The sequence below is a fragment of the Bubalus kerabau genome, chromosome 13, assembly GCF_029407905.1.
Source record: "Bubalus kerabau isolate K-KA32 ecotype Philippines breed swamp buffalo chromosome 13, PCC_UOA_SB_1v2, whole genome shotgun sequence".
Classification (NCBI taxonomy): domain Eukaryota; kingdom Metazoa; phylum Chordata; class Mammalia; order Artiodactyla; family Bovidae; genus Bubalus; species Bubalus kerabau.
In genome coordinates, this window is record NC_073636.1 from 55,431,611 (window position 1) to 55,499,730 (window position 68,120).

Below are 68,120 nucleotides of genomic sequence, written 5' to 3' on the forward strand. Positions count from 1 at the left end.
ACCAGGGTGAGCTCACACTTGGCCCCTCCCTTCACACAGCAGGTGCTCAATAGATGCCCTCTTTTGCAGCCAGTCTTCCTGGCACCTACGGGGCTCTGAGTATCCTCCCTTCACTGCAGAGGGCCCCACTTCCCCGTTTGAGAGAATTTTTAAACCAAACCCTGCGCAGGCAGGAGTCAGGTGGGGTTGAATCTGACCTGTCCCCTCGCAAGGGAGCACGGAGTCCGCAATGAGGGGTCTCCCTCTCCCTCTGCAGATCGGATTGCCTCCGGGGCCACTACCCACCGCCATTCACAGCCGGCAGAGTGCACCTTCCCGCACACCTGCTGGATGAGGCAGAATGAGGGCCAGTACCATGCGCAAAACACCGAAAACCCGCCGGCGAGAGGCGGCCAGGATGCGCTGCGCTCCGGGGTTCACATCTCAATCCCAGGGAGTCCGCGTTTGGGCTCCCTGGCTGCGGTCACTCGGGTCGCTCTGCCGGTTCTGGGGTCGCGGGTGGGGACGGGCTGGGCCCGGACTGGACCCGAGGCGAGCGGCGTCGAACCCGGGACCGCCGGGGACCCTCGGCCGCCTAGAGGTGCCCGAAGTTAGGGAAACAAAGAGCGGATCCGCTGGACCGAGAGGAGCGGGCCGGCGCGTCCGGGGCCGCGGTGCTGGAGGGCGCTTGGGGCCGCCAGGAACCGGGAGCCACGCCCCGGGGCCGCCTGGGCGTAGCATTCCCACGGCCCGGCCCGAGATCAGCAGGTGTCCCCCTTCCAGGAGGCCGGCCGGGCCGGGGTCCCAAGGGTTAAGGCGGCCGGCCGCCCCTCCCCCCGGCCTCCCCCGCCCCCTCCCCGGGGCGCGGGGCCGAAGCTCCCGGGCGGGCCGGGGCGGGGCCTGACGTCCGCGGGCGGAGCGAGCCGAGCCCGGCCGGGCGCCGCAGACCCGCCGGGCTCCCGCCTCGCCCGCAGTCCCCGAGCTGGAAGATGGCGAAACCGGGCGCGCGGCCCCGCGATTCCCGGGGCCCCGCGCCGCTGCTGCTGGCCGGACTGGCGTTGCTAGGCGCGGCGCGGGCGCGGGCGGCGGGCGGTGGCTTCAGCCTGCACCCGCCCTACTTCAACCTGGCTGAGGGCGCCCGCATCGCCGCCTCGGCCACCTGCGGCGAGGAGGCCCCTGCGCGCGGCGCCCCGCGCCCCACCGAGGACCTCTACTGCAAGTTGGTGGGGGGCCCCGTGGCCGGCGGGGACCCCAACCAGACCATCCAGGTGAGCGAGGGCGGGAGGCCGGGCGGGGGTGGTGGGCACGCCGGCGCGGGGCGAGCACCGGGCTCAGACTCCGGAATTCCAGCCCTACTAGGCGAAGAGCCCAGGTACGGACCGCGGCCGCCGCCCGTCCCAACGCCCCAGTTCTGCATTTCGGGGGACGGAAGGGACCCCAGCTCGGCCCTTCGGGTTCAGCCAGAGAAGTGCGCTTCCCGCCGGGAAGGCGGCACGCAACCGACCCGGGCGCGGCCGGCACCGGTCGAGTTCAGCAGCGGTGACGAGCTGGACGGGAGGGGCTGGTGCCTGGTCCCTGGCGGCCCCGAGTCCCGGGATCCCGGCGAGGGCGGGACTTGGCTTCCGTGGCCGGCTGCCTGTGGGGAGGGGGCCGACCGCTCCGCCTTCCTCCGGGACAGGCTGGAACCTGCTGGCGACGGGATGGGCCAGGGATGGGGGCGGAAGGGCCAGACGCAGGGAGTGCTAACTCCGGCTGGAGGGTTGAAGCTGTCCCCGCCGGGGTTTCTAGGGAGTCGGTAGGACCCTCGAGGTTGGAGGGGGACAGACGGAGGGGTTTATAACTGGGGATGAGAGCTCGGAGGTGTAATCAGGGGCATCTCTCTGCCTGGGGGCGGAGTAGGGCCTGCTCTGGAGGTTCCGTGACACTCCATGCTGGGCCCATCCTCCCATCCCTGTCCTACCTTAGGGAGAGTCTGGGGGCCCCAAGGCTGTTGTAACCTGAGCCTCAGCCTCCAGGGACTTGCTGCCACCTTCCTGGTAGGAGAGACTGGGGGAGGGGAGGAGCCGTGATGGGGTGATGAATGAGGGAGGTACTGCTGGGGCCCCTTTACAGGGCCTGCCTGCCCACTCCCCTTGCCCCCCCCCCCAACCCCATGGGGGTGGATAGAAGTGAGAGGGGGCCCTGGTGCGGCAGTGTTGTCTGGGACAGAGTGTCACTTCCCTTGGGCTCCTGAACACACCTTTCTGGACTCATGCTCTCCAGCAAGCCCTGCCCAGCTGAGGGGGAGGTCTTAAGCCCATGTTTCAGGTGGGGAAACTGAGGCCTGTAAAGCCCCAAAGCAGACCAGGATCTGGCTAGGGTGAGCGGGGCCACCTGGACCCCTACCCTGGGCCCTTAGTGTCTCTGGGTGACATCAGAGGGGCCAGGTCAAGAGGAGGAGCTTGTGGGGGGCTCCAAAGCTGCCCAGAGGGCCTGGCTAAGTGCCTGCCCCCAGATGCTCCCCCGGGATTTCACAGCTAATCAGCTCAGGCTCCAGGCCACCTTCCCCTGCCCACCTGTGCTGCCTGCCCAGGCCGTTGAGGAAGGGCTGCTTATTACCTCCTCACAGTGTTTACGGAGAAGGCAATGGCACCCCACTCCAGTACTCTTGCCTGGGAAATCCCATGGATGGAGGAGCCTGGTAGGCTGCAGTCCATGGGGTCGCTAAGAGTTGGACACGACTAAGCGACTTCACTTTCACTTTTCACTTTCATGCATTGGAGAAGGAAATGGCAACCCACTCCAGTGTTCTTGCCTGGAGAATCCCAGGGACGGGGGAGCCTGGTGGGCTGCCATCTATGGGATCGCACAGAGTTGGACACGACTGAAGCGACTTAGCAGCAGCAGCAGCAGCAGCAGCACAGTGTGTAAAGGAGCAGCCCAGGAGCTGGTGGTGGCCTGTGGCCCAAGGCCCTCTCCTTAGCTGTGTGGCTTCCCCCTATCCCAGTCTCAGGCTCCTCATCTATAAAATGGGTACATCACGAGGGCCGCCTCACCTGAAGCTGTGAGCTTGGCCTGCCTAAGGGGCCTGGGAGGCCGTCTGTCACACAGTGACCGCTTGGCAAGTGGCTGTGGCCGTGGCGTTGCAGGCAAGGGCCCTGAGCAAAACTTGAGTCCTGCACTCCCAGTCTAGCAGGTTAGGACTGGAGCCTCACTTTAAAAGTCTGTAGCGCTCAGCTATGGGACCCCTGTTTGGAGGCTGCCAGCATGGCCAGAAACACTGATGGCCAGCTGTGGTCGAGTCACTGGACCTGCTTCCCCGTCCTCTTAGGGGATGAGGTCTCCTCACCACCCTGGCCTCTTGGGTTGGTAAAGGGCCTTGTCTGCAAGCACCTTCTGGAGCTGAGTGACCAGGACCACCTCTCCATCCCAAGAGCCCAATTTTGTGGGTAGGTCAGGAGTGTCACGTGGTCCACAGCTGCAAGCCAGCAGTTCCTGGGGTCCCCTGGGGGAAATGGGGCAGAAGCTGGCTGGGGGCATGCCACCCAGGGCACAGGATGAGCCCTGCTGTACATCGGGGCGAGGCAGTCCTGTGGGCAGCTGGGGCAGGCAGAGGGTAACTTGGGGATCTGGCCCTGTGACTTCAGGTGGGCATGTGAGAAATTCTGGGCTGGCCCCAGCACTGCAGGGGAAGTCGGGGGCTCAGCTGCCAGCACGGTGACTCACTGGGAGGGGAAGTCCTTATCACGGCTCCTTGCTTCCTTTTTCTGTTCCCAGCAGGACCCTCTGCAGCGGAGGGGCGGAGGGAACCTCGTTTCCCCACCCCTCCACCCCCGGCTCCATCCACTGTGTGCCCACCAGGCGGCCCTGCTGTGGCCCCAACTCTCTGGGTGGACCTGAGCAGACATTTCCGTTGTCTCCCTTGACCAAGGCAGTCTTCTTTGGAAGGCCCACCACCCCAGCCAGACGGCCCTACCCACCTCCTCTGAGAGCCCCACCAGGCCCCAGACAGCTTGCACACATGTGCTCAGTGTTTCCCATGATCGTCTCTGAGCCCACCCTCTGGGAGCTCTCACAGTCTGGGACCCGGAGCCTGGGTTCCTCCATGTGAGCTGGTGGTATGGCTTGTACAGATGGTGCCCTCTTTTGGGTGTCCTGCCCATTGCTCCTGCTCCTCTGTGTGGCAGCTCTGGGTCATGACCTCAGGGATGCAGTTAAGAGCAAGGCAGAGGGACTTCCCTCATGGTCCAGTGGCTAAAACTTTGTGCTCCCAATGTAGGGAGCTTGTGTTCGATCCCTGGTCAGGGAACTGGATCCCACATGCTGCAACAAAAAGATCCAGTGTGCCACAAGTAAGACCTGGTGCAGCCAGATAAATAAATAAAATAAATATAAAAACAAGGCAGGTGCACCCCGCCCCCTCGTCCCCTCTGCCCAGGGAGGCAGTAAATGAAGAATCGCCAACAGCCTCATGTGACAGAATAAATAAAGCAGAGTGGTGAGGGGTGGGGGGTGTCAGGTCAGCTTCTTGGGTGGTCCTATGCAATGGGGCCCTGCTAAGGAGTGACAGCTGATCTGGAGATCCGGGTTCCAGGGCCGTAGGGAGAGGGTAGAGGGGGGTCTCCCCAAGCACCCAACATAGAGGGTCCTGCTGCTTGGCACCCAGGCTGTGGCCTCTTGGTCTTGCTGTCCTGGCCACAGGGTGGAAGCCGTGAGCAGGTGTGTCCAGGGGAGGCAGGGGCGCACCTTGCCTGGGTGGAGGCTGGGAGCTCTTAGGCTGCCAGGCCTGGGAGGGGGGACAGGGCATCTCCCACGCTCCCAACTCCTAGGAGGAGGTCTGGCCCCCTGGGAGGCTGGGAGGGGTGGAGCGGCCACATTTCCCAGACGCGGCCTCTCTGGGCCTCAATCAGTGCCAAGTCTCCGAGGGCCGCCTTTGTGTGCGAAGGGACAGCAGGTCTGGTTTCCTCTGGGCTGGGGGGTTGGGCCTCCACTGGGCCAGCAGCCAGGGCCCAGCGCTGCCCCCTACCCCAGCCTGGGCTTCCAGCACCTGCTCCTACCCCATGGGGACAGCAGGCCGGGATGGCGCTGGGAGCCCCTGTGTCCCCCGCCCGAGGACAGGGCCCCGGCAGGTGGCTGGACTGTGACAGAAGCAGCTGCCAGGCCCCGCGTGGGATCCATTAATCCTGCAGTGGCTGCAGCAGGTGCCAGCATTACGCCCACTCTTCAGACAGGGCAGTGAGACTCAGCCGCTGCTGGGATCTGGCCGGGTCCCAGAGCTCGGAAATGGCAGAGCCAGCAGGTCCCGGCCTCGTCTGCCGGCTGCCCACGTGCCTGCCCTCTGGGGCCTCCCCACAGGCTGCCTCCCTGGAGACCCTGCTCCATGGCTCTGGGTTCTCACCCAGAGAGTGGCAGGGAGGTTTGAGGGATGGGCTGGTAGAGGTGCACACACTGGGCCTGGGCCTTCTGACTGAAGCCCCACCTTCGTCCCTCTTTAGGTTCCCACTGGGCCCCATCCTGTGCCAGCCCTTCTAAAGCCTCCTGCAGTGGCCAGTTTTGTGGGGGGGAATGACCTGTGACTTGCCCCTTAGCCAGCCCTTTGCCCTTCAGCTCCAGTTACACTGGCCTTCTTGCTGTTTACTTCTAGTTTGCTCTTCCTGCCCCAGGGCCTTTGCACAGCCAGCCCTTATTCCTGGAGCATACCCTCTTTTATGGTGTAGGACTCAGATGCCGCCTCCTCAGGGAGGCCTGCCGTGATTTCCCCACCTGCACTGGGTGCCCCTCCCCCGCCCACTCTCCTGTTTCCTCTATGGCAGGTGTGATCGTCTCTCACATGAGCCGTGTTGGCACCCAGTGTGTGTTTGCCAAGTGAAAGAGTGAACGGCAGACAAGGCTCCGCAGGCTAGGGGTGGGCCCCCTGGGCAGGGGTGGGAGTGACCAGAGAGGCAAAAGGTCACAGCACGCCTTGGCCATCTGACCACCTCTCCCCGACAGGGCCAGTACTGCGACATCTGCACGGCTGCCAGCAGCAACAGGGCTCACCCCGTGAGCAATGCCATTGACGGCACGGAGCGCTGGTGGCAGAGCCCACCATTGTCCCGGGGCCTGGAGTACAACGAGGTCAACGTCACCCTGGACCTGGGCCAGGTACAGTCCCTGTTCCGTCTGCCGCAGCCCCACCCTGTGTCTCTGGCCGAAGGGCTCCCCTTGGGGCATGGACTGGAAGGCCGGGTCTCCACCTAGAGTGGGCTGGGAGGCCGGGCTGGATTGGGCACGGACGGACTGCTTGTGGCAAGCTCAGCACGGACACAGGCGTGGCAGTGGGCACCTTCCATTGTTTTCTCAGCATCCTCATGGTTCACAGCAAGGCGGGAGGCCAGATGGGGGGCTTTCCAGAGGTCACATGGAGAATTAGGGTGAGGGGTACTGGGGGACTGACATGGAGGTGGGGCTGAAGGCTGTGGGCCCTGTGCCCCTGGCCAGGCGCCCTGGTGTTTACTCAGAGGAATTCCTCCACAGGGAGCCAGGCCCGCTGGGGAGTGGGAGGGGCTGCAGGAATGCACAGGCCAGCGGAAGTGGACATTCCTAGGATACCTGTGCTGCGGGGCCACCCAAGGGTTAGGTGTGCCCCCCCTACTCCCAGTCAGGCTGGCAGGAGGGTGTCAGGCATTTCCCCCTTTGGTGGATCTGGGCTGGTTCAGGCTCACACTCCCACTCCCCACAAGGTATCTGGCCTTGGAATCCTGGCCTGTGAAATGGGCCAGCAGTCCCATCGCCTCCTTGGGTGGAGCGGGGTGGGGGTGGCAGGTCGACAAGGCCGAGCCCAGAAGCAGCCAGCTCTGGGCCTGCCTGGGCATCGGGCTCAGGGTTGATCCTGCTCGACCCCATGCTCACCCCTTCCCTGGTCACATGAGCCCAGGGGCCTGAGTCCAGGCCAGCTTAGCCACATCCTGGTGTGTGACCTGGTGGGTCTCTGCTCCTCCACTGGGCCTCCATCCTGCTCTCACCTTGAGGGCATCCCAGGAGAGGTGGGGACACATCTCCTGGAAGCCTGGCTGGGTGGGAGCGGGCCCTGCAGGCGGGTTTAGTGGGCAGTGTTGGTTGCCCCCTGCCCCCACCTGGAGGCCTGGTGGGCAGGGCTTAGTGAGGGGGATGGGTTTGAGTCCCAGTAAGTGGCCTGGGAGTTCCAGGGGAATGGAGGGGTGGGGTTAGCTCTTAGGCCATGGGAGGGGCTCCCTTCCCAGGCCCTGCAGGAGGCCCCTGGGCTGCCAGTGCTGCCTAGCCCAGGTCTGGGGGGCGCCAGGCCCACTGCCCTTCAGCTCACTGGGCCTTCACCACACCTGTGCTCTCTTCCCTTCCGCTGGGAGCATGAGAGGGACCTCAGCGACCCTGTGTGCCCCAGGGTGCCCCTGTCTCTGGCACTGCCCTAGAGGGGGCGCCAGGGAGGGAGAGGGGGACATGGACTCTGCCCCTGCCCTGGGGTCAGCAGGGGAGCTTGTGCCAAGCCGCTGGGTCCTTCTCGCCCCTCCTCCTCTGTGGACAAGCCTGGCCAGACTGGGGCAGGGCAGGGGTGCTCTCTGGGCACACAGTGGTCTGGCCTCCCGAAGCAGGTGGGCACAGTGCCCTCCCGAGGTGCAGTGGGTGGGGCCAAGGGGGAGCTCGGACAGTGCTAACACCACCCCACCGCCGCCCCGTCTTTGTGGCCCCCTGAGCCTCGGTGTCTATCTGTGTAAGACAGAGATGCGGAGGCAGGCGGGACATTTGCCCTGCAGACTGGGCCTGCGCTGGGACCACGGTTTCATTCTGTGTGCGTCTTGCCCACCAAGACTCAGTTTCCCCAAATGTAAAATGACACAAATGGGAAAGTGACCGTTTCCAGCCCTGCTTGTGGGAGATCGACTCTCCCACCCGCCCACTGCTCTTCCTCTCTCTCCCCGTCCTCTCTTTTTGTCACCCTCCCACCCATCCATCTACCCACCCACCCTCCCACTCATCCATCTACCTACCCACCCACCAGCCCATCCACCTAACATCCGTCTACCCGCCAACCCTTTGCTCTTCTCATGTCCCCACCCCTCCCTTCTTCCTTCTCCTCTTTATGACTTATGGAAGCCCCCGTCTTGGTTAAGGGGATGCCAGCCTTGGTTGGGGCTGGGGCAGGGGAGCCTAGGATGTGCCCAGTTGCGTGCTTTGGAGTTGGGTGGAGTGGAAGCACCCAGTGTCCAGCTCCGTGACGAGAGAAAACCCTTTCCTGGGCATGTTTCTGAGCCACGGTGGAATTCCAGAGATGACTCCCGCGTTCACCACCTTCTCTTTAGGAAAAGGAGCTCATTGCCCCTTCCTCCCTGAGTCACTGCGTGACGACTGGGCCCCTTTGGCGTACCCTGCTCGTGGGGGTTGGGGACAGAGACCAGGCTCCTCGTGGGCAGAGGTGCCCATGGGGGTAGGATATGGGGGCTCTGGAGGATGGAGGGGGCACAGGCTGGAGTGCTGGGGGAAGGCGTTTTGGAGGCGCCCTCACAGCGACCCTGGGATCTACCTCCTCAAGTGCCCCCAATCTGGTCACGGGAGCAGCTGGCCTGCAGCCAGACTGAGGGTGTCCCGGGCAGGACCCTCCAAGCACACTGGCTGTGCAGGGGGAGAGAGGCCAGTGGGAGGGGCCTGGGGGTTCCCTGGCTTGGGGGCTGGGCCTTCCTTTGGGGCACAGGTCCCCCTGGGGTGGGGCTGGGTCTTCTGTGGGGAGGCAGTGAGTGGGCAGTGAGGTTGGGCCCTCCCCCTGCGGCGGCTGCCAGGGGCCTTTGTTCTGGGATGTGAAGCGGATGCCCCAGGGAAGCAGGTGGGGGAGGGGCAGTTGGCCCTGGGCATCAGGAGGACTTCCTGCCCCGAGAGGCCAGGGAGGACTGCTGGCAGCTCCTCTCCCTCCTCGCCCTGGGGGTGGGGCTGCGGCTGGTGCGGCCTGGTCCCTGTAGCGTCCATCTGTCCTGGGGCCTCGAGGAGTCTTCTCCCTGTCTCTCTTCATTGCCTCTGACCTTCCCCAGGATGGGGCAGGGGTTACTGCACTCTATTCCCCCCATTTTGCAGATGGAGAAACCAAGGCCCCAGGAGTGAGGGCCTGGCCAAGAAGGGCGTGGAGAGGTCCAGGCCTCCACTCCTGCCCTGCTGACCTTGGCCAGGACCCCAGACCTGAGAGGACAGTCTGGGGCTTAGCCTGTGGGATGCAAGCCTCAGAGAGGGTCTCTGTGGCTGGAGACCGAGTGGGCACTGTCCCGAGTCCCAGCAGTGGCCTGCCTGGGGGTCCTCCAGGGGCCAGCCAGCGGGTTCTTGCTACCTCCTGTCTCCCGCTCTTGCCTGCCTCAGACTCCCTGTTCTAAGCCTCAACTTCTGTGTTCCCAGGGGGCCTTAGGGAGCTGGGCAGGGTGAGTAAGGGCTGGTTCTTGGGGAGAGTCCCCTCCCTCTCCAGATGCCCCCTGGTAGCCCAGTCGTGGGGGAGGGCCTCTCCCCAGCAACCCCTACCTGTGGGCTCAGCTCTCACTCCTCAGATGCAGAGGCAGGTGAGGAATAGAGGTCCCCTCCCAGCTGTGGGCTGTGTTCTCTGCTTGTGACCTGGGCGGAACAGCCCTTTGTCCCAGCCCTGAAAGGCCAGACCTGGAGGGGAGGAGACTGGAGACCAGGTGAGGGGTACAGTGGAGGGCGTTTGGGCTGGCAGTGGGGTGTAGGCTGGGGGGTTGGGTGAGAGGCCAAAAGTGTTGGTTGGGAGACTGCAAATGCCAGGGTGAGGGGTCTGCCCTCCCTGAGGAACAGTGGGGAGGCAGGGAGGGCACCAGCTGCCTCCCCACCCCCACCACAGTGGGGAGGAGAGGCCGGGCCGACTGTGCCTAGGGCCCTCCTCTGGACGTGGGCTGTGAGCACGTGCCTGGGCCTTGCTGCTCACGAGGGCCCCAGACGTGCTGGCTGCTTTGTGGTCAGGACTCCCTATGCAGCTCTACCCTGCCCACCCTGGTCCCCGGCTGTATCCCCTCTGAGCTGGTCAGTCTGGAGCTCCCTAGGCAGGCAGCCTGGCCTGCTGGGTTATGAGGTCACGGTCACTGGCCTGGCTGGCCAGGCCTAGCTGGGCTCTCAGCCATGTGGGCAGCACCCCAGGAGGGTCAGCGGGGTTGCTCAAGGGAAGTGGCCGGAAGTATGGCTGAGACCGGCCAGGCTCTGGTTACAGGTGTGGGGGTCTGGACCAGACACAGCCCCTTGGGATGGGCTCCCTGGTGGGGCGGGTTGAGAGCGTGGGGGTCTGGGACAGCCTCCCCAGGGTGAGTCTTCAGGCCAGCAGGGCCCGCCTGTCCCTTCTCTCCTTGTAGGAGCTGGGAGACCCTGCCTCAGCTCATCCCTTGGCTTGAAAGACACAGGGTCAGAGGGGCCGCCAGGGGCTGGGACTGGGGGCCATTTGTCCTCCGCCCCTGCTGCCACCCTCCCCAGCCATCATGGCACACAGCAACACTCCGGCCTCCTCATACTGAGCCCCCCAGGCTCCTTTCTTCTGTCTGTTTTTAAACAAACGCTGTGGCATTGGCTTCCAGCAACACAGCTCACACTGAAGTCTATAAACTGTTTGGGTGTCGGGGTCCTCTTGGGATAAACTCCACTTCCTATGGCCTGAGGCTGGCCATCTGGCCTGACCTGGGCCAGGCTGCAGGGAATGTGGGGCAGAGACAGGAGCTCTGGTGGGGGTGGGGTGGGCCTGAAACCCCTCCCTTCAAGGCAGGGGCCCCAAGACAGCATATGGGTGGTGGTGGGGTGTCTGAACTCCCTCCCAAGCCCAGCTCCATTGAGGTGCTGGGCCACACAGGTGTTTGCCCTTCACTCTAGCTGGTGAGCTCCTATAGAGCTGTCAGATTGCCCAATTGCTGAAAATCCCCCTACTTGCTCCACTCTACACACTGGTATGTTGGGCACCTGGCCCCACATAGTCAGGGCTCCTGGGGCCTCTGCGTGCCCACTCTATGTTTCCAGGTTTTATTTTTCTTTCTAGCAGTGGCTTTTCCACTCCTGCAGTGGCAGCCACATGTGGCCTGTTTTCAGCTCCCCGTTGTGTGTTATGTGGATGGCCATTCTTATTTACTCAGCTGGGGGCCTGAGTTGATGTGCCCACTAGGCCACCCCCACTCCCCACCTTCCGCTGTGGCGTTTATGTTTATCAAGGTTTCTAAATAGGGTCACCAGGGAGAGGGCAAACCCAGGGTGCTGGCTCAACTAGATTCAGCACACAGTGCCCTGAGGCCAGTCCAACAGTCTGGGGTGGTGGTCCAGGAGGTCTGGGTGCCCCTGGGAACAAAGGGGGAGCTGGTCCGGATGCCTGGTCTAGGAGGGGCTTCCTGCCCCACCCGGCCCGGTTGGGACCCTGGCCCATCCCTGGGAATCAGCATGGGGCCCTGCTTCCTGTGGGGTCAGGCTGAGTCACAGGCTGCCTGGTGATTCATGCTGGCGGCCCAGCGGGTGGGGGCAGAGTGCTCCCTCCCCAGGACAGGGGCACAGGGCCTAGCTTGGGGCAAAGGTGGAGTGTGCTGGCCCTGATGACCTTGTGCTTCCAGAGGCTCCAGCATCAGCCATGTCCTTGGTACATGGGTGCCTGAGCCCAGGAGTCTTCCTGCCTGCTGTCCCCTCCTGCACCCCTGTCCCTGGGGCTATGGAGACCCCCTGGGGGTCTGCAGCAGCGGCTTCCTCTCTAGCCCTCCCTGTGTCTTCTGACTCCAGCCCATCCCTTGTTTGCCCTCCCCACCCCCCAATCTCTGCCTCTGGTGTGGCTCTGGGTGACCTCTGCTCGCCTGCAGGAACAGGTGGCCTCTTCTCTTTGGAGACTCTCTGAGTCTTCACACCCTTTCTTCAGGTCTTGCACCCTGACCCCCGGCCTCTGACCTCTGCTGTGTTTGTCCCACTACTCCCTGCCCACCCTGGACCATCTAGCCACTGAGGCCTGGGATGCATCCAGGCTCTCCAGGCTCCGCCACCCGCTCCAGGCAGCGATCACAGGGCAGACCCCCTCCTGGCGAGCCTGGCCCTCCGAGGTCAGGCTGGGTGGGGGTGCTGTGGCTGAGAGGCGGGTCCGGCTGCTGTCCTGGAGACGTGCCTGCCCCAGAATAGCCAGATTTTTAAAAATAACTCAGGAGGCTTTTGTTTGGCTTTTGCTTTAAAAGACTTTTTTCCTTTTGCGCAGAGCTCTGTAGCAGCGGGAAAGGTCAGGGGAGCTGGCAGCTGAGCGGAGTGGAGCGGGCAGGGACGGCGTGGGGAGGACTGTGTTCAGGGAGGCCAGGGGTCTGCACTCGCTCCGGGTCGTGCCCGGGGCGGCTGTGCGGCTCCCCGAACCAGAATGGGGACAGATGGGAGAGCTGAACATATGCCGTCCCGTCCCTCCAGCTTGCTGTGACAGTGAGACAACCAGGTGGACAGATGGACAGAAGGCAGGGGTCTTCCTTGGAGCACACCCAGAGGGCTGGGCCTTGCACAGGGTTGGGGGGGTTAGTTTTCATTCTGCCCCTGTCCTGCCTGATTAGCATCTTCAAGTCAATATTTGTGCAAGTGCTCTCAGCTGGGAAAAATGTGTGCAGCCCGCCGACCTGGGGGAGGGACCAAGCTGGCCATGGAGGGTGCAGCCCGGTGGCCTCGCTCAGGGAAAGGCGGGGGTGGGCCCCACGGGGCTCGGAGCAAGGCTTTAATCTCTCTGGGGGCTTTCTGTGGCAGCCATGCTGCCGCCCCCAAAACAGCCTATGTCCAAGTCCAGTGCACACTGAGGCCCCCACTCTGCCGTGTCCCCCTTCCTCATGAAGACCCCTCCTGGCACAGGGGCTGTTTGCGGTCCCCAGGGCTTCCTGGAATGCCTGAGGGGTTGGCCAAGGTGCCTGCCAAGTGTAGGGTCTGTACCCCCAGAGGCTTGAGCCCTTCCCCTGACTGGGCAGGGCCAAGTGGAAGATGACCTCAAGGCCTGGCAATGGGTGAATAGTCCCCCTACACACGCCCCGGGAAAGGCCTCTCCCTGTAAAAGCCAGGCCTTCCCAGAAGGGCAGGGTTAGGAATGGGCGTGTCTCAGGGTCCTGGGATCTCACAACCCCCGCCCCCTGCCCCACCCCCCACGCCTGGATTCTAGGCGCCTGGTCTCCTGAGGGCTGGGCCCTGAGGGGTCCGTGGTCCCCTCACTGTCCGAGGGGTTACCACAGCAGCTTCAGGCTGACCAGGGGAGGGGGTGACTGTGGGCATTGGGCAGCCCTGGTGGGGACCCCTGCTCTGTCCCTAGGCTTGGGGCCTGGCTAACTGACAGACAAGCTGGTTCCAGAGCAGTGGACGCTGGAAGGGGCCTGTTCCCCTGGGCTGGGCAGGGCCTCACTGAGGGGACAGTGAGTGGCCTGAGGTGCGACGTTGCCCTTGAGGCTGGTGAGCAGTTCAGAGCACACTTGTGAGCAGGTCTGGCATGGGGGTGTGACTGAGGGCCCCGAGGGGTGGGGCGGGCGTCGTCCATGGGTGGGGTGCTCACTAGCTGTGTCTCTGCCCTTCGTCTAGGGCCTCAGCTCTCCCCGTGTACAGACTGGGCACCGGGTTCTCCACTGGCCCTGCCCAGGTCTCCTTGGAGCCCAGACTTTGCACATAGAGAGCGTTCAGAAAATGGCGCCTCATCTTTGGCTTTGGGGCAGAGGTGGGGGAGGAGAAGGGGTCATTGGCCCTCTAAGCTGAGGTCTGGGGCACGAGACAGGGGGACATCCAGGGATGCCGACCTCTGGCCCAGAGGAGAGAGACAAAGGAGTGAGGTCAGATCGAGACCCAGGCCTCTGGATGAACAGCCTCCCCGGTCCCCCTGGCCATGTGCTGCCCCAATGGCTTGGCCCAGCAGAGCTCCAACTTCTGACTCCTGGGTTGGCAGGGTCTCCCTGGCCCAGCTTTGGGAGGTCCTGTGTTTGTGTGTCTCCCCTCTTGGGGCCTTGTGCCAGTGGCAGGCAGAGGCTGGGCCCTGATGGATCCTCGCTGCCTGCCCCTGTGGCTGGTCAGTGAGTGAAATGGGCAGGTCCTGAGTTGGCTCTGAAGATGATGGGGTCACCAGGATGACTGTGACAGGGGCCCCCATCCCGGGCAGGGGTTCATCGGCCTGCTGTGCAAGGAGGCCAGGCTCCTGGGAGCTTGGGACATCACCTGGCCACCTTCCCAGGCCAGCCACCAGAGCTCTGGGGACAGTGGGATGAGCTTCTGCCATCACTTTGCCCAGCCCCACTGCCTGGGCCCTGTAGACAGGCTGCCTGTGTGTGGGCCCTGTCTGACTTCAGCTCCCATCAGGCTTGTGTGCAGCCTCAGCTGGGGTGGGGCTGGGGAGGGGGTGCGTCTGAGCCCTAAGTCACCCCAGGCTCAAGAGGGGAGCCCTCCAGAAATGCTGGGTTCTGCTGGTCATCTCTATGTCCCCGGTGCAGGTCTCAGTGGCTCCGGGCTGGCCCGCAAGCCAAGGGGCTGCTCCCTGAGCTAGCTGGCCCTCTTACCTGGGTGTGTCTGGCCCCTGAGGGCAAGCCCACAGATATCCCCTGGAACCTCACCTCACAGGGTGGGGGCAGCCCTCCAGGTGTTTGGGGGCCCCACATGGCATGGAAGGGATCTCAGGGGTGTTCACCCACCATCCGGCAGGTTTTCCATGTGGCCTACGTGCTCATCAAGTTTGCCAATTCCCCTCGGCCAGACCTCTGGGTGCTGGAGCGGTCCACAGACTTTGGCCACACCTACCAGCCCTGGCAGTACTTTGCATGTGAGTCTCCCAGAATGAGGGGCTGGCAAGGGGGGATACCCTGGGTGAGTGGGCTGCCAGTGCTGTGCTCTCAAGGCCTCTGGATACCAGGCCTGCCCTCACGCCTGGCTTCTAGGTGGGCCGGGCTGTGGGGTGCATATTCCTGAAGGCAGGTGGGGGTTCAGGGCCTTGCGTCCCTGACATGGGACTGCTGGGTCCATCTCCTAGCTCACTGTGGACTGGCCTTATGCTCCAGCAACTCCCGAGGTGGCAGAGGCCACCAACTTAGCTGCCCCATCAGGAGAGCACGGGAGCCCTGCGCCCCTGCTCACTGGTTGGCCCTGCCACGTGCCACCCTGACCAATCATGTCCACATGGCTCCGATTGGGTGGTCCTGGAATTTGTGTCCCCCTCAAGCTCCAAAGCCCAAGAATGAGTGCAGGGCAACCCTGTGAAGGACAGTCAGGATGGGTGCCCCAAGGCTGGGGTTGGGGAGGGACACACAAGGGGACACTCTGCAGAGAGAATGGCAAAGGCCTGGACGGTCCGCTCACCAAGGGTGGGCAAGTTCAGAGCCTCCGGGCTGGGGCACCCTGGGTCCTGAGGCGCCCTCTGGAGGAAGCTGCGATGTGCTCCACGCTCTGTTCAACAAAACCCTGAGGGTGGGCTGCGATCCTGCATTCTGGTTGATGCTTCCTCCTGGCTGAGGCCATGGGGCTCCGTGAAGACAGGGCGCTCAGGGCAGCAGGGCACTGCCTCCTCCGAGGGCTTCCCCAGAGCGCCGAGCGCTCACCCTCGGCATTTCCGCAGCCTCCAAGAGGGACTGCCTGGAACGGTTCGGGCCGCGGACGCTGGAGCGCATCACGCAGGACGACGACGTCATTTGCAGCACCGAGTACTCCCGGATTGTGCCTCTGGAGAACGGCGAGGTGGGCCGGGCGGGACGGCGTGGGGCATGCGGTCTGGCGGTCAGTGCCGGCACCATGCCCCCGCCTGATCTGCGTCCATCCTCAGATCGTGGTGTCCCTGGTGAACGGCCGCCCAGGTGCTATGAACTTCTCCTACTCGCCGCTGCTGCGTGACTTCACCAAAGCCACCAACATCCGCCTGCGCTTCCTGCGCACCAACACGCTGCTGGGCCACCTCATGGGCAAGGCGCTGCGGGACCCCACGGTCACCCGCCGGGTGAGCGAGCGGGCGGGCGGGCAGGGCTGCGGGGCAGGTCGGGCTACGGGGCAGTGTGGGCGGGGCCCCGTGGAGCTGGTCCTGCTATAGGCGGGGCCACGGGGCGGGGCCGCTGTGGGCGGGGCCACAGGGGCTGGGGCTGCTATGGGCGGGGCCACCTGGGCTCAGGGCAGGAGTGGGAGGCCCCGCGCTCACGTTGCGGGCCCTGCACAGTACTATTACAGTATCAAGGACATCAGCATCGGCGGCCGCTGTGTCTGCCACGGGCATGCGGATGTCTGTGATGCCAAAGACCCCACAGACCCATTCAGGTGAGACCTGCAGCTCCCTGGTCATCCCCCCATCTCGTGCTGAACCTGAGGGAGAGGAGGCCTGGTTTCATCGCCCCTACACTGGCCCCTCGCCCCTCGTTTCCCTGTGGCCTCAGTTTCCCCGTGTGCACAGTGAGGTGGAAGGGCAGGGCCTAGTGTCTGGCTTGGGCCTCTGCCCTGCTGCCCATAGAGGTGGAGCCTTACCTGGACCTGTGACCCAGCTGCTCCTCTAGCGGAAACCCCGGAGGTGCAGGGGAGTCTGAGGGAGGTAATTGCCTGAGGCTGCATGTTCCTGCCCTCTGGGGTGGGGGGAGCTCTCCCACCTTCCTTGAGGACACAGATTATACACTCCCTGCTGCCCCACCCTGACCCCCATCCTCGACACAGGCAGGGGCCGAGGCTCAGGACAGGGAGCAGCCCAGAGACCCCCCTGTGACACGCTCAGCGGGGACTCTGAGCTCAGCCAGTAAGGCGGGGCTCAGGAACCTGCGTCTTTAACAAGCTGCCACTGGTACTATGTGCCTAAGTGGCTCCAGCGCCATGAATTCAGCAGTGAGCACTCAGCTAAATTATCAGCTGGAGCCTGGCACTAGGCCAGCTCTCCTCCGGGCTTGGCAGTGGATTCGTCTGTGTGTTCACGCCTCCCTCCCTCATTTTCCCTTCCCTCTTACCTCCCTCCCTCCCTCCCGTCCATCAGCAGCTGTGTGTGGAGTTAACACATGCTGGGCTGTGTTCCTGCTCCAGAGGCACAGGTGGGCTTCCCGCCCCACCCTAGCAGCCCCTGTTCTGGACAGGCAGGAAATGGGAGACCTGTGCCCAGCGCAGGGGTCCTGGCAAGGCTGAGGGCTCTGGGGCGTAAAGCAGGTCCAGGGCTGGACAGGCGGTGCTGGAAGAGGCAGCAGAGCCTGCCAAGGGAGCCTGAGGCCAGGCTCCTGCAGCCCCCAGCCCCTGCCGGCCACCTCCTCCTGCTGCTTCCCTCGCCTTGAAATCATGCAGCCCCCTCAATTCTGGGGTTTATCGCTGTGTCCACATCCTAGTTGATAGGGAGGTAGATGAAGCCCAGACAGTGCAGAAGCTCACCCCTGTTCTCATAGTCAAAAAACACCAAGAGGTGAACCCTAGACCTCCTCAGGCGTGGCTGATGGGTCTGCAGCGGGAGGGGTATGATCACACTGGTGCAGGCCCCCAGGACCTGTGTGGTCCATGCAGCCTCAGTGTGGCCCTGGGTGAGGATTCCTGCCCACAGCTTCAGGTGCTGAACCCAGATGCAGTTGGTTGCTTTGGGAAATTAAGTGCCAAGTGGGACTCGTGATGGTTGTTTAGGGCGCCAGCTGGGCCGCCAGATCAGCTCCAGAGGAGAGGCAGGCCTGCCCGTGCCTGTCGGGAGGGCGTCGGCATCCGCCCTGACTCACCTGCACCTGGGCATAAACAGAGCTCTGCTCACCCTGCAGGACGTGTGGGGTGTCTCTCCCAGAACCGCAAGTGCTGACACCCCTTGCTCACCCATGCCCCTCAGCGTCAGCCTGTTGTGTCCTCCCTGCGTTGTGTCTGCCGCCTCTTCTGCCTCTTCCACGAGGGCTCTGCCCTACCAGCTGCTCTTCTCTGCCCCTCAGCCTCTACCACCATCACCTCCACCCCCACCTGCATCCTCTCTGCCCTCTCTACCACCATCATTCTGCGTGCCGACTACCTACCCAATGTGCCCAGCCCCAAGTCACTCTTCTCCACCCCTCGGTTTGGAAGACACGTGTTTTGTTTCTGTTGTGTCTTAGTCTATTCAGGCTGACAGAATGCCAGAGGCTGGGCGGCTTATAAACCATGGAGACTTATTCCTTACAGTTACGGAGGCAGCTAAGGCCCCCTTCCTAGTTCATAGGGGACTGTCTTCCAGCTGAGTCCTTGTAGTATGGGAGGGGCGAGGGAGCTCTCTGGGGTCTTTTTATTTTTATTAAGATTCTTTTTTGTTTTAAAGCATTTTATTTTTGCCTGTGCTGGATCTTTGTAGCTTCTTGGGAGCTCTCTCTAGTTGCAGAAAGTGGGGTCTATTCTTAATTGTGCTACTTGGGCTTCTCATTGTTCCAGAGCACAGGCTCTACGGCACATGGACGCAGCAGCTGCTGTGCTGGCTGAGTTGCCCCACAGCATGTGTCCTTCCGGAACAGGGATTGAACCTGTGTCCCCTGCTTTGGCAGGTGGACTGCCAACCGTTGGATCACCAGGGAAGTCTACTTTGGTGATGGTTTAGCTGGTTGTAGAATTCCTGGTTAATGGCTATCTCTTTCAACACTTAAATGTCATTTCACTGTCTTCTGGGCTATAATCTTTAAACACTCTCTTTTTATGGTTTCAACCTGATTGCTCCATGAAGTGAAGTTCCTGGGGTGCAGCCCTCCTGTTGGTTGCATCGACTGACCCCATTGGGTTGTTTCAGTGCAGGTTTTCAATAGGGCTTCACCTGTGTGGTGACCATGTGCCCTAGATTGGGAAGAATCCCTCCAGCGTGGTTTTCCAAGGACTTTTGACAGATGCCCTAATCTTTGTGTTAATTTCCTGGTTAAGGGGTACACTGACAGTGTTCAGTTCAGTCACTCAGTCGTGTCCAGCTCTTTGCAACCCCATGAACCATAGCACGCCAGGCCTCCCTGTCCATCACAAAACTCCTGGAGTCCACCCAAACCCATGTCCATTGTGTTGGTGATGCCATCCAACCATCTCATCCTCTGTCATCCCCTTCTCCTGCCCTCAATCTTTCCCAGCATCAGGGTCTTTTCCAGTGAGTCAGCTCTTTGCATGAGGTGGCCAAAGAGTTTCAACTTTAGCATCAGTCCTTCCAATGAACACCCAGGACTGATCTCCTGTAGGATGGACTGGTTGGATCTCCTTGCAGTCCAAGGGACTCTAAAGAGTCTTCTCCAACGTCACAGTTCAAACGCATCAATTCTTGCGGCACTCAGCTTTCTTTATTGTCCAATTCTCACATCCATACATGACTACTGGAAAAACCATAGCTTTGACCAGACGGACCTTTGTTGACAAAGTAATGTTTCTGCTTTTTAATATGCTTTCTAGGTTGGTCATAACTTTGCTTCCAAGGAGTAAGCGTCTTTTAATTTCATGGCTGCAGTCACCATCTGCAGTGATTTTGGAGCCCAGAAAAATAATGTCAGCTACTGTTTCCACTGTTTCTCCACCTATTTGCCATGAAGTGATGGGACCAGATGCCATGATCTTCGTTTTCTGAATGTTGAGCTTTAAGCCAACTTTTTCACTTTCCTCTTTCACTTTCATCAAGAGGCTTTTAAGTTCCTCTTCACTTTCTGCCATAAGGATGGTGTCATCTGCATATCTGAGGTTATTGATATTTCTCCCGGCAATCTTGATTCCAGCTTGTGCTTCATCCAGTCCAGCATTTCTCATGATGTACTCTGCATAGAAGTTAAATAAGCAGGGGGACAATATACAGCCTTGACGTACTCCTTTCCCTATTTGGAACCAGTCTGTTGTTCCATGTCCAGTTCTAACTGTTGCTTCCTGACCTGCATGCAGGTTTCTCAAGTGTAGATTCTTGAAAAGTCAAACACCAGCCCCAGGGCCTTGGTTGAGGATCCTCAGTGCTGCCTCTCCAGGCTCTGTATGCAGCCCCTTGTGCAGGAAGGGAGGGGCTCAAGTGGATTTGGAGCTCTCAGTCTCTTCTTCTTGGACTGGCTCCTGGGGGCGGCTCAGGACTTCTAAGCACTGTGGTACTGGTCTAGGACTGAGGAGCACATGGCCCTGGGGTGGGGCTGTGCTTCCTGCTCCCCCTTTGACTGAGTTGTGGAGGTGTGTGCTGAGGGGAAGGGTGGTTCTGTGCTCAGTCCTCAGCTGCAGCCAGCTGTCCCCCTGCCCACTGAGCCAGCAGGAGCTGCTCTCCAGGGCAGTAGGCTGGATTCCAACCCTCTGACTGGAGTCCACCCCCAGCTGGAAGAGGAAGCAGTTCTTGGCCACTTGCCCCTGGGGAGAAGCCCTGGGTAATAGGGGCATCTGGCTGAGCCCAGGGCTGCCTGCTGAGCAAGACCCAGACCTCAGAGTTGGCCCAGGAAAGCTGCAGACTTGGCCTGGGTCCTGGCCGTGATGGGGTGGGTGTAGCTGGAACCTGAGGGGCCCAGGGCTCAGGCTCACCTGTGGTCAGGGGCCACATGCACTGACCATGCCATGCTCTGTCCCAGCTCCCATCCTCCATGAAGTCCCTACACAGCCACTGCCCTTCTCTGGTCCCTCTGGGTCCCCGGTGGGTCTGAGCCCTTCCTGTGCCCATGGGTCCCCTACAGGCTTCAGTGCGCCTGCCAACACAACACATGCGGGGGCTCCTGTGACCGCTGCTGCCCCGGCTTCAACCAGCAGCCATGGAGGCCAGCCACCACAGACAGTGCCAACGAATGCCAGTGTGAGTGCCCCTCCACACACCCGCACGGTGCTCACACATGCTCAAATGTACTCATACCCACACAGTGTACTCTTGTACTCACGTCACATTCTTATTACTCATGTACACACATGTTTGCACACATGTGCATGTGCACACGTGCTCACACAGTATACACAGCATTCATACATGTTCACACATGCTTATACATGCTCAGAAGAGTGCTGTTGGCACACTCAGGCAACATGGCACACTCCATCACCTGAGTCTGGGGTCACCTGCGGTTTATGGGATGTGCCCGGGGGTCCCAGCCGGTGGGGGGGGTCACGGAGGCCTGCCCACAGCTGAGCCCCTTGCTCTCCAGCCTGCAACTGCTATGGCCACGCCCACGAATGCTACTACGACCCGGAGGTGGATCGGCGCAACGCCAGCCAGAATCAGGACCAGGTCTACCAGGGCGGGGGCGTGTGCATTGACTGCCAGGTGGGTGAGGCTGTTGCCAGGTCTGTGGTGCGGGTCTCGGGTGGGCAGGGTCTGCACAAGGCTGGGGGCAGGGGGTTCCTGGACTCAGCGGCCCTGTCCTGTCGCAGCATCACACCACGGGCATCAACTGTGAGCAGTGTCTGCCTGGCTTCTACCGCTCCCCAGACCACCCACTCGACTCACCCCACGCCTGCCGCCGTAAGTGGGGGTGATCAGGTGTGGTCGGGGCGGGGGTGTCCCAAGGGTATCCAGGAGCAGGGTGTGCCCAGATGGGGGGTCCTGGGGCCTTTGCAGCTATCTGGGAGGCCGTGGCTCTCATCCCACATCCCAGGTCAGGGGGAAGGCAGATGCTGACCCTCCTTGGAGGCCTGAGAGCTGTGGGCTTGGGGTCCCCTGTCTTCCCACGCCCATTTAGGCTGCAACTGTGAGTCGGACTTCACAGATGGGACGTGTGAGGACCTGACTGGCCGCTGCTACTGCCGGCCAAACTTCACAGGGGCGCGATGCGACGCGTGTGCTGAAGGCTTCACTCACTTCCCACACTGCTACCGTGAGGGCGTAGCTGGGGATGGGGGGATGGGCAGGCACCTGAATATCCCCCGATACTGGGCTGGAGCCAGCGGGGAGGGGTGGGAACCCTTTCATCCTGCTTGTACCACTGGATGTGGGGAGACCCTGGCAGCCGGGTGCTTACCACACCTTGCTGACATGTGCTGTCTCCTCTTTCAGCGGTGCCTTCCTCCTCCCACAATGACACTGGGGAGCAGGTGTTGCCTGCCGGACATATCGTGAGTAAGTGTCCCTCAAGATCCCCATCCTGCCTTAGGCCCCACTGGAGCAGTGGGGCAGAGTGGGCCAAACCCAGGCCCACAGAGTTGGCGGTGCAAAAGTAATTGTGGTTTTGCATTGTTGACCTTTGCTGTTTGATATTGGAATACATTTTTTTTTTCTTTTAAAAGATTTCAGTTTGTTGATTTATTTCCTTTTGATGGTCTTTTGGTTAATAACTGACCTTTTTATTTTTTAATTTTTTTTAAATTTTATTTTATTTTTAAACTTTACATAATTGTATTAGTTTTGCCAAAACTAATACATTTTTAAATGTGATTATGTGATGCATCATTTTAATGCACATTTCTTACTTTATGTTCTTTTTGCTAATGACTTATTGAAAGTGTTAGTTGCTCAGTCACATCCGACTCTTTGTGACCCCATGGACTATAGCCCACCATGCTTCTCTGTCCATGGGATTTTTCCAGGCAAGAATACTGGAATGGGCTGCCATTTCCTTCTCCAGGGAATCTTCTTGACCCAGGGATTGAATTTGGGTCTCCTGCATTGCAGGCAGTTTCTTTACTGTCCCCCAGGGAAGCCCTAATGAGTTATTACTTGCTGTTTGTGAAAGTGAACGTTGCTCAGTCACGTCCGACTCTTTGCAACCCCAGTTTATTTTATATTTATTTTAGATTAGGGAAATGACATTAGGCAAAAATCAAATTTCAGCGATTTTCTTATTCGAGTTCAAAATGGGTTGTAAAGCAGCGGAGACAACTTGCAACATCAACAACACGTTTGGCCCAGGAACTGCTGATGAACATACAGTGCAGTGGTGGTTCAAGAAGTTTTGCAGAGGAGACGAGGGCCTTGACGATGAGGACAGTGACCAGAGGAGACGAGGGCCTTGACGATGAGGACAGTGACCAGAGGAGACGAGGGCCTTGACGATGAGCACAGTGACCAGCCATCGGAAGTTGACAACAACCAAGAGAATCACCAAAGCTGATCCTCTTACAACGACATGCTGCTGCTGCTGCTAAGTTGCTTCAGTCGTGTCCGACTCTGTGCGACCCCATAGACGGCAGCCCATCAGGCTCCTCTGTCCCTGGGATTCTCCAGGCAAGAACACTGGAGTGGGTTGGCATTTCCTTCTCCAATGCATGGAAGTGAAAAGTGAAAGTGAAGTCACTCAGTCACATCTGAGTCTTAGCGACCCCATGGACTGCAGCCCACCAGGCTCCTCCGTCCATGGGATTTTCCAGGCAAGAGTACTGGAGTTGGGTGCCATTGCCTTCTCCTACACTACATGAGAAGTTGCCAGCTAACCCAGTGCTGACCATTCTACAATTGTCCAGCATTTGAAGCAAATTGGAAATGTGAAAAAGCTCAGTAAGACAGTGCCTAATGAGCTGACCGCAAATAAAAAAATCTTTAAGTGTCGTCTTCTCTTGGTCTGTGCAACAACAGCGAACCATTTCTTCATCGGAATGTGATGTATGACCAGATGTGGATTGTATACGACAGCCAGTGACAGCTAGTTCAGTGGTTGGACCCAGAAGAAGCTCCAAAGCCAAACTTGCACCAGAGAAGGTCATGGTCACTGTCTGGTGGTCTACTGCCAATCTGATCCACTATAGTTTTCTTTGAATCCTGCAGAACCATCACATCTGAGAAGTTTGCTCAACAAATTGATGAGATGCACCGAAAACTGCAATGCCTGCAGCCGGCATTGGTCAACAGAGAGGGCCCAGATCTTCTCCACAACAACGCTCGACCACACGTCGCACAGCCAGCACTTCAGAAATTGAACAAATTGGGCTAAGAAGTTTTGTCTCGTCTGCCATATTCACCTGACTTCTTGCTAACCAACTACCACTTTTTCAAGCGTCTTGACAACTTTTTGCAGGGAAAACTCTTCCAACAACCAGCAGGAGGCAGAAAATGCTTTTCAAGTGTTCATCACATCCCAGAGCACAGATCTTTATGCTACAGGAATAAGCAAACTTATCTGTATTGATTGTAGTGATTCCTATTTTCATTAATAAAGATGTGTTTGAGCCTGGTTATAATGATTTAAAATCCACGGTCCCAAACCGCAGGTACATTTTCACCAACCTGATATTTCCATTTTGTTCACTTTTTCTTTGATTCTTTTAATTTTGTGCAAATAATGCATGTTCATTCTAGAAAACCTTAAAAAATATATGAAAGCAGAAAGTTAAAGAGAGTTATCCAGAATCGCAGCTCCTGCAAACAGCCCCTCCTCCCTCTGCGTGTATGCTGTGTTTGTAAACATCCACGTGCCCTGTGTGCACTTTTGTGTAATTGCGCTTTCCACCCACACCATCCTGTAAACACGTCATTTCACATTCTACGTTATGTACACAGATGTAGTTCTTGTTTGACCAACTCTCAATTCTTGGTAATTTAGGTTCTTTCCAGAGTTTTTAAAAATAACACCATAGTAAACATCCTTGCAGCTAAAGCTTTCCATGAATTATTAACTATTTCTGCAGGACAGTTTCCTAGAAGAAGGTTTGGAAACATTTTTGGCTGCACGTTGCCAAACTGCTCTCCTGGCAAAATCGTCTGCCTGGGTGGAGTGGCATCATTCGCGTCACTCATGTCAGAATGTTGCTGTCTCTACATGGCAGCGTTCATTATTACAGAAATCTTCAGTTTTCCTGGAGTTGGGATGCACCTTTTGGTTGGTGGCTTATCAATGTCTAATTGGCCAGCATTTTCCTTTCACAGCAGCTCAAGATAGTGTTGTGTCCTGTAACTGGTTCTTAGATCTGATGGCATTTGGTGTTTCCTTGGTCTTAGCCGTATTTCTTTGCCTCACTTGAGTTTGAATCTTCTCTCATGTTTCTGGACTCTTTCTGTTGTTTTCATGTGTGAATTTCCCTTCTGAGGTCATGGCTCAGTTTTCTTTTCACTCGTTTGCTGCTGTAAGCTCTTTCCACATGAACTATGGTATCTATGCCTCACGAGTCACATGCTTTTCTCCCAGTGGGTGATTTGCCCTTGTTGTTATTTTCTTCATGTGAATCTGATCAGACCATGGACATCTTAGGTGATGGGTTTAATTTCTTTTATTATGCATGTTCATTTTCTACCTCATCTTAAGTCAGTTTTGGTTACTTATGTTTTCTTAGCAAATTTTGTTTATATCATTTGGATTTTAAAAGGTGTTGGCACAAAGTTATGCACAGTATTCTGTATGTGATTTTCAAATTTCCTTCCATTCCTTTTGTCTGTTTTTCTTTTCTTTCCTGCCTTCAGAGATATAACAGAAGTTTGCTGAGTTTTTTAGTGTTTTTGAAGTGCAGCTTAAGGTTTATATTCATAAGATCTGCTGGAGTTTTTCTCTGGTTTGGGAGAGAGATTTTAACTTCCTAATATAGAAAAATTTGAGCTAAAATCTACCTTTCTCTCTTCTGTCTTCTGTTGAGGTATAATCCTAAATCAGTATGTTAATTTCAGGTATGTAACACAAAGGTTTGGTATTTCTAGACATTGTGAAATGATCACCACAGAAGGTCTAGTTAACACCTGTCACCACACAGAATTATAATTTTTTTCTCATGATAAGAAATTTTTTTTTTAATTTGGCCAAGAACTTTTAATGTCTACTCTCTCAGCTACTTTCAATTATGCAGTACGTTATTATTAACTATTGTTGCCATGCTGTGGGTCACGTCCCATGACTTATTTACATTGTATTTGGAAGTTTGCATCTTTTGACTCCCTTCACCCATTTTGCCTACCTCCCAATCCCCGCCTCTGGCAATTATCAGTCTTTTGTTTTTTATGTCCACAAGCTCAGGGTATTTTTAAAGACTCAGTGTGTGTGTATTTTTTAAGATTCTACATATAAGTGAGATCATGTAGTATTTGTCTTTTTCTGTTTTCTTTTGACTTATTGTCATTTTCATAGTTTTTTGAATTATTATTAGTTTTAGTTTCTCTTAATTATCCACAAAACATTTAAAGTATTTTTTTTCTCAACCAAGGCTGATTTTATTCTGCAGGAAAATATCTGGAGACATCTTTGGTTATTCTAACTGGGAGATGCCACGGTCATCTAGTGGGTAGGGGCCAGACATGATGCTAAATCTCCTGCAGAGCACAGGACAGACCCTCCCCCACAATAGTCATCCAAGCAGAATGGTACTGGTGCCAAGGTTGAGAAACCCAGGGGTAAAGCTGTGAATTTGCTTCAGAATGTGGCTTGGACTAGGTGTATCCCACAGAGTTGATATGCTATGTTCTCCCTGCTGTTCCTTTTAAATTGTGTATCATTTCAGTTTTCATTTTCCTTTTCACCCGAGTTGTTTAGAACTGTGTTTGCCATTCCAGGTGGTTAGATTTCCATTCTGTCCCTTCTTTTGATGGTTCTGTTCTGTTTTACTGCACTGTGGTTGGATTTGGTAGCCTGAAAATGTCTACTTTTTGTCTTTGGATTTTGAGGGTTTCTTTCTCACCTGGAATGTGACCCTTTTTAGATTGTCCAAGAATGTTTGACAGGAACTTGTGTTCTCTGTGGGAATAGATTTGTACACATATGTTTATTAAAGGACATGTTAATTATGCTGTTTAAACCCACTCTGTTCTTAGTTTTTGTCACATTCTGGGAACAGTGTATTCAGTCTTTCTCTCTTTGACGGTGGTTTGGCCAAATTTCTCTCCCAATTTCAATAGTTTTAGTTTTCAGTACCTTCGGACCATGTTTATCCTGCTCTTAGAGCTTTGGGTTTTCAGCATCTCTTGGGGGGCAAGTCCATTTCTTCCACACACAACATCCTTCCTGTCTCCATTAATGCTCGTGCCTGGGCTCACCATACTCCACGCTCTCCCTTCTGGAAGCTCTTTATTTCTTGTCCAAGTCCTTGGTTCAAGGTGCATTCTTTCAAAAGGGTGTGACCAGATTCTCCTTCAAGAGTCAAACCGATGCCTTTGGGTTTGTCTCGTGAGAGGAGATGTGGTCTGGCAGAGGGACTGTGGCTGCTATTAAGTTTGGGCTTGCCCCTGCCCCAACTGTATGATTTCTTTCATTCTGCTTAGATTTTTCCTTTCTTGACTTTTGCCGGATTGACCAGCAAAGCATGTTTTGGTTGGTTTGTGTTTTCTTCTCTGAGGGTTTGCAAGTTCTGTTTCTATCTTCTGGTCTGGGCCAAGGTTGTCTTTATGTTTTGACAAATAATGAACCATTATTTTGTACTGCAGTCACAGAATTAAAAGACAGTTGCTCCTTGGAAGAAAATCTATGACAACCCTAGACAGTGTTTGCTGACCAAAGTCCATATAGTCAAAGCTCTGGTTTTTCCAGTAGTCATGTACGGGTGTGAGAATTGGACCATAAAGAAGATTGAGCAGTGAAGAATTGATACTTTTGAATTGTGGTGCTGGAGAAGACTCTTGGAAGTCCTTGTCAGCAAGGAGATCAACATAGTCAATCCTAAAGGAAATCAACCCTAAATATTCATTGGAAGGACTGAAGCTGAAGCTGAAGCTTCAGTACTTTGGCCATCTGATGTAAATTGCTGACTCACTGGAAAAGACCCTGGTGCTGGGAAAGGTTGAGGGCAAGAGGAGAATGGGGCAACAGAGGATGAGATGGTTGGATGGCATAACCAACTCAATGGACAGGAGTTTGGGCAAACTCCAAGAGACAGTGAAGGGCAAGAAAACCTGGCATGCTGCAGTTCATGGGGTTGCAAAGAGTCGGACACAACTTAGCAACTGAACAATGAACCATTATTTATTTTATGTCAGTAACAAAAATAGTATTAGTCCCTTTTTGTGCATCAGTTAAGACATCTAGCACACTTTTTCTTCCTTCTTCCTAATTTCCAGAATTATTTATAAAGAGTAGAATTTTCTTTCCGCCTTCTTAAGATTTTGTTTTTGCATTTTCTCTGGTTATGTCAACACCTGCAGTTGACTTGGTGTCTACATTATAAACAATTAATTATGTGTGTAAAATGCTCCTGATTTCATTGCATGCCACTGTTTTCCTAAAACATCCGCTTTCCCTTGTAGGCCTTTTTAAAGTCTTTTTCACTGTGCATGAGTGCAGTGTCAAAAGGCAAGGAAAGGAGTCTGTGGAGAAGGGAGGTTTTGAGCGGGGCAGCTGCAGGGCCTCTGAGACCCCCATCCCACCGCTGTCCCCCTCCAGATTGTGACTGTAGCGCCGCCGGGACCCAGGGCAATGCCTGCCGGAAGGACCCGCGGGTGGGGCACTGCGTGTGCAAACCCAACTTCCAGGGCACCCACTGTGAGCTCTGCGCCCCCGGCTTCTACGGCCCAGGCTGCCAGCGTGAGTCCAGCCCTGGCCCAGCAGCATCCCCTCGCGGAGCCCAGGAGCCCGACCCCTCTGTGACCTCCTCCTCTCTGCAGCCTGCCAGTGCTCCAGCCCCGGCGTGGCGGACGGAACCTGTGACCGTGACTCAGGCCAGTGCACGTGCCGGACAGGCTTCGAGGGGGCCGCATGTGACCGCTGTGCCCCCGGCTACTTCCACTTCCCCCTCTGCCAGTGTGAGTATGGCACCTTCAGCCGGCAGGCGGGAGTGGGGTTGGGTCTGGGCTGCCGGCTCAGGGGCCTGTGCACTCTCGGCCTGCAGTGTGTGGCTGCAGCCCCGTGGGGACCCTCCCTGAGGGTTGTGACGACGCTGGCCGCTGCCTGTGCCGGCCAGAGTTCAACGGCCCCCACTGTGACCGCTGTCGCCTGGGCTACCACAGCTATCCCGAGTGCCACGGTGAGCGGGTGGCTTTGGTGGGGCTCCAGGCAGGGGGGAGGGCCACCGCAGGTGCCCAGGGCATGACCCCAAGTCCTCTGCAGCCTGTGCCTGTGACCCCTGGGGCTCCGTGGACCAGCTGTGTGGGGCAGGCGGGCTGTGCCGCTGCCGTCCCGGCTACGCGGGAGCCACCTGCCAGGAGTGCAGCCCCAGCTTCCACGGCTTCCCTGACTGTACCCGTGAGTGCCCTGGTGGGGGGAGGGGGTGGGGCAGGGAAGGGAGGACGCATGCTCTCCACGTGCTGACACCCCCTCCTCCCCCTCCTCTAGCCTGCCACTGCTCTCCCGAAGGTTCCCTGCACGCAGCCTGCGATCCCCACAGCGGGCAGTGCAGCTGCCGACCGCGAGTGACGGGACTGCGGTGCGACATGTGTGTGCCTGGTGCATACAACTTCCCCTATTGCGAAGGTGGGGCTGGCCCCGTGTGTGTGTGTGTGTGTATGTGTGAGATGTGCTGCGTGTTCCCATGACTGTTGCAGTGCCCTGCGTGCTCTCGGTTCACACATGCATTCACGTGAGTGTCCGTGTGTTGTGCATGTGGTCACGTGCTGTCCATCTGTTCATGCTTGTTTACATGCTTTGTGCGAGTGTGTGCTCATTGCGTGTTCACAGCTGTGTGGTGGGGGAGAGCACATGCCCTTCAGCCAGGGGGACTAGGGCAAGAAGGCACCGTGGTTTCTGGCCTGTTCGAACGTGTGAAAGGCTTGTGTGCTGGCTCCCACGGGGCCTCAGGTCCTGGCCAGGCCTGGGGAAGCTCTCGGCCATCAGGGTCGGTGGCTAGGTAATGACCGTGGCCTGGGCCTCTCTCCACAGCTGGCTCCTGCCATCCTGCTGGCCTGGCCCCAGCTGACCGTGTCCCTCCCGAGGTGAGCCCGGGGCAGCCCTCTGGCGCTGAGGCCTTCACTTATAGAAACCATCACTCACCTGCTGCTCAGTTGCCATGGCAACCTCAGAGCCCCTTTGGTGCCCTGGCTGGGTCATGCCTGAGATGGGGCCAGGCTCCAGGGCTGAGGGTTTGTGCTAGGAGGGCAAGGACCTACTCTGACCCTCAGTCTCATCGTCTCCCAGGCACAGGCACCCTGTACGTGCCGGGTTCACGTGGAGGGGCCAAGCTGCGACCGCTGTAAACCTGGATTCTGGGGGCTGAGTCCTAGCAACCCTGAGGGCTGTACCCGTGAGTCTGCCTGGAGTGGTGTTAGGGTGCTGAGGGAGACCCTGCGGAGGGGAAGGCTGGCTCCACAGTGACCAGGGTGGGGATGGAGTCCTGCCCTCCTACCCTCGCCCAGCTCTCAGCCCTGCTCTGCCTCTCCCCCAGGCTGCAACTGTGATCCCAGGGGCACACTGGGTGGGGCTGCCCAGTGCCAGCTGGTGAGTCTGAGGGCAGAGGTGCCGGGGGCCATGGGAACAGAGTGTAGGGACCCTCCCAAGCCTGGTCCCAGCTTCTCCCTCGGCCTCCAGGGCAATGGCCAGTGCTTCTGCAAGCCCCACGTGTGTGGCCAGACCTGTGCGGCCTGCAAGGATGGCTTCTTCGGGCTGGACCAGGCTGACTACTTCGGCTGCCGCAGTAAGGCCCACTGCTTGGCCCTTGGATCATGTCCCGGGGAGGCTGAGGCCCAGGGAGGGACACATGGGACAAAGGCCAGCCAGGGCCTGGGTGTCACATGGCACTCGCTGAGCCACTCTGGGTACCTGGCCAGACCTGTGCTGGTGTGGAGGGGGTGCAGATTTAACCCCTTCTTCTCCCTCCATCCCGTGCCCTGGCAGGCGTCACTCACCAATCCCAGGGCCCTTGCCCTAAATCCTGACCCTCTGCTGTCCAGAGCCCCGGGCAGCTCCTGGTGGCGGTAACACTCGTCCCCTCAGCCTGGGTCACCCTTAATGGAGGGTGGACAAAGCGGAGGCTGCGGGAGGAGCATGGAGACCGTGGGGCTGGGCCTCACTCACTTGCTCCCCCATTGCAGGCTGCCGGTGTGATGTTGGCGGAGCGCTAGGGCAGAGCTGTGAGCTGAGGACGGGCGCCTGCATGTGCCGCCCCAACACCCAGGGCTCCACCTGCAGCGAGTGGGTACCCCGCCCCAGCTGGGCTGGGGGTGTGGGCTGGGGCAGCAGTTTGTCCACAGGCTTCTCCCTGGGGACTCTGGTGTGCGGTGCAGGGCCAGTACCTGTCCCGCCCTGACTGCCCCTGCTGTGGCCAGGCCTGCTCAGGACCACTATCTCCCTGACTTGCACCACCTGCGCCTGGAGCTCGAGGAGGCGGCCACGCCTGAGGGCCATGCTGTGCGCTTTGGCTTCAACCCCCTGGAGTTCGAGAACTTCAGCTGGAGGGGCTACGCACAGATGACACCCATCCAGGTGTGGGCTCTGTGTTCCTGGCATGATGGCTGGCAGAGGGCGGGCGGGCCCCTGAGCTCATGGGTGTGGGCTGAGCATGACCAGGAGGGGCCGCCCCGACTTTCCGTGCCCCCCAACCCCACTGCAGCCCAGGATCGTGGCAAAGCTGAACCTGACCTCCCCCGACCTCTTCCGGCTTGTCTTCCGTTACGTCAACCGCGGGTCCACGAGTGTGAGCGGGCGGGTTTCCATGCGAGACCAGGACAAGTTCACCACGTGTCCCAACTGTGAGTGCTGGGGCTGCTCCCCAACCACCCAGCTCCCACCACATCCCCATGCGTGGGTGGGGAGGCCAGGCCCATCCTCCTGACCCTGGGGGGTTGGTGACCGCGGCCTGGAGTGGCCGTCTCATCCCTACGTCCAGAAAGCCCACTGTCCCCACCCCCAGGCACAGAGCAGAGCCAGCCCATGGCCTTTCCGCCCAGCACCGAGCCTGCCTTTGTCACCGTGCCCCAGAGGGGCCTGGGGGAGCCCTTCGTGCTGAACCCTGGCGCCTGGGCCCTGCTCGTGGAGGCCGAGGGGGTGCTCCTGGTGAGGCAGGGCTGAGAGGGTTGGGGTGGGGCCTGGGGCAGGGGCCACAACACCTAACCTCCCCCCTCCCCCCAAGGACTATGTGGTTCTGCTGCCTAGCGCCTACTATGAGGCGGCCCTGCTGCAGCTGAGAGTGACTGAGCCCTGCACATTCCGGCCAGACGCCCAGCGCTCTGGAGACAAGTGAGGGCCAATCTGGCGGGGCTGGGGGGGACCTGCCCCTCCCAGTGCCCAGGCCACCTGCCCTGTACTGACCAGACTGTGTGTCCCCAACCAGCTGCCTCCTCTACACCCACCTACCCCTGGACGGCTTCCCCTCCGCCGCTGGGCCCGAGGCCCTGTGTCGCCATGACAACAGCCTACCCCGGCCCTGCCCCACAGAGCAACTCAGCCCCACGCACCCGCCGCTTGTTGTCTGCTGGGGCACTGATGTGCGTGTCCCCGGGGCCCCTTGGGGACAAGTAGGATCAAGCCCTGGGGAGGCGTGCCTTTGGTCTGGAGGATGGGAGTCCATGTTGCAGAAGGGACATGGGTGCAGGGCAAAAGTGGTGCGGGCATGGCACAGGCAGTGGCTCAGGCAGCGCTTGCTGCCTTCAGGGTTTTGACCTTGAGAGTCTGTGCCTGGGGCCTCAGCTGTAAATGGGGTGAGGGTGGCCTAGCACTCCAGCTTATCATGAGGGGGTGGCAGGTCATTGGTTCACATCAGGCACCAGACACTCTGCAGTGATGAGGCTGGTGGGCCACGATGGGCAGGGGAGGCTCAGAGTGAGCAGAGGTTGGAAGGTCAAGTGGCCACAGGAGGAGTGCCTCCAGCAACAGGAGTGGTGGGCACACAGGCCCTGAGACGGAAGGACAAGGCTCTGGGCACAGAGGATGGGAAGGGCCGTGTTTAGGAGCACCCTGTTCTCTAGGAGGGGGCCTGGGGTGGGGCCTCACATCGCCCTGTCCCCCCAGGTGGACGTCCAGCTTCAGGTGGCAGTGCCGCAGCCAGGCCCCTATGCCCTGGTGGTGGAATATGCCAATGAGGACGCCCGCCAGGAGGTGGATGTGGCAGTGCACACCCCCCAGAGAGCCCCCCAGCAGGGGGTGCTGACCCTCCACCCCTGCTCATACAGGTGTGTGGGGAGTGGGTGGAAGGTACAAGCCTGGGGTATGGGGGGCGCTGGGGCTGGGTTCGGGACCCCAGCTGCCCTACCCACTAACCACCCCTGCCCACCCCCAGCACCCTGTGCCGAGGCACCGCCCTGGACGCCCAGCACCACCTGGCCATCTTCCACCTGGACACGGAGGCCAGCATCCGACTCACAGCCGAGCAGGCACGGTTCTTCCTGGTAAGACCCCGACCCCTCACCTGCATGGGCCCCAGGACCCCATTGCAGGGCTCTGTCTTTCCAAAGATTTAAACATGCGCAGAAGTAGAGTGTGGTGAGCCTGGGTGCCCATCACAGGCACTGCCCTCAGCTTGTGCTGAGTCCAGGTTCTTCCAGAACCCCTCCCTTGCAAGTTTTTTCCTGTGGGCATGAAACGTGTGTTTATTTATAAAGAATGCCCGTAGTCAGTTAAGGGGAACTATGATGCATTGGAGCTAGGGTAGAAAGAAATACCTTTCTAAATTTTTAATTTATTTTTGGCTGTGCTGGCTTTCTCGAGTTGCTGCAATCGGGGGCTACTCTTGTTGCGGCGCGTGGACTTCTCACTGCAGTGGCTTCTCTTGTTGCAGAGCACGGGCTCCAGGGGGTGTGGGCTTCGCTTCAGTAGTTGCGGAGCGTGGTCTCAGTAGTTGTGTACACGGGCTTAATTGCCCCGCAGCATGTGGGAATCTCTCCAAATCAGGGATCCAACCCGTGTCTCCTGCAGTGGCAAGCGGATTCATTACCACTGAGCCACTAGGGAAGCCTAGAAAGAACAATCTTAATGAAAGGCCGCTTTTTGGTATAATTTACAAAAATGCCACAGCATGTGAGCGGCTTAGGTCCTGAAGCTTGGGACTCACTAGCATCGAAGTAACTTGCTTCTGTGTCCTCCTCACAGAGTTGGAAACTAAATCCCAAGGTTAACTTGGGTTTGCAGGCCCGTTCTGCATCACTAAACTCCGTGCAGGGTTAACCCTTAGTTTGATGCCCAGAACCAAGCATGCATGTTTGTTCAGTAAGTGATGAAATAGATGACATTTTTCTCATCAGAGTATTACACAGTTTCATCATTACATTTCCCTAGGCCTTTAAAAGTTTTAGCAGAGTAACATGTGCAGATTTTATAAAAGCTTCAAATATTGAAAAGACTTGCAACGAAAACCACAGTCCCACACCCCATCTGCCGTGGCTCATTCCTCCTTCCAGAGTCTGTGTGTCTCTTCCACGTTGCTGAGTGACTCATGTCACATAGCTTCCTCCTAAGTTTTTGATGCTGGAACCCCTGTGATTCCTTCCTCACACACACAGCCCTGCAGTCCTGGGCTGGGTCGCTGTAAACTTCCCATGGAGCTATACCCACCGCCCAAGCACGATTCTCCCGCAGTACCCAGGCCAGGAGGCAAGACGGCCGCACCCCAGATGCCGCTTGGCCCCTCCCGTGGTCACCCGGGACACTGGCTGTGCCGCCTAGTGTGCCTGTTCTGGAACCTGCCGTAACGGGAGTCACATGGGTGTGCTGTCTTCTCTGCGGACACTGTGTTGGGGTGGCCTGAGCTGTCGCTGTGGTCTCGCAGTCTTCTGTTTCCGCTCTTAAGGTTTTTCTGGACACATTGTGATGCCATGTTTTACCATACTTGTCACACGTGTTTCTACACCTTGGGGACAGCACAGGGTGGAGACGGCTGCTCACGAGCCCTGGCATGCAGAGCACCTGCCTGGGCTGGGTCCTGCCCTGTGACCGCGGATGGTGGGAAGGGCGCAGGAAGAGGAGGTGTGGCCTGAGGTTGGGTGGGGCTGGAAGGCGCTCCACGGCCCAGAAACCTCGGTCAAGGGCTGGGGTCTGTGCGGCCAGAGGAGAAGCAGGCTGAATGGGGATCAGGGACTCAGTGCCAAGAGGCGGACCAGCCTGGGCAGGTGTGGCTGGGCTTCACCTGCCTTCATACCCACACCATCTGCTGCCCACAGCACAGCGTCACTCTGGTACCCACGGACACCTTCAGCTCAGAGTTCGTGGAGCCCCGAGTTCACTGCATCAGCAGTCACGGTGCCTTCAGCCCCAGCAGGTAGTGGGGCTGGGGGCCTGGCGGGGGCGGCAGGGTGGTGGCGGGGACACAGGAGCTCACCGGTGTATCCCCTGCCCCAGTGCCGCCTGCGTGCCCTCCCGCTTCCCGAAACCGCCTCAGCCCGTGCTCCTCAGAGACTGCCAGGTGCTGCCGCTGCCACCCGGCCTCCCGCTGACCCGCTCGCAGGAGCTGACACCGGGCGCACCCCCACCCGGGCCCCAGCCCCGGCCCCCCACTGCTGCGGACCCTGCCGCGGAGCCCACGCTGCTGCGCCACCCCCAGGTGAGGGCCTGGCCAGGACTCGCAGCCTCGTGGGCACCCTGCTCCTCTTGGTGTGGGCTCACCGGAGCCTCTCCCTGCAGGGCACCGTGGTTTTCACCACCCATGTGCCCGCCCTGGGCCGCTACGCCTTCCTGCTGCATGGCTACCAGCCCGCCCACCCGACCTTTGCTGTGGAGGTCCTCATCAATGGGGGCCGCGTCTGGCAGGGTGAGCAGAGAGCGTGGACCCCTGGGTGAGAGGGCTGTCAGGGGTCTAGTCCACACAGCCCACACAGGACGTGGATAGGGTGCAGCTGGGTCCACAGCTCACGTGGCCACAAAGCGGGGCCCATGCCCTGGCTGTGAGTGACAGGGCCACACACCTTGTCCTGCCCTTGGCTCTCAAACGGGGTGCCCCAGCCCATGGCGGGTGGCAGCCCCTGCCCCTCACGTCTGTGTGGTAACTCAGAATTCCCCCACCACATGCCAGGGTGACTGAGGGCTCCCTGGGGACACATGCCCATATGTATTTGTTTCCTTCTGCTCTCTGGGGCCCAGAGACTACTGCATCTCACCAGCCCTTGTACATGACCATGGCCAATTCATGTTGCATGAGTGTGCCAGGCCTTGTGGTCCTCTGGACGGGTCACGCATCCGTGTCATGTTCACAGATGCACAGTCCACAGTGGCACGTGCTGCCCGTGGGTACCCCCTCCTCCGGGGCGACTGCAGGGGTTCCTGGGACGAGGCCGTGGGGCAGGGCAGTCTGCATGTGGTGGGTGTTGACTTACTGTTTCTCGCCTCCAGGCCACGCCAATGCCAGCTTCTGCCCACATGGCTATGGCTGCCGCACACTGGTGGTGTGCGAGGGCCGGGCCATCCTGGACGTGACTGACAGCGAACTCACTGTGACCGTGCGTGTGCCCGAGGGCCGGTGGCTCTGGCTGGTGAGTTGGAGGCTGGTGTCTGTCCTCTACCCATCATACCATTAAAGGTTACCCTGCCAGGGCGTGTCCCCTACTCTTTACAGGCGACTCTGAGCCCAGTGCCAGGGCAGCAGCGTCTAGGGACCTCCAGGCCCATCTTGAGAGGCCCTGGGGTCCATGAGCCAAGATGACACCCACCAGCTCCTGGGGGCCCTGCTGGTCAGAGTGGCCTTCTTGGAGGAGGAGGCCTGGAAGGAGACAGGGGTGTCTGGCAGAAAGGGGTGGGGGCACCAGGAGCCCAATTGCCTCTTCACGACCTGTTCCTGAGCTTCTGTTTGGCGGCAAAGGCCGGCCTCCCCTCTGAGTGGCCCAGGGAGGGACCCATAACCTGGCAGCCTCGCTAGGGCCCAGGACAGGGTATGATTCTATCCGGCCGGATGCTGGCCTGCGGGAGAGAAGCGCTGGGCCCACAGGAGGTGACTGGGCCTTGATGCTCTAGGAGTACGTGCTGGTGGTCCCCGAGGAAGCCTATAGCTCCAGCTACCTGCGGGAGGAGCCCTTGGACAAGTCCTACGACTTCATCAGCCAGTGCGCCACCCACGGTTACCACATCAGGTGAGCTGGGCTCGGGGCTAGGGGTGGGGGTGTGCAGGGGTGTAGCTGGCTGACAGCTGGCCTCACCCCACTCCTCTCCCAGCCCCTCTAGCTCGTCCGCCTTCTGCCGCAGCGCTGCCACCTCCCTCTCACTCTTTTACAACAACGGGGCTTGGCCGTGCGGCTGCCACGAGGTGGGCGCCATGGGCCCCACATGCGAGCCTTTTGGGGGCCAGTGTCCCTGCCGTGCCCATGTCATCGGCCGCGACTGCTCCCGCTGTGCCACTGGCTACTGGGGCTTCCCCAGTTGCAGGCGTGAGTACCCCAGTCCTGGGAGTGCCCAGGGGTGCCCGCCAGGCAACAGTTGTCAGGAGAATGTTCTGGAGCTGGTGGACTAGCATTGCCCCCTCCTGTTGTCCAGAAGGTCCTGGGGACCGGATAGCAGTTTTGAGCACCTGACCTCACATCAGAGGAGCTGCCTGGGAGTTGGGGCCCGGAGTGGGTGGATCCAGGCTGGTGTAGGGTGGCCTCGCTCCCCGCCCCATGTTCAGTGCCCCCAGGGCCACCATCGGGCCTTCTGACCGGGGGCTGTGCCCGTACCCACAGCCTGTGACTGCAGCGGCCGCCTCTGTGACGAGCTCACAGGCCAGTGCATCTGCCCCCCGCGCACCATCCCGCCCGACTGCCTCGTCTGCCAGCCCCAGACCTTTGGCTGCCACCCCCTGGTGGGCTGTGAGGAGTGTAACTGCTCGGGGCCCGGTGTCCAGGAGCTCATGGACCCCACCTGCGATGTGGACAGTGGCCAGTGCAAGTGAGTGCCTGTGCTGGGGGTCTCTGTGGCCTTGGAGCAGTTCCGGATCCCCTGCCGGCAAGCCCTGACCCCATCCCCACCTGGCAGGGTCTCCCGGGGCTCAGCAGCGCCCTCTCCTCTGGCTCTTGGGGGGTCATCACCATGGTGGGCGGACACCTCTGGTCCCGTCTCAACATAAGGGGCAGGTGGAGGGAGGCCCAGCCAGCTCCTGACCTCTCATGGCAGGTGCAGACCCAACGTGGCCGGACGCCGCTGTGACACCTGTGCTCCCGGGTTCCACGGCTTCCCCAGCTGCCGCCCCTGTGACTGCCACGAGGCAGGCTCTGGGCCTGGCACGTGTGACCCCCTCACAGGCCAGTGCTACTGCAAGGTGAGGGGTCCACCGGCCCAGCCTGCTCCCCACCCCATCCCTCATCTTGCTTTGTCAGCTGAAGTTCATCCTCTCCGGGAGGCTGGGGCCTCCTGGAACACTTTAGGACAGCCAGCCCAGTTGCAGGGTGACAGGCAACACTGGCTGGACCCCCTACACATGGCTGACTGCCCTGCCCTGCCGTGCCCTCCCACCCTCAGGAGAACGTGCAGGGCCCGAGGTGTGACCAGTGCCGCCTGGGGACATTCTCACTGGATGTTGCCAACCCCAAAGGCTGCACCCGCTGCTTCTGCTTCGGGGCCACTGACCGCTGCCGGAGCTCGACCTATGCCCGTCGTGAGGTGTGTGGGCAGGCAGGCAGGGATACATCAGCCCGCGTGGATGTTGGACATGAACCTGTGTGACCCATCTCTGTGCCCCACAGTTTGTGGACATGGAGGGCTGGACGCTGCTGAGTGGTGACCGGCAGGTGGTGCCCCACGAGCGGCAGGAGGTGCTGATGCTTCGCGCAGACCTGCAGCGTGTGCCCGAGGCCATCCCCGAGCTGTACTGGCAGGCCCCACCCTCCTACCTGGGGGACCGGGTGAGCAGCCGAGTGTCCCCCGGGAGGGCACCTTGAGAGGATCCAGGGCCTCCTGGAGGCTGAGGGCAAGCAGGGAGGGCGGAGGCTCTGTGAGGGTGCTTGGCCCTGTCCGTACCCCCAGCCCCAGGGTGCCCAGAACCACTGCAATTGACTCCAGGCCCCTGGACTGAGTCTGGCCAAGTCGCATCTCTCCATCTGGCCTCCAGGTGTCATCCTATGGCGGGACCCTCCGCTACGAACTGCACTCGGAGACCCAGCGCGGGGACGTGTTCAACCCCATGGAGAGCAGGCCGGATGTGGTGCTACAGGTGGCCGACCAGGGGATCTTGGTGGGTGGGCAGCGGGCGCAGCCAAGCCGAGACTGTGGTCAGCCAGCTTCCTGGCCCTCATCCGCCCATGTGCCTCCCCAGGGCAACCAGATGAGCATCACGTTCCTGGAGCCGGTGTACCCAGCGCCTGGCGATGTTCACCATGGGGCGCTGCAGCTGGTGGAGGTGAGCGGTCGTCCCTGGTCCCTGGGGCTGCGGGGCCTGCTCCCTGTGATGTAGAACAGCGTCGAGGAGCAGGATGGGTCAGCTCCTCCAATGCGCTGCCCTTGTGGTTCTCTCTGCACACTGCCCACTCCTGTCTTTTTTGCCTGTTTCTTTTCTGGCGGGGTTGTGCCATTCCTGATGTTCAGCCTGTGTCCTGATTTCAGAGCTGTGCTGTCTGCTCTCCATCTGTAGCCCGTGCGTCTTTTTCTAAGATCTCTTCGGGGTCACAGACAGTCTTACCTTCAGTATGCTCAAATCGACCGCTTTTGTGTTTGCAGTTAGTGTTTTTGTGAGTTAAGTCTTTGTCTCTCAGGTCAGGAGTCGCTCACCTGTACATGTCCCCCACGCTCGCCTCCTGTGCTCTGAGTGCCCCTGCCCCCATGGGAGGGTCTGTCTTGGGCTCCTGCTGTGCCCTCTTGTGGCCACCACAGTGAGCCCTGTCGTGGTTATGCAGGGGAACTTCCGACACATGGAGACCCACAGTACCGTGTCCCGCGAGGAGCTCATGATGGTGCTAGCTGGCCTGGAGCAGCTGCATATCCGTGCCCTCTTCTCGCAGGCCTCCTCGGCCATCTCCCTGCGCAGGGTGGCGCTGGAGGTGGCCAGCGAGATGGGTGGGGGGCCTCCAGCCAGCAATGTGGAGCTATGCATGTGCCCTGCCAACTACCGTGGGGACTCGTGCCAGGTGAGGCAGTGGAGGTGGGCACCAGGGCCAAGTGGTCCCCCTCCCCAGCCTGCACGTCCCCAAGCATCCACACTTGGCCTCTGTCTCCATCTCACCCCACTTCTCCTCTTATACCTGCTGGGCATCACCCTGCTAGCAGCCAGCCTTCCCGCCTCAGGCCGAGCCGGCTGCTTGTTCGACCATCTGCTCGTCCACTGTCAGCTGCTCCCTGCCGGGCCCGTGTGCCCTAGCTGGTCTTCACTCATTTAGTGCCCAGTTCATCTTACATCCACAGTTCACCCAGACAGCATCCACTTCACCTCCTCCCCATCTCACCTGTGGGGCATCCCTCCACCCACTTGGAAGTGTCTAGAGGAGAATGGGGGGTGGGGGTGCCCTGAGCCAGGGCCTCTGTGTGGCTTTGTGGGCTCTGACTTCGCGCCTTCAGCCCGTCAGGGTCAGGGCCCCTAGGGCTGACCTGTGAGTATGGTCCCTGGTCTACCCCCACATCAGGCTGGCCCTGCCTCCTTCCCTGACCACCAATGCCCACCCACTCCAGGAGTGTGCCCCTGGCTATTACCGGGACGTCAAAGGTCTCTTCTTGGGTCGCTGCATCCCCTGTCAGTGCCACGGCCACTCAGACCGCTGCCTCCCTGGCTCAGGCGTCTGTGTAGTAAGTAGGGACCTGTGGGGGGTGGGAAGCAGGCACCAAAGACACAGAGTAGGGAAGGCCAGGGCACCTTCGGGTCTGTGGTTGTGGGTATGCTGAGGTCTAGACAGGGGTGGGTGCCCTGGGCACGGACCCTGCATGGCTGGGGATGGAGCTGGTGGGAGCAAGGCCTCCACTGTGGGTGCTGAACTGTTCCCTCTGCCCAGGGCTGCCAGCACAGCACTGAGGGCGACCACTGCGAGCGCTGCCAGGCCGGCTTCGTGCGCACTGGGTCCGAGGACCCTGCAGCCCCCTGCATCAGCTGCCCCTGCCCCCTGGCCGTGCCTTCCAACAAGTAAGCTGGGCCAGCCACCCCGGGTCCCGACTGTTGGTTGGTGGCCCAGAGTCTTTATAGACCCAGAGCGGAACACTACCCCCACGGCTGGTTGAATCAACACTGCCCTCTGTGGAGGCCAGTGCAGCCAGATGGGCCCATGAGGTGGGGACCCCAGCACCTGGTGCCTGGCCCCACCTGAGTACACAGGTGCTTGCCTGGAGAACGCCAGTGTGTGATGACCACTTCCGTCTTTGCAGCTTCGCGACAGGCTGCATCCTGAGAGGGGGCCGCACCCAGTGTCTCTGCAAACCCGGCTACGCTGGGGCCTCTTGCGAGCGGTAAGCTGGGAGGCAGTGCCTGAGTAGGGGCAGGGTCTGTTTGAGGGGCCCAGGGCACTGAGTGCCTGAGCCACTGCCACCCACTGACCACACCACCCCCCCAGGTGCGCACCCGGCTTCTTCGGGAACCCCCTGGTGCTGGGCAGCTCGTGCCAGCCCTGTGACTGTAGTGGGAACGGTGACCCCAACATGCTCTTCAGCGACTGCGACCCCCTAACAGGCGCCTGCCGCGGCTGCCTGCGCCACACCACCGGGCCCCGCTGCGAGAGCTGTGCCCCTGGCTTCTATGGCAATGCCCTACTGCCCGGCAACTGCACCCGTAAGCGGGGAGGGCAGGGACAAGGGGTGTCCCCCCCGAGCAGGCTGTGTCCTGGGCTGAGCCCAGCATGGATGGTGTGGGCCTGACCAGGCCCCCTGAGCTCACGATCAGGCACCCCCATGGCCGGGCCAGGGGTTGTTTGGATACTCTGGCCTCTCCTGAGGGGGGGCGGTTCCCAGGAGGGCTCTGGCAGGGCTCCCCAAAGAGCTCCTCTGGGGGCTGAGCCCAGGCTGCAGCAAAGTTGGGCACAGTGGGACAGTGAGTAGGCAGCTGTGTGGTCTGGACCTGGATGGAGCAGGGAGGTGGTGAAAAGTAAGCGTCTGGGGGCTTCCTTTGGGGCAGGAAGAAGGTGCATGTGGAGTAGGAGCCTAGTAAGGGCTTCTGAGGGCTAGGAAGAAGCTGGGGTGATTTCCCAGGGTGACTTTCTGCAGGGTGTGACTGCTCCCCGTGCGGGACAGAGGCCTGTGACCCCCACAGTGGACACTGCCTGTGCAAGGCCGGTGTGACTGGGCTGCACTGTGACCGCTGTCAGGTAGCACTGCCTGGGAGGGGCGGGACCTTGATGTAGGGGCGGGGCTCGGTAGGAGGGGGGGAGTTTGTGGGTGGGGCTCAGGGTGATAGGGGCGGGGTTTTGTGTGGGCGGGGCCTCATGGCTCCAGGGCTGAAGGAAGGTGGATTTTGAGGGCTGGGCAGAGCCGTGACTGCAGTCTGTGCCCTCAGGAAGGACACTTTGGCTTCGAGGGCTGCGAGGGCTGTCGCCCATGCGCCTGTGGACCAGCCGCCGAGAGTTCCGAGTGCCACCCCCAAAGTGGGCAGTGCCACTGCCGGCCAGGGACTGGGGGACCCCAGTGTCGCGAGTGTGCCCCCGGCCACTGGGGGCTCCCCGAGCAGGGCTGCAGGCGTGAGTGCGAGCAGGCGGGGTACCTTGGGGTGGCGAGTACCCCCAGGGTTCTCAGCCAGCTACTCACCCCGCCTCTCCTGCCCCTCCCACCCAAGGCTGCCAGTGCCAGGGAGGCCACTGTGATCTGCACACGGGCCGCTGCACGTGCCCTCCTGGGCTCAGTGGGGAACGCTGTGAGACCTGCAGCCACCAGCACCAGGTGCCCGTGCCAGGAGGACCTGGGGGCCACGGCGTGCACTGTGAAGGTGCGTCCCTGTCCTGCCCACTGCCCTGGCCACCGAAACACACCTGGCTCACCCTGCCCTGGGGCAGTGCAGGTCCCAGCCCTCTGCTGACCTGGTGACCCTGACATTCATCTCGACTTCCAGAGAAGCCCCCTGGCCCTAGCTCTGCCTTTGTTTTCTGAGACCCCATAACTGTCCTCCTGTTGATCCTGAGACCCTCATGCTAACCTCTGACCCCCAACTCACCTCATCACCCTCAGCCCAGCTCAGTACCCCATTATATCTCTGTGAGCTCCAGTGACCATCTCTACCATGCTGATGCCCCCACTCTCCCTGCCCCCTTCACCCTGCACCCACCTGCCCCCTGCCTGCAGTGTGTGACCACTGTGTGGTCCTTCTCCTGGACGACCTGGAACGGGCCGGCGCCCTCCTCCCTGCCATCCGGGAGCAGCTGAGTGGCATCAACGCCAGCTCTGTGGCCTGGGCCAGGCTGCACAGGCTGAACGTCTCCATCACCAACCTACAGGTACTGCCCTGCCCGATCCCCAGGCACCCTCTCCCGGCCCCCAGCCTATCCGTCCTGGGTCACAGGCTCACCTTCTTCTCCCCCAGAACCAGCTCCGGAGCCCCCCAGGCCCCCATTATGAGACCACACAGCAGCTGGAGGCACTGGAACGACAGACCTCAAGCCTCGGGCAGAACACTCAGCATCTGGATGGCCAGGCAGGCCCCTGGGGACTCCCGCTCCAGAACCCCTTGGAACACTCCTCCTCCAGAGAAGCCCCCACTCCCTCTCAGCAGAACCCTCCCTGAGAAGTCTCTCTCCTCAGGCCCCAAACCATCCAGAATCACCCCTGACCTTCGGCTCAGGCTCAAGGTCCCTCCCCAGGCTCCTAGGCTTTCCCCAGCCAGCAGGGGCTGAGGCCTGATGGGGCACTTTGTCCACAGGCCACCAGAGCCCGAGCCCAGGCTGGCCAACTACTGGACAGCACCGAGGCCACGCTGGGCCGGGCACAGACGCTGCTGGCAGCCATCCGGGCTGTGGACCTTGCCCTGAGCGGTAGGCACTGGCCCAGCTGGGCGGGTGGGGAGAGTTGAGCAGAGTGATGTTCCGAGCTGAGGGCAGGGGGTGTGCCTCTGGGGGCTTGGCCTCTAAACACACTTTGGGGTGTTTAGACAGGGAGATGGTGCCCTGGTCACAGAAACAGCAGGTCCGAGTAGGGAGGGGAGAGGGGCAGCCCACATGGCCAGAACAAGAGGGCTGGGCAGGTGGTCCCTGCAAAGTGGGAAAAGTGGTGGGTGAGCCTTAGTTACAACCTGACACGTGCTACAAGAAGAGATCAGAAGGGACCAGGCCCATGCCAGGGTCTAGAAGGAGATGAAATTGCAACTGAGTGCTGGGCTGGGAGGAGAGATGGTTAAACCAGGGGGCCAAGGAGTGGGCTGAGCAAAGGGAGTGGTGGGGGTATTGCCATGGGGGTTGCGGGAGGCAAGGGGACATGGGCCAGAGGCCAGGCGGGCCTCAGAGTCGTGGCCTAGAGCAGGATCTCTGTCCAGGGCCTGCCAACTCATGTGTGGAGTGTCTGAAGAGGCTTGGCCAGGGGCTTCTGGATGGAAGCTAGTGGACAGAGGTCTGCTTGGCAGCAGGCTAGCCCTGGGCCCTGACAGCCCGTTCATTCCCCAAACCCCCACAGAGCTAGAGTCCCAGACGGACCGTCTGGCACCGGCCAATGCCTCAGTCCCATCGGGTGAGCAACTGCGCCGGGTGCTGGCCGAAGTGGAACGGCTGCTCCAGGAGATGCGAGCACGTGACCTGGGGGTTCCACGAGCAGCTGCTGAGGCCGAGCTGAGGGAGGCCCAGCGATGTGAGTGGGGTCCGCCCAGCAGGGCAGAGTGGGGAGGGCCCTGGGGCTGAGGCCAGCCCAGACTGGCGTCCCATCAGCTTGGCAGGGCGGATGGGGGCTGGCAGGCACTAGGGGGCACTGCCCGAGTGACCATTCCTACACTGGGCCTTGCCAGTGCTGGACCGTGTGCAGGAGCAGCTGACCAGACGCTGGGAGAGAAACCAGGCACTGGTCACACACACCCGAGACCGGCTGGCCCAGTATGAGGCTGGACTCATGGACCTGCGGGAGGCCCTGAACCGAGCAGTGGGCACCACAAGGGAGGCAGAGGAGCTCAACAGCCGCAACCAGGAGCGCCTGGAGGAAGCCCTGGTAGAGAGCTGGCCGCGCCCCTCCTCCTCCCTGCCCCCTTGGACTCTTCACCCCGTCACCCCCACCCCTTTACTTTCCACCTCACCTCTATTCTGTTACCTCCCACGCTCTCCCCATCATCTCCAGCAACGGAAGCAGGAGCTGTCCCGGGACAATGCCACTCTGGGGGCTACTCTGCAAGCTGCCAGAGACACCCTGGCCCGGGTCTCTGAGCTTCTGCGTGGCATGGACCAGGCCAGGGAGGTGAGCACCCCCCTCCCCAAGGGCTGCATACTCAGTGGGGGCGGGCACGCCCAGATCAGGTTTGAGTGAGCAGGGATGGGGACGAAGGTCCCCCCTTACATACTCCTCACCCCAGGAGTATGAGCACCTTGCTGCCAGCCTGGATGGCGCCCGGACACCGCTGCTTGAGAAGATGCATGCCTTCTCCCCAGCGAGCAGCAAACTAGAACTGGTAGAGGCCGCCGAGGCCCACGCATGGCAGCTGGACCAGCTGGCGCTCAACCTTTCCAGGTATGGGACCCAAACAGGATGGGTGGGGCAGAGCTGGTTTGCGAGAGCTCTTAGATGGAGTAGCCGTTGTTCCTGCAGGGCTGGGTAGAAGTTGGGGCCCAAGTTGGCAGACAGGAGCAGGAAAGGTACACTGGGTGGTGGAGGGTTATGACCTAGGCCGCGAGTCTGGGGCCAGCAGGCAGGCAGGCCCAGCAGCTGTGATGGGGAGGCCAGTGAGCTGGGCTGAGCCCGCACTCCAGCCTCAGACTTTCCCCGGCCTCCCCTTACAGCATCATCCAAGGAGTCAACCAGGACCGCTTTATCCAGAGGGCCATTGAGGCTGCCAACGCCTACAGCAGCATTCTGCAAGCCGTGCAGGCTGCCGAGGGCGCTGCTGAGCAGGCCCGGCAACAGGCAAACCACACGTGGGCGGTGAGGCCCTGACCCTCCCACACCCCCACACCCCCTGCAGCCCTGGCTGCAGCCCCTGTTCCTGGCAGCCCCTCCGGGCAGGGCTAAACCACATCCTATCCCCGCGTCTGCAGATGGTGGTGCAGCGGGGCCTGGCACCCCGGGCCCGGGAGCTGTTGGCTAACAGCAGTGCCCTGGAGGAGGCCGTCCTGGGGGAGCAGCGGAGACTGGACCTCGGTGAGTGTCATGTCCCAAGGGGCGTCCCGGCTCTGTGGGACTCTTGCCCTCCAGCTACGTTGTGTGGGGGTTCGTGGATTGTCACTGTGAGAGTCAGGATGGCAGCTGCCATGGGTGTTAATTTTCCCCACTGCCCCGGCAAGTCCACTCCTGGAGCCCTGCAGAGGCCTGCCCACCCTGACTTTGTGACAGGACCCCAGGACGTGGAAGGGCCCGGGGAGAGGACACGAGAACCAGCTGATGGTTCTGCTGTCCTGGATGAGGGTCATGTGTGTGCCAGGTCATGGGGAGAGGACACGAGAACCAGATGATGGTTCTGCTGTCCTGGCTGAGGGTGTGTGTGTGCCAGGCCATGGGCTAGGTGGGGGTGTGTGTGTGCACCCTCTGCTGTGAGCACCTCAGGGTGCTGGTGGCCATGTGCAGCGGCTTAGCTTTTCTGAGTCTCCATTGTTTCACCTATAAAATGGGACGGTTGCATTTGCTGTGGGCCTAGGAGGCTGCTCTGAGATTTGGGGTGCAGTGCTTTCCCCCAAGCCGATGGCCCTTGTGTCCAGGTGTCTCCCTCTGTGTGTGTGTGAGCCTTAGCACTCCCTGGTCAGGAGGACTGAAGTGGCTGTGCCTGTACTGTGCGGGCGGGGGCTCCTCAGGATTGAAGCCATCTTTCCCGCAGCGCGGGCCACCCTGCAGGACACTGGGACCCAGCTCCGCGATGCCCGGGCCAGGAAGGAACAGCTGGCGGCCCGGGTCCGGGAGGTGCAAGCCATGCTGGCTATGGACACAGGTAGGGTGGGTCTCCTCCCTGCAGTTCCCCCACCTCTTGTCCCCAGAGCTGAAGGGGCACCTACCCACATGGGCATCACCCCACCAGCCCTGCCTGTCCAGTGGGGTCACCATCCAGGAAGGGGGCCAGGGTAGTTCCAACCCTGGGGACTCTCCCCAGCCCTAAGGACTTGCTTCTGGTCGGGAATCAGACACCAAACAAACGGCACCCCCAACGTCAGCCTGGGTAGCAAGTGAACCCAGGAGGAATGGGGAGCATTTGGAGAGAGAGGACGCAGGGCGGGCGGGGAAGGCACAGGTGTTCAGTGGGCTCAGAGGTGGCGGCAGCAGCAGAGGTCAGTGTGGCTGGAGCTGGACGCCCAGACACCTCAAGGGTCTGGGGACCGGGGAGGCTCAGGGCACAGGAGGGATCCCTGCTGACTCGAGAGTAGACCCTGCCTACCAGCCTGGGGGCCACAGGGACTCTGGAAGGACCTCAGGAGAGATGGAGTGGCAGGGTGGGGGACTGACCAGGGGGAGATGAGGCTGAGCTGACTCAAGCAGGCCTCAGGGGACTCCACTCAGGCGTGTGGCTGGCACAGGAGGGCTGTCTATCTGGGAGGGGGTGGCGGGTGAGTCTCCACCGCCCTGAGGTTCTCATGAGGTAGGGGGAGCGGGGTTAATTCCCTGTTGCTGGTTCTGGCAGGGGGTCTTAGTGGTCTCCCCAGATAGGGATGAGGCCCCCCCGACTGAGCCTCCACACGGCCCACTGCAGATGAGACAAGCAAGAAGATAGCCCATGCCAAGGCCGTGGCCGCTGAGGCCCAGGACACGGCTGCCCGCGTGCAGTCCCAGCTTCAGGACATGCACCGGCATGTGGAGCAGTGGCAGGGCCAGTACAAGGGCCTGCAGAGCCAGGACCTGGGCCGTGTGGTGCTTGATGCTGGCCGCTCAGGTGGGTCCTGGGGCACGGTGCCCCGATGGTGGGTGGGCCAGGGTGGGCAGGCCAGGCACGCAGGGCCTCCTTCCCCTCCGTTCCCTGCCTGCAGTGTCCACCCTGGAGAAGACGCTGCCGCAGCTTCTGACCAAGCTGAGCCTCCTGCAGGACCGCGGGGCACACAATGCCAGCCTGGCTCTGTCAGCCAGCATCGGCCGCGTGCGGGAGCTCATCGCCCAGGCCCGTGGTGCCGCCAGCAAGGTGGGTGCGAGTGCCAGGGCCAGGTGGGCATCTGGGAGACCAGGAGGCGGACACTGACGGGCTGTGTGTCCCCACAGGTCAAGGTGCCCATGAAGTTCAACGGGAGCTCAGGGGTGCAGCTGCGCACCCCTCGGGACCTCACCAACCTCGCCGCCTCCACTGCCCTCAAGTTCTACCTGCAGAGCCCAGAGCCCACAGCTGGCCAGGTCACAGGAGACCAGTTTGTGCTGTACATGGGCGGCCGCCAGGTAGCAGGCGGGCTCTGCGGGCTGGGTGGAGCTGGGCGCCAGGCTGGAGCGGGTGGGGCGCCCGAGGCCTTGCCCCACTGAGTCTCCTGTCACCCAGGCCACCGGCGACTACATGGGTGTGGCTCTGCGGGGCCAGAGGGTGCACTGGGTGTACCGCCTCGGTGGGGCAGGGCCTGCGACCCTCAGCATCGACGAGGACATTGGGGAGCAGTTCGCGGCCGTCAGCATTGACAGGTGGGACACCCAGTCCCCACAGCACTCCCCCACCTCCGAGTGTGGCCACATGTCCACACCTCACCTCCCACCTCTGCCCTCAGGATCCTCCAGTTTGGCCGGATGTCTGTCACGGTGGAGAATCGGATGGTCCAAGAGACCAAGGGAGACACGGTGGCCCCTGGGGCTGAGGGGCTGCTCAATGTCCAGCCGGACGATTTCGTCTTCTATGTGGGGGGCTACCCCAGCAACTTCATGGTGAGCCTGGCCGGCCTGGGTGCACAAGCTGCCCTGCCCGCCTGTCCCACGAAGTCCTACTCAGTATCTGGCCTGGGCTCCCCCCTCGGGTCTGCCCTGACTGCGCACTGTGCCCACAGCCCCCTGAACCCCTACGCTTCCCTGGCTACCGGGGCTGCATCGAACTGGACACACTCAATGAGGAGGTGGTCAGTCTCTACAACTTCGAGAAAACCTTCCAGCTGGATACAGCTGTGGACAAGCCATGTGCCCGGTACGTGTGGTCTGAGCCGACCCTCACTCCGACTCTGCCCACCCTGGGCTGACCCTCCCACCTCTGACCGGCAGCTCCAAGTCAACCGGGGACCCGTGGCTCACAGATGGCTCCTACCTGGACGGCTCCGGTTTTGCCCGCATCAGCATGGAGAGCCAGCTCAGCAACACCAAACGCTTCGACCAGGAGCTGCGGCTCGTGTCCTATAGCGGCATCATCTTCTTCCTGCAGCATCAGGCATGTCCGCTGTCCATGCCCCTACCCTACCCCACCATCCACGCCCCCCGCCTGCCAGCTGTCCACACCCTCTCCCCTGCCCCCCTGGCTGTGCTGACCCTCCCCTTTCCCCAGGACCAGTTCCTGTGCCTGGCTGTGCAAGAAGGCAAACTAGTGCTCCTCTATGATTTTGGCGCAGGCCTGAAGGAGGCCGGCCCGCTGCAGCAGCCTCCGCCACAGCTGACTGCAACCAGCAAGGCGGTAAGGCTGGCTTCAGAGAAGGCCCTGGGTGGGGAGGGGCAGTGGGGGTCGCAACTCCCCTGAAGGTGCCCACCTGTGCCGGCGCCTCCCAGATCCAGGTGTTCCTGCTGGGGGGCAACCGGAAGCGTGTGCTGGTGCGCGTGGAGAGGACCACGGTGTTCAGCGTGGAGCAGGAGAACGTGCTGGAGCTGGCCGATGCCTACTACCTGGGGGGCGTGCCGCCCAGCCAACTGCCTGCCAGGTGAGCAGGTCTGGGGCGAGGGGTGGGGGTGGGAGGGCAGGGCCTGGGGAGGCCACCACCGCGGCTCATCCTGTGGACACTGGTGCCTGCAGCCTGCGGCAGCTCTTCCCCTCTGGAGGCTCCGTGCGAGGCTGCATCAAGGGCATCAAGGCCCTGGGCAAGTACGTGGATCTCAAGAGGCTGAACACCACGGGCGTCAGCGCCGGCTGCACCACTGACCTGCTGGTGAGCCCCCTCCCACCCCCGGCCGCGTGCATGCCCTTTCCGGCTGCCACCGCAGGCCCTCACAGTCGCCCTGCCTGCAGGTGGGACGGGCCATGACTTTCCACGGTCACGGCTTCCTGCGCCTGGCACTCCCCAGCGATGCCGTGCCCCTCACGGGTGACGTCTACTCTGGCTTTGGCTTCCGCAGCAGCCAGGACAGTGCTCTGCTCTTCCAACGAGAGTCCCCGGTGCGTCTGCCCCACCTCCAGGGCAGCAGGGTGGGGGCGTGTGGCCAGAGGGAGTCTGGGCCCCCAGCCTGGCTCACTGACCCAACCATGTTCCACAGGGTGGGCCATGCGAGGTGACCCTGCAGCAGGGTCACGTGACCCTCCGGCTGGCCAGGACTGAGCTGAAGACACAAGAGCGTTTTGATGATGGGGCCCCCCATTACGTCACTTTCTACAGCAACAACACGGGGTGAGCCTGGCTCACCTGGCCTCTCCAGGGAAGGCGGGGCAAATCTGAGGGTTTAGGGACAATGCACTGCGGGTTGGGTGGCAGGATGGGGAAACACCACTCTCCCCACCAGGGTCTGGCTCTACGTGGACGACCAGCTTCAGGAGATGAAGCCCTACCGGGGGCCACGGCCCCAGCCTCAGCCCGAGGGGCCCCCTCAGCTCCTCCTGGGGGGCTCGCCCAAGTCCAGTGACATTCGTAACTTCAGTGGCTGCATCAGCAATGTTTTTGTGCTGCGGTGAGCGGAGTGGGCATGAGGGGGGCAGTGTTTGCTGGCAAGAACCTGCTGACTTGGCCCCAGCCACTGACCTGCACCCCTCACCCTCCACAGGCTCCTGGGGCCTCAGCGCGTGTTTGACCTGCAGGAGAACCTGGGCAGCTTCAACGTGAGCTCAGGCTGCGCCCCAGCCCCTCGCACCCAGCTCCTGGAGCTGGTCCCGCAAGGGCTGCGGGCCACTGTCTCTCAGAAGGTAGGGTACAGGAGGGGTGTGGGCGGCGGGGCTGGGGTAGGCAGAAAGTCACCTCATGTCCCTGCACCCCCATCCGACCCCCACCAGGCTGCCCGCCGAAGCCGGCAGCCTGCCCAGGACTCTGCCTGCTTGCCACCTGGGTCCCTCAGGACCATCCGGGACGCCTACCAGTTTGGGGGTCCCCTGACCAGTTACCTGGAGTTTGCACATGTTCCGGCCTCCCCCAGTGACTGGTAAGCCTGGGTGGGGACCAGGGTGGGGGGTGCCACAGTGGGGTGGAGGTAGGGCACAAGGCTGATGCCCATGCTTGGCTTCCAGGTCACAGCTCTCCATGCTCGTCCGCCCACACGCCCCCCGAGGGCTCCTGCTCCTTGCTGTCCCTCAGACAGCCAGCAGCCCCTCCCTGGTTCTCTTCCTGAACCACAGACGTTTTGTAGCTCAGACCGAAGGCCCTGGGCCCCAGCTCCGAGTCCAGAGCCGCCAGCGTTCACGCACTGGCCAGTGGCATACGGTGAGGGACTGGGAGAGGGGACACGGGGTGGGAGGTAGCGGGGGCATCTGGGAACTCCCACCCTGATGTGCCTCTCCCCACCCTCAGGTGTCCGTGCGCTGGGAGAAAAGTCGGATCCAGCTGATGACAGACAGGGTCTGGGCCCATAGCCAGGAGGGGCCAGGCTGGCAGCACCAGGGGCAGCAGGGCCCCCGGCCACACACACTCTTTGTGGGGGGCCTTCCTGCCAGCGGCCACAGCCCCAGGCTCCCAGTGAGCACCACCTCGCCCAGCCTCCCACCCCTCCCCAGCCAGATACTGTCCACCTTCCTAGCACCCCAAGGGCCTGACCCCAGCCCACTCTGTGTTCCTACAGGTGGCCATCAGCAGCCCTGGGTTCAGGGGTTGTGTGAAGAGGCTGAGGCTGGATGGGCGGCTCCTGGGGGCCCCCACGCGGATGGCGGGGGTCACACCCTGCTTCTCAGGGCCCCTGGAGAAGGGCCTGTTCTTCACAGGCAGCGGGGGAGCCGTCACTCTAGGTCTGTCCCTGACTGGTGCCCTCCCAGTCCTCTTGGGGTGGCCGGGGGGGCAGAATAGTGATACCCAGAAAGGGTGGGGCCTGGGGCCCGAAGCCCTCCCCTTCTCACGGCCCCTCCTTGCAGACACCCTGGGGGCCACACTGCTCGACGTGGCCCTGGAGCTGGAGGTGCGGCCCCAGACAGCCACCGGCCTGGTCTTCCACTTGGGCCGGGGCCAGACGCCCCCGTACCTAGAACTGCAGGTGCTGGGGAAGCAGGTAAGACAGGTGTGAGCTGCAGCCTCAGGGTGGGATCAGGGCTGGCAGGGCCCTCCTGACCTCTCACACCCCCAGGTCCTGCTGTGGGCAAACGACGGCGCTGGTGAGTTCTCCACGTTGGTGACATGCCCCACAGCACTGTGTGATGGACGCTGGCACCGACTGGCAGGTGAGCTGGTGCCTCTCCCAGCGGGAGGTCGCGACACTCCTGACCCTCACCTGCTGCAGTCAAGCCTGGAAGGACTGACTCGGCAGGGGTCAGCCGCAGGCCCCCAGCGGGGGGGTGGCAGGGACTTAAAGCCAAAGAAACAGGGTGAACAGCCCCTGGCCCTGTGGCTTGTGCGAGTCCTCCCAGCCCGGCCACAAGGCAGCTGTGCTTGCAGTGACCAAAGGCGGGAACGTGCTCCGGCTGGAGGTGGACCAGCAGAGCAACCACACCCTGGGCCCGGCGCCAGCCACCTGGGCCAACGCCCTGGTGCCGCTGCATCTCGGAGGCCTGCCGGGTGAGTGCGGCCTCGGCCTGGGGGCGGGGGGAGGGGGAAGGCTGCCCTGGGCACCAGGCGCTGAGGTTGAGAGCGGGGAGCCCAGGCCTGATGAGACACCAGCCTCTGCTCCAACTGGGCCCTTTCCTCCTCTCCCTCAGAACCCTGGAAACGGCCTCCCTACAACGGCTGCATGCGGAATCTGGTGCTGAACCAGGTGTCGGTCACCTGGCCTCGCACTGCGGGTGTGCAGGGGGCAGTGGGGGCCAGCGGCTGCCCAGCCACGTAGCACAGCTACCCCCGGGACCCCAGCCGACAGCTCCAGCAGCCACACGAAGGGGTCTTCTGGAGCCCACAGGTGGTCTGCCCCATCAGGCAGGGTCTTGCCCCCCAGAACCCCCAGCCCCTCCACCCAGCGTGCAGATACCACCACCCTCAGGTGGCTCTTAGATGAAGTCTGTGTGTGTTTATCTAGACTCCAGATTCTATGGGTAATAAAGTCTTATTTCTGGGAGTGGTTTTAAGTTATATCTCACTTCCTAAAGGAAAGGGTAAATAACACTGTAAAATGGGGGTTTGTATTTTTTATCTTTCAATTTAATTATGAAATTTCCCTTCCACCAATATTCAGTAATAAGAAAGCTGTAAATCACAGGTCCCCCTGCTTCTTGAAACAAAAATTAAAAAGTAACTTGTGTAACTGAGTGTCGACTTTAAATGTAGAAAAAGAAAAGCAGCCCAGTGGGTCTGGAGGCCCGAGCCCAGCACGACTGTCCCTCTGAGTCAGAACCCAGGCCCAGAGCCGCTTCTTGCACCCAACTCCCGTCAGCCCACCTGGCACGCAGACAATCCAGAGTTGGCAGATAAAAGAAAAGACTTTTACTGATTAGCACGTTGGGGCAAAGGTGAGAGGGTGTGATCACAAACGCCACTACTGAGGCCAAATGACCTGGGGGTTGAGCCCTCGTGGCTGGAGGCAACCTAATCCAGGCTCATGTCCTCTTCTTCGTCCTTCTTGTCCTTCCCATCGCCCTCCTGCTGCTCGGGGCTGGTGCTATTCTGCATGGCTTTGGCAAATGCTTCCACGTCTAAAACACATTAAAAAGCCTGACATGACCTTTCCGGCCCGGGTCCAGCACTGCTGACTGGGGGACACGAGGGGAGAGCCAGGCGGAGGCCAGGGCCGTCAGACTAGGCGCCCTCTGCACGTGGGGGAAGCCCTCCTCTCCAACTACAAGGAGACCATCTCTGCCTCACCTGTGGCCGAGGGGCGGGGCGCAGGTACTTACCACCCTTGTTGGCAGCCTCCACAGCCTCCGCGGGCAGCCCAAACTGGCACATGAGGGGGCCCAGCTGCCCTGAGGCCAAGGCCGCACTGAACATGCCGAGGGCCTGTGGGAAGAGCCAGGCACCTGAGTCCATGAGAGAGCTGAAGGGGACCGCAGGAACCAAGACGCGTGGTGCCAGGGGCTGTGCTGCAGGCGGGCAAGTGTCCCCTACACCAAGCTTCCCGCAGGACACCTGGGCCATGTGTCTACCTGCTGGAACTGGGGTGAGGTCAGCGTGTTCTGGATCTCCTCTGCGGTCTGCGGCAGGGACTCCCCTGATGGCAGGTAGGGCAGCAGGCGCTCCTGGACATCCGCGTTGGCAAGGATGGGGGCCATGATCTCAGGTGTCAGCACACTGGCCAGGTCAACTAGGGCACAAGCAGTGGCCGTCAGCGGCTGGACACCAGCCAGGATGCCCATGCGAGAGGACAGTGACACTCAGCTGTGGAACTTCCGGGCGTGGTGTGGTGAGGTGAGGTGAGGCGAGAGAGGCAGGGGCAGAGGCTCAGTGTTACCTTGTTGGCCGCCTCCTGGCCCAGCCGGCACACTCATGGTAGCCAGGATGCTCTGCAGGTCGCTGAGCTGGATGGGCTGGGCGGGGCTGGCTGCTGTGCTGGCTCCGTCACCTGAGCTGGGCGCGGGGCTCGGGCTGGTCGCTGAGGCAGCTGCTGGAGCGGAAGGGGCTGGGGTGGCGCGAGTGGAGGAGGTGGTGGAGGACGGGGTGACCGCTGCTGACTGGCTCCGGGAGCTGGGGAGAGCGAGGGAACACTGGAGGGTGACATGCCTACAAAGGCACCACAACACATCCATCCTGCCCCAGACCTTGTGCTGCCAGGTCTCTGGGAGAAGTCTGAACCATGAAAAGGACAAGCCTCCCCAGGTGCCTACTCCGTCCTTCAGCATCTCCTATGCCCAGCCTCTGTGAAGGAGGAACACCTGGTGAAACCAGAGAGCCAGGGGTGAGGCTCACCTGGATGAAGAGCTGCTTGCCGGAGGCCCTCCGCTCCCCAGTAAGCTGGCCAGGCCCGGCCCGGTCAGGGCCCCCAGGCCACCTGCAAGGAGCAAGGACACACAATTCAACACTCAGGCCTGGCCGGAGGCCCCCTCCCCCACCACAGAGCAGACCCACCCAGCACTACAGCCCAGGGACAAGCAGGGGAAGAAGCAGAGCGGGCCTGTCTGCGGGGGCCCAGGGCTGGGACTCCTCAGGCGTGTTATAGCAGCTTAACCCACTAAATCTATCATTTCTCCATCCCATGACAATACCAACGCACCCCAGTTCAAGGACAGAGTCCAAATTCAGTACAAAGTAACAAGCGTTTCCCCAACAGACAAGCCAACCTGGGAGACCAGGGGGCCCAGGCAGGATCCCTGTCGCATGTTCTTAGGCCCTGCTCCTCAGCCAGCTGTGCTCCCCTGAAATATGGAACTGTGTCCTCCTTGGGGGCCCTGGAAGGCCTTGCCCACCTGGTGCAAGGTCAATCCCTAAGGCAAACCAGGCCCCTGCCCAGGGAAGCCAGCACACAGATATGGCTCTGACAGAGCTGATGAGAAGCCGCAAGCTGCCAACTCTGCTACTAAGGGGCTCCCAAGCCCTCGGCGTGTTACCCAGTCCTCCGAGGCCGGCAGGTCCGATGAGCTGCATGAGTTGGCTGTGGCTCATGTTCCCCAGCAGGCTCTGCAGGCCACCCTCCCCTGCAGGACAGAAGGTGCTCAGATTGGGGCTGCGGTGGCCAGGGGCCTCCAGCTGGGTCTGCCCCCACCCCTCCGCTGCCACCAAGGTCCTGGGGGCGGCCCCCATCTCAGCTGACCCTGAGCTGTGCGCTGAGTGTCTCCTGCCAGGAGCCAGCGCAATAGGGCTCACAGACGGGTCACCAACTGAAGACAGGAGCAGGGACCAACTCCGGAACCGCCCCAAGGGGCTCCTAACCTGGATCCTCCACCTCCGCTTAGCCACCGGCCCGCACCACCCAGGGTCCACGTCAGCGGAAACCGACTCCAACCTCACAGCACATCCGGGAAGGTGACCATTACCGCCCAGCGCAGACAGCTCGTGGCCTCCGCTCCCACTCGCCCCCAGGGCTCCGGGCATCGGCGGGTTGTTCAGATACTCGTTGACTTTCCGGCAGTGCTCCTCATCCTGGTCCGTCTTGGGCTCCTGTGGGGAGGACACAGCAACAGGCGCAACTGAGCAGCCCACCCATCTTACAGGTGGGGAGACTGACGCGCTAGGAGCACTTGGCACACAAGCAACCCTATCCTCCAGGATGAGGCTGTGTGACCGCCTTAAACCACAAATCCCGGATGTCCCTGGTGGTCCGGTGGTTAGGCCTTCACCTTCCACTGCAGGGGGTGAGGGTTCAAGCCCTAGTCAGGGACCTACGATCCCACATGCCTCAGGGCCAAAAAAACAAAATATAAAACAGGAAGCAATATTGTAACAGATTCAATAAAGACTTAAAAATGGTTGTCAAACCTTTTTTCTAATTAACTTATTTTTTACTGAAGGATAATTGCTTTACAGAATTTTGCTGTTTTCAATCAAACCCCAAGTTTAAAAAAAAAAAAACCTCAAATCCTTCAACACATGTAATGCTGTAAAATAACCCTGTTATCACACCACTGTCACCAACCAGCCCTGGCCTGCAGCCCTCCAGAGTTAGCTGGGCGCTGATGATGAGCACTTGGGCATGCAGGGGGTCATCAGGCAGCATCACCCTGAGGGCACCCCCAGAACTTCGAGACAGAGCACCCATGACTGGTACACTATCACCCAGAGACCCCCAGAGCACACCAAAGGGGAAGACACAAGACAGAGCCACCACACAGGGTTCACCCTGGCTTCCGGTCTGCGCTTATGACCCTGGAGGGGGCACTGGGAGACCAGCAAGTCACAGGCAGAGATGGGACCCAGCCCAGAAATCATTCCTGTAAGTGACCCAGGGATTTCCAGCCTCAAAAGGGCCCCAAAGCCAAGCTACACACTCTGGACTCTGGCAGAGCCCACTACAACAATCCCCCCTCACACCGCACCCCCACTCCCCACACACGGTGACACTCTTGAATCTTTTGGTTCCATGGCAAGTAGGGTCAGCACCAGCTGGTAAGGGAAAGCAAATTCTACCATCAGAACAGCTAATTCTGATAAGCTGGCACTTTTCAAAAATTGTGTTTGAAAATAAAGTAACATAGGTCATTCAAATAACAATATTTTCTGGGTACCTACTATATGCTAAGCATTGAGCCTGGGTCTCCTGCATTGCAGGCAGATTCTTTAGCACCTGTGCTACCAGGCAAATCCATTATTTTATACACTGAATAGAATTAGAAAACAGACCTAATTACTGCCTTCGTGGAATACGACTTGTATGTGAAGGGGTTTTGGGGGAAAAAAAAAAAACCCCACAGAAACCCAAAGGCCCCATGAGCAAATTTCTAACCTAATTTTATGACAATATTTTAAGAGAAAAAGTAAACAAAACCTGCATACCTGCATCCAGAAGAAGAGTCGTTTGGACCCTGCCTTAAACTTGAGCACGTAGACCCTCCCACTGGGGCACTGTGGCACGCGCTTGAACTCACAGTCATCGGGGAAGATGATCAGATCCTAAAGAGAGGCACTGCTGGGCCCCAGGACCTCCAGGAACACAGGCCGGGCCCGGGCCTGGGGTTGTGTGGCGGGCTGGGCAGAGGCCCCGGGACACAGAGACCAAGCCCCTCACCAGCAGGGTCTGTGCAGGGCAGACAAACAAGGGTCACAGGCACCCCAGGAGGGTCGTGAGGGCCAGGAGAGGGGCCCGGTACTGAACAGAGAAGGGGGGTTTCCGGCTCCTGGAGGATTTTTGATAGAGACGTTTTGGGAGCAACATTCCAAGATGAGTTAAAAAGTCAGCCCTGACCTGCTCCTGAACTTAACAAAAAAACGATACTGTCTGAATAAAATGACCGCTAAAGAAAGCTTTCTAGAGGGCTGTGATCAAGGTCAGGATTTGTACACTTTTTCTCCAATCTTAGGCACCTCATCTTCAGAACTTTACACGTACACAGGTGACAGAGGAGATGGACATGATCGCTGAGACTAGAAAGCCCACAAGCAGATCCACATACCCCACCAACACACTCCAAACTGTCAACCAGTTGTTTCAAGCCCAGAGCGCGGTGTCCTCCTGTAAAGACCACGCTGCCCTGACCATTTTGGGGCGGGGGGCGGGTAGGTGTCCTCAAGACAAGGTTCACTCCCAGACACTTACATCTTCCACGTTACCCGATGTCCTGTCTTTCCAGCAAAAGTGAATGAGGGAGTCATCCGTCTGCTGAATGTACACAAGCCCTTTCCGTTTATCTGGGGTGACGGTAGTTCCTTTTAATGACATTTTTCCGGCCCGAAACTCCACCAAATACTTGTTGGAGGACCCACGGGAGCCTGGCACCAGGCTTGGAAACAGAGCTCCTGAAGTCGTCATCCTAAAAGAAGCACCACCGCGCAGGCCCGGTCACGACCGCGGACACCCTAACGTCCTCCTCCAATGCTGCGCTCGAAGAGCAGAAGGAAAGCGCTTCTCGCAGCCGGGCCAGGCCTCAGACGCCCGACACCTGCGGCCAGCTCATTCCGGGGTGGGCCGGCCCACGGGGCCAGGTTCTCAGCTTCTGCTCCCGTTTCTCAAACCCCGAAATTTACCTGTGCATCTAAAGCGCATGGCAGCTGGGGATCCTCGTCAACACCATGTTCCGTACATTTTAAATAATCTATTAGCCTGCGACTCCGAAAGATTTAAAACCTCGAGCTGGGCAGACAGGCCGCTAACACGCTGGATGGCAGGCCAGACTCCGGCCTAAACCTCGCTGCTACCGGACACACGGCCGGTAAACTGCAGCGCGGCTGGCTCGCTCCCCTCGGACAGAAAACCCGAGCGAGCACCTGGGGAAACGCGAACCCGGCGGCCGGGGAGGACTTTGCGCGGGTGAAGACCCGCTCCCACCCGCAGGCCCCACCGCCCGGCACTCTCGGCTGCGGGCGCCGCGGGCCCGGGGCGGCGGCCGGGGTGCCCGGGAGCCCCCGTCCGCGCTTGCCCCCGGCCTCTGCGGCCCCAGACGACCCGGCGCCCGCCCGGGGACCGCCGACGTCGCAGGCCCCGCCCCCGACCACCCCCATAACCGTCCCCGCCCCCGACGACCCCGCACCTGGCCCGCGCCGAGACTCCGCCGAGAGGCGCCGTCCGGGTTCGCTCTTCCTCCTCAGCGCCTGCCGGGCCCCGCCGGAACACCCCGCTCGCCCCGCCCCGCCCGCCGCTCTCGCCGCTGATTGGGCTCCGTCAGGAGCGGGGCGGGCGCTAGTCTGCGGGCGATTGGCGAGGGCCGCCGCCCGTCTCGCCACCGGCCCGCCCCCGCGCCGGCGGCTCTCTTCCGGAGGAAGCGCGGGCCGGGGGCCCGCGGGCCAGAGCGGCCCCTATTGTTGCTGTGTCATAGGGGCGCGGCGGCGGCCCCTGGCGGCGACGCCGGGAACGGCGAAGCGGTCGCAGGCCGAGCAGCTGGCGTTGGATCTGGGACCGCGAACCGGGCGGGGGCGCCTGCGGGGCGCGGGGCAAGGTGTCTCAGGTGTGCTGACCGTGCGGGACGCCAGGTTCCTAGACCTGGGGAAGTAGTCGCCGGCTTAGGGGGAGGGATGTCATAGGACGGCGGGGCCGTGCGGTGTCTTCGAGTCCCTGGGGGAAAGTGACTGCAGCCCTGGACTCAGGTGCGTGGGCCCAGCGTCCTCCTGACGAGCGGTGGTCTCCTGGGAGCCCGTGCGACGCACAACGCCGCTGCCCTGCGCCCCCAGACCCTCTTGAGAACTACCCTCCATCCTCCCTGTGCCCTGGGGGTCCCCCAACCCCCAAAACAGTGACGGCGTGACTGTTTCCCCATCCTCCCCAGACCCCCTATAATCTGCCGACAAGGCTGCTCCTTCATTCCTTGTCTGGTGTGTGATGTGTGCAGTCTGAACCGAATGAAATCAGCTGTCCTGCACACACTGGAGGAGGGAAACGGAAGCGCGGCCCTCCCATTCCTTTACTTCCCTTCACTTACACTTTGTAGTTTCTGCAGAGCAGCACACACACCTGGAGCCCATGCTACACATGATGTGTGACTCCCCGCTCCAAGAGGCAAGGCCATCCTCAATTGTGTGGCCACCTCCATGCCCGCTTGATTTACCATCAACCCAGAGGAATCTGCTTCCCTTGTAGCTCAGTTGGTAAAGAATCTGCCTGCGATGCAGGAAACCTGGGTTTGATTCCTGGCTCCGGAAGATCTACTGGAGAAGGAAACGGCAACCCAGTCCAGTATTCTTGCCTAGAGAATCCCATGGATAGAGCAGCCTGGCAGGTTACAGTCAATGGGGTTGCAAGAGCAGGACACGACTTAGCTGGCCCCTACCACCACCACCACCACAGAGGAACCTGGTGGGCTACAGTCGTCCATGCGGTCTCACAAGAGCTCGCCACCACTTAGCGACTAAACCACAACCATCATGAATACGTAAAATCCATTTTTAAGCTTTTTTTTAAAAAAAGGTATAAAAGTGAAAACTATTCTTTTATTCAGCATTGTTTTAAGATGTATCCATGTTGACACATGCAGCCCTAACCTAGTCTGTCTTACCTCCTGTGTAACATTCTGATGGATAAAACACCGCAAGTTCTGTACCCATTGCTTTGTGATCTAAAGAGTCTCTATTTTTTTTTTTTTTTTTTTTGGTTTGGAAAAATAGAGCTCGTTTTCATTTTAAAATATTTATGTTGATAAGAAATGTTTTTATAATTAATATTTAAAATTTCTAATATGGTAAATATCCATAGATAAAACTCATGTATGCAAAAGCTCTATGGGGATCCTTGATAGTTTTTGAGAGTCTAAAGAGTTCCAGAGACCAAAGTGATGGGAACAGAGACCCGTGAAGAAATTCAGTGGCCTGTGACTGGGGTCACGACACCCGCAGCAGTACCATCCCGCGCGCTCTGTGAAACCAGAAAGAAGACAGTAAGAAAACCACCTGGCTTCCCTGAGGAGGGACTGGCAGGCAGGGGTCACTGTCCAAAGTCTTGGGAAGCTCAAAAGCTGCCAGCAGGGGCCATAGGGAAAGCAACTTTCTAGAACCTGAACACCCTTCTGGGCAGTGACTGCGGTGGGGCCTCAAATGAGCACTTCCTTATCCCAAACTAAGGGAGCTTGTGTCCTGGGAGGCTCAAAAGAGAAAGCTTTATACACTTTCACTGGTTTCTGTGAAAAAACCAGTAAGGAGACAAGCTACCGGTAGATGGCCATCAAGGAGGCCAGTCCATGTGCCCCCTCCCCCCACCCTCCACCCCAGTATGGACTCTGTGAACTGGGCCCCACAGCAGAAAAAGCAAACCCAGCCCCTCGCCCTGAGCCTCGACACCCTCCCCCAGGCGAAAGGCAAGGGCTGCAGTGGCTGTGGGCGCAGGGACGGTCGACAAGGAAGCTGGCGAAGAAGTGCCCAGACATCTCCTAAGGAGGATGTGCAGATGGCCTGATGTGCAGGCAAGGATGGTGGACAGCATTATTCATAAGGGAAATGCAAATTAAAACACACGGATTAGAATGGCTTAAAAAAGGAAAAGCGACAGTACTAAGTGCTGGGGAGTCTTTGGTGCTGGAAATACAAAATGGCCCAGCCACTTAAAAAAACCGTTTGGCAGGTGGCTTTTGTTGTTGTTTTCTTTTTCTTTAATTATAGACTTTCTTTTTTAGAGCAGTTTTATGTCCACACCAAAACTGAACAGAAAGTACAGAGTTCCCACACACCCCGTCCAACAGCCCCGCCACCACCCACATCCCCCACCAGAGCTGTGTGTTTGCTACAATCCATGCTCAAACGCTGGAGAAGGAAATGGCAACCCACTCCAGTATTCTTGCCTGGAGAAGCCCATGGACAGAAGAGCCTGGAGGGCTACAATCCATAGGATCGCAAAGAGTCAGACATGATTGAAGCACTTTAGCACATGCTCATATGTGGACACATCACGTCACCAAGTCCAGAGTTTACATCAGAGTTCACGCTCCGTCTTATACATCCACATGTTCAGACAAATGCTTAGTGACGTATGTGCATCTTTACAGTGTCACACAGAGCATGCTCGCCACCCTGAAAAGCTGATGTCCTCTCCCTGTCCTTCCCTCCCTCTTGCTTAATCCCTAGCAACCACTGATTTTTTTTCCAGTTTTTTATTATGGTAAAATGACACATAACAGAAAGTTTACCATCCTAATCTCTCTTTAAGTGTTGAGTTCAGTGGTCGTAAGTACATTCATGACATTGTGCAGCTATCACCACCATCCATCTTCAAACTTCTCATCTGGGAAAACTGAAACTCCATCTCCATTAGACACTGACTCCCCATCGCCCTCTTCCCCCAACCCACCACCAGTCTACTTTCTGTCAGTATGAATTTGACTGCTCTCAGCACCTATCAAATTATACAGTACTTGTCTTTTGTGTGACTGGCTTTTTTCACTCAGCATAATGTCCTCGGGTTTCATCCATGTTGCAGCATGTGTCAGAATCCCCTTCCTAAGGCTGAGTAATCTTCCACTGTAAGTATGTCTACACCACATTTTGCCTATGCGTTCATCAGTGCAGGGATGCTTGGGTTATTTCCACGCCTCAGCTATTGTGAATAATGCTGTTCTGAACATGACTTCCCGGGTGGAGCTCATGGTAAAGATCCTGCCTCCCAATGCAGGAGACATGAGAGACCCTGGTTTAATCCCTGGGTCAGGAAGATCCCCTGGAGAAGGGAATGGCAACCCATTCCCGTATTCTTGCCTGGGAAATCCCATGGACAGGCTGCAGGCTGCAGTCCCTGGGGTCGCAAAGTGTCTAAATTTTATTTTATTTTTAAACTTTACATAACTGTATTAGTTTTGCCAAATATCAAAATGAATCCGCCACAGGTATACATGTGTTCCCCATCCTGAACCCTCCTCCCTCCTCCCTCCCCATTCCATCCCTCTGGGTCGTCCCAGTGCACCAGCCCCAAGCATCCAGTATCGTGCATCGAACCTGGACTGGCAACTCATTTCATACATGATATTTTACATGTTTCAATGCCATTGTCCCAAATCTTCCCACCCTGTCCCTCTCCCACAGAGTCCATAAGACTGTTCTATACATCAGTGTCTCTTTTGCTGTCTCGTACACAGGGTTATTGTTACCATCTTTCTAAATTCCATATATATGCGTTAGTATACTGTATTGGTGTTTTTCTTTCTGGCTTACTTCACTCTGTATAATAGGCTCCAGTTTCATCCACCTCATTAGAATTGATGCAAATGTATTCTTTTTAATGGCTGAATAATACTCCATTGTGTATATGTACCACAGCTTTCTTATCCATTCATCTGCTGATGACCATCTAGGTTGCTTCCATGTCCTGGCTATTATACACAGTGCTGCGATGAACATTGGGGTACTTGTGTCTCTTTCCCTTCTGGTTTCCTCAGTGTGTATGCCCAGCAGTGGGATTGCTGGATCATAAGGCAGGTCTATTTCCAGTTTTTTAAGGAATCTCCACACTGTTCTCCATAGTGGCTGTACTAGTTTGCATTCCCACCAACAGTGTAAGAGGGTTCCCTTTTCTCCACACCCTCTCCAGCATTTATTACTTGTAGACTTTTGGATCGCAGCCATTCTGACTGGTGTGAAATGGTACCTCATAGTGGTTTTGATTTGCATTTCTCTGATAATGAGTGATGTTGAGCATCTTTTCATGTGTTTGTTAGCCATCTGTATGTCTTCTTTGGAGAAATGTCTATTTAGTTCTTTGGCCCATTTTTTGATTGGGTCATTTATTTTTCTGGAGTTGAGCTGTAGGAGTTGCTTGTATATTCGCGAGATTAGTTGTTTGTCAGTTGCTTCATTTGCTATTATCTTCTCCCATTCTGAAGGTTGTCTTTTCACCTTGCTAATAGTTTCCTTTGATGTGCAGAAGCTTTTAAGGTTAATTAGGTCCCATTTGTTTATTTTTGCTTTTATTTCCAATATTCTGGGAGGTGGGTCATAGAGGATCCTGCTGTGATGTATGTCAGAGAGTGTTTTGCCTGTGTTCTCCTCTAGGAGTTTTATAGTTTCTGGTCTTACGTTGAGATCTTTAATCCATTTTGAGTTTATTTTTGTGTATGGTGTTAGAAAGTGTTCTAGTTTCATTCTTTTACAAGTGGTTGACCAGAGTTCCCAGCACTACTTGTTAAAGAGATTGTCTTTAATCCATTGTATATTCTTGCCTCCTTTGTCAAAGATAAGGTGTCCATATGTGCGTGGATTTATCTCTGGGCTTTCTATTTTGTTCCATTGATCTATATTTCTGTCTTTGTGCCAGTACCATACTGTCTTGATAACTGTGGCTTTGTAGTAGAGCCTGAAGTCAGGTAGGTTGATTCCTCCAGTTCCATTCTTCTTTCTCAAGATCGCTTTGGCTATTCGAGGTTTTTTGTTTTTCCATACAAATTGTGAAATTATTTGTTCTAGCTCTGTGAAGAATGCTGTTGGTAGCTTGATAGGGATTGCATTGAATCTATAGATTGCTTTGGGTAGTATACTCATTTTCACTATATTGATTCTTCCAATCCATGAACATGGTATATTTCTCCATCTCTTAGTGTCCTCTTTGATTTCTTTCACCAGTGTTTTATAGTTTTCTATATATAGGTCTTTAGATTCTTTAGGTAGATATATTCCTAAGTATTTTATTCTTTCCATTGCAATGGTGAATGGAATTGTTTCCTTAATTTCTCTTTCTGTTTTCTCATTATTAGTGTATAGGAATGCAAGGGATTTCTGTGTGTTGATTTTATATCCTGCAACTTTACTATAGTCATTGATTAGTTCTAGTAATTTTCTGGTGGAGTCTTTAGGGTTTTCTATGTAGAGGATCATGTCATCTGCAAACAGTGAGAGCTTTACTTCTTCTTTTCCAATTTGCATTCCTTTTATTTCTTTTTCTGTTCTGATTGCTGTGGCCAAAACTTCCAAAACTATGTTGAATAGTAATGGTGAAAGTGGGCACCCTTGTCTTGTTCCTGACTTTAGATGAAATGCTTTCAATTTTTCACCATTGAGGATAATGTTTGCTGTGGGTTTGTCATATATAGCTTTGATTATGTTGAGGTATGTTCCTTCTATTCCTGCTTTCTGGAGAGTTTTTATCATAAATGGATGTTGAATTTTGTCAAAGGCTTTCTCTGCATCTATTGAGATAATCATATGGTTTTTATTTTTCAATTTGTTGATGTGGTGTATTACATTGATTGATTTGCGGATATTGAAGAATCCTTGCATCCCTGGGATAAAGCCCACTTGGTCATGGTGTATGATCTTTTTAATGTGTTGTTGGATTCTGATTGCTAGAATTTTGTTAAGGATTTTTGCATCTATGTTCATCAGTGATATTGGCCTGTAGTTTTCTTTTTTTGTGGGATCTTTGTCAGGGTTTGGTATTAGGGTGATGGTGGCCTCATAGAATGAGTTTGGAAGTTTACCATCCTCTGCAATTTTCTCGAAGAGTTTGAGCAGGATAGGTGTTAGCTCTTCTCTAAATTTTTGGTAGAATTCAGCTGTGAAGCCGTCTGGACCTGGGCTTTTGTTTGCTGGAAGATTTTTTATTACAGTTTCAATTTCCGTGCTTGTGATGGGTCTGTTAAGATTTTCTATTTCTTCCTGGTCGAGTTTTGGAAAGTTGTACTTTTCTAAGAATTTGTCCATTTCTTCCTCGTTGTCCATTTTATTGGCATATAATTGTTGATAGTAGTCTCTTATGATCCTTTGTATTTCTGTGTTGTCTGTTGTGATCTCTCCATTTTCATTTCTAATTTTATTGATTTGATTTTTCTCTCTTTGTTTCTTGATGAGTCTGGCTAATGGTTTGTCAATTTTATTTATCCTTTCAAAGAACCAGCTTTTGGTTTTGTTGATTTTTGCTATGGTCTCTTTTGTTTCTTTTGCATTTATTTCTGCTCTAAGTTTTAAGATTTCTTTCCTTCTACTAACCCTGGGGTTCTTCATTTCTTCCTTTTCTAGTTGCTTTAGGTGTAGAGTTAGGTTATTTATTTGACTTTTTTCTTGTTTCTTGAGGTGTGCCTGTATTGCTATGAACTTTCCCCTCAGGACTGCTTTTACCGTGTCCCACAGGTTTTGGGTTGTTGTGTTTTCATTTTCATTCGTTTCTATGCAAATTTTGATTTCTTTTTTGATTTCTTCTGTGATTTGTTGGTTATTCAGCAGCGTGTTGTTCAGCCTCCATATGTTGGATTTTTTAATAGTTTTTCTCCTGTAATTGAGATCTAATCTTACTGCATTGTGGTCAGAAAAGATGCTTGGAATGATTTCTGTTTTTTTGAATTTACCAAGGCTAGCTTTATGGCCCAGGATGTGATCTATCCTGGAGAAGGTTCCATGTGCGCTTGAGAAGAAGGTGAAATTCATTGTTTTGGGATGAAATGTCCTATAGATATCAATTAGGTCTAACTGGTCTAACTGACACGACTAGAGTGACTAAGCACACACAAACATGACCGAACAAACATCACTTCAAGGCCCTGCTTTCAGTTCTTTAGGGGTAAATACTCAGAATGGAATTGCTGGATCATATGGTAATTCTATTTTTAATTTTTTGAAGAACTGCCATACTGTTTGCCACAGTGGCTGTACCATTTTATTCCTACTAACAGTGCACAAATCTTCCTGTTTCCCCACATCCTTGCCCAAACTTGTTGTTTTCTGGGTATTTTGTTTTTTTTATATACTGGCCATCCTAATGGGTGTGGTATCTCATTGCAGCTTTGTTTTTCATTTCTCCAGTATTAGTGATGTTGAGCATGTTTTCACATGCTTATTGGCCATCTGTTTATCTTCTTTGGAAAAATGTTTATTCAAGTCCTTGCCTATTTTTGAATCAGCTTTTTTTGTTGTTATTGAGTTTTAGGAGGTCTCTGTATATTCTAGATATTAATCTGTTATCAGATGTTTGATTTGCAAATATTTTCTCCCACTCTTTGGGTTGCCTTTTTACTCTGATGCTAGTGTCTGATGCACAAAATATGTTTCAATTTTCATGAAGTACAACTTGCTTATTTTTCTTCTCTTGTTGCCTGTGCCTTTGGTGTTATAGCCAAGAAATAATTGCCACATCCAAAGTTGTGAGCTTTGTGTTCTATCTTTTCTTCTAAGAATTTATTGTTTAGGTCTCACATCTAGACCTTTGATACATTCTAATTTTTGTAAATGGTGTGAGATCAGGGTCAACTCCATTCTTTTGCATATGACTGTCCAGTTTTCCCAGCACCATGTGTTGAAAAGACCGTCCCTCCTCTCTTGAACCTTGCCATTAAACTATGTATGTTGATAGTGATGATGGTTACAAGATGGCGTGTCAACTGTACACGAGGGTGAGTGTCACTGTGTGTCAAGGTTTGAATTCCACTTCCTCCACTCACCTGCTCTGAAGCCCCAGGCAAGCCCATCTTCCTGCACCCCCTCTTCCTCCTCAGTGGGCGGGACTGGATGGTAATTTTGGGGGTCAAGCGCCCAGGACACCAGGCTCAGGCTCTGGCAGGCCTGGGTGCTCTGTGGTCCCCATTGTCAGACATGGTGGCCATGGTGGAGGCCCTACATCTATGTACGGCATTCCCAGGGCATTAAAGTTGTATGAACAGTCTGTCCCTCTGCCTGGAACTCTTGTGGCTACTGGATAGCTCAGCCTTCTGGAAAGCACACAGCCACTGGGCACCTCGAGCAGCGGTCGGGCACAGGGACCACCGAGTCAAGCTGGCTGACACCGTGTTCTGGGTATTTCATTGCTTCTGGCAATGGGCTCCAGCCCCCGGAGAACCCAGACCCCTTCCTCCCTCTTGCGTGCCCCTTAGCCCCCTCTTCACTGTAACAAGCAGTTTTCTGAAACAATCTGTTTGCTGGGCCAGTCCTACAGGACTACAGTCCAAACATCTGTCACCTAGTCTCCAGGACACGTCCACAGCCAATTTGCAGTCCTTTCCAGAGAGGCCAGAGCAGCAGACAGTGAAGAAGTGTTCAGTCCAGAACAAATGTCAGCTGCCGCCCTTTGCAACAAACTCTACTCAAAACCAGGGTTTAACATCTATCTCCACTGACCTGTCCAGTCCTCCCCCAAATCTGCGAATGACTGGTTCTGTTTATATGGATAAATGCTGACCGTTACTACATATTATAAAATTATGACAGTAAAGCCACTTCATTACGTGTTTCTTGCCTGACCTTTTCCTGCTGCGCGGATGGGATGAACTGTTCCTGCAGCGATGGAGGGAGGACCCCATCTGTGTGTTGCCAGGGAGCCCTTCGCCAAGCCTCTGGTCCAGGACAGCCAGTTCAGACAGGGGGAGGAACAGGGCCTCCAGTCAAAGGCTGACTGTCCAGGAAACTTGTACCAGGAGATTTTGAAATGGTGTCTTCACTTTGTGAAACCCTTATGCTGAGAACACACAGGATAGTGAAGCCCAAAGATGACGAAGATCGAGGGAAAGGC

The 68,120-nt window shown here is 58.2% G+C and overlaps 2 protein-coding genes across 2 annotated transcripts; one reads left to right on the forward strand and one right to left on the reverse strand.

Annotated features, from left to right (window-relative positions):
- Positions 1–809: 809 nt before the first annotated feature.
- Positions 810–53,032, forward strand: LAMA5 (laminin subunit alpha 5). The gene is made up of 80 exons (XM_055544514.1): positions 810–1,247; positions 5,950–6,102; positions 14,599–14,716; positions 15,506–15,624; positions 15,710–15,880; positions 16,094–16,191; positions 20,499–20,614; positions 20,958–21,076; positions 21,184–21,274; positions 21,492–21,626; positions 21,806–21,868; positions 28,035–28,175; positions 28,256–28,393; positions 28,480–28,614; positions 28,698–28,832; positions 28,923–29,060; positions 29,466–29,518; positions 29,721–29,826; positions 29,968–30,020; positions 30,111–30,216; positions 30,614–30,713; positions 30,848–31,004; positions 31,132–31,270; positions 31,432–31,574; positions 31,651–31,757; positions 31,852–32,005; positions 32,529–32,689; positions 32,797–32,905; positions 34,673–34,770; positions 34,851–35,052; positions 35,133–35,259; positions 35,838–35,977; positions 36,456–36,571; positions 36,654–36,865; positions 37,157–37,361; positions 37,587–37,731; positions 37,932–38,072; positions 38,156–38,314; positions 38,521–38,622; positions 38,725–38,808; positions 39,302–39,532; positions 40,071–40,184; positions 40,388–40,515; positions 40,755–40,835; positions 40,940–41,154; positions 41,586–41,686; positions 41,875–42,055; positions 42,151–42,300; positions 42,654–42,805; positions 42,892–43,002; positions 43,228–43,339; positions 43,974–44,144; positions 44,299–44,495; positions 44,622–44,738; positions 44,854–45,008; positions 45,278–45,419; positions 45,533–45,635; positions 46,306–46,416; positions 47,170–47,349; positions 47,444–47,592; positions 47,670–47,840; positions 47,938–48,074; positions 48,158–48,311; positions 48,431–48,564; positions 48,639–48,801; positions 48,916–49,041; positions 49,134–49,282; positions 49,375–49,507; positions 49,588–49,734; positions 49,833–49,963; positions 50,076–50,240; positions 50,334–50,472; positions 50,560–50,705; positions 50,791–50,983; positions 51,071–51,235; positions 51,339–51,501; positions 51,625–51,758; positions 51,834–51,927; positions 52,142–52,261; positions 52,402–53,032. Exons 1-80 carry the CDS (start codon positions 969–971, stop codon positions 52,527–52,529), a joined length of 11,061 nt encoding a protein of 3,686 aa, XP_055400489.1. The 5' UTR covers positions 810–968; the 3' UTR covers positions 52,530–53,032.
- Positions 53,033–53,096: 64 nt separating this feature from the next.
- ADRM1 (ADRM1 26S proteasome ubiquitin receptor) lies at positions 53,097–58,905 on the reverse strand. Its single transcript, XM_055544515.1, has 10 exons — positions 58,750–58,905; positions 57,819–58,032; positions 57,059–57,175; positions 55,603–55,726; positions 55,177–55,263; positions 54,539–54,620; positions 54,084–54,316; positions 53,779–53,936; positions 53,530–53,632; positions 53,097–53,328 (listed from the first exon to the last, which is right to left on the reverse strand). Exons 2-10 carry the CDS (start codon positions 58,029–58,031, stop codon positions 53,222–53,224), a joined length of 1,224 nt encoding a protein of 407 aa, XP_055400490.1. The 5' UTR covers position 58,032; positions 58,750–58,905; the 3' UTR covers positions 53,097–53,221.
- Positions 58,906–68,120: the final 9,215 nt, after the last annotated feature.

Coding starts and splice junctions, on each gene's coding strand:
- LAMA5 (XM_055544514.1), top strand. CDS start 969: ATGGCGAAACCGGGCGCGCGGCCCCGCGATTCCCGGGGCCCCGCGCCG. Junction 42,301..42,653: donor CCACGGCGTGCACTGTGAAG/GTGCGTCCCTGT, acceptor CCCTGCCTGCAG/TGTGTGACCACTGTGTGGTC. Junction 45,420..45,532: donor AGGCAAACCACACGTGGGCG/GTGAGGCCCTGA, acceptor CCGCGTCTGCAG/ATGGTGGTGCAGCGGGGCCT.
- ADRM1 (XM_055544515.1), bottom strand. CDS start 58,031: ATGACGACTTCAGGAGCTCTGTTTCCAAGCCTGGTGCCAGGCTCCCGT. Junction 57,176..57,818: donor CATCGGGTAACGTGGAAGAT/GTAAGTGTCTGG, acceptor GCCTCTCTTTAG/GATCTGATCATCTTCCCCGA. Junction 55,264..55,602: donor CGAGCTGTCTGCGCTGGGCG/GTAATGGTCACC, acceptor TCTGTCCTGCAG/GGGAGGGTGGCCTGCAGAGC.